This window comes from Pollachius pollachius (assembly GCF_949987615.1).
Source record: "Pollachius pollachius genome assembly, chromosome: 16".
NCBI lineage: Eukaryota > Metazoa > Chordata > Actinopteri > Gadiformes > Gadidae > Pollachius > Pollachius pollachius.
The window spans coordinates 8,895,270-8,961,138 of NC_136949.1; the positions used below are offsets into that span (position 1 = coordinate 8,895,270).

Below are 65,869 nucleotides of genomic sequence, written 5' to 3' on the forward strand. Positions count from 1 at the left end.
ACAGGATCTATGTTTTGTATTTTATTGCATTTGAGGAATATAACAAGACATTGACATAGTAATAGAATTCCTAATTATTTCAGAGATTAGCCAATAGTCACTCACATACTGTTACAGAAATAGTTTGTAACAATTATTCAGAACAATGCCTTATAGATATATCGTATGTATCTATATTTAAAATACAATATCTATTAAAAAATATATAGACTGGCTTCCCCAGAGATGATTAATGGGCATTTTTATGTTGCATTGACATACCAAAAATCTGGTACAGAACATGTCTTATCACACTGAAGGAACATTGTAATAGAGCTACCAGAAAATATGTGTGTGTGGTGTATGTGTGTGTTGATTGTAGGGGAACACAGCGGGTTAAGGTTAAGGGATTTTAGCATCTGCTGTCATTCATGAATAACTTATGGGCATGCATCGTGTGTCTTTCAAACTTGGCACGACACCGTATATCTGACGTCTCCATCTATTTTTAAGCCTGAATGGCTTCAAAACATCGTCTAAGCCAAATCCAGATTTTGTATTTCCTTCTCGTCCCTGGCAATCGTGAGAATGTGCTGCCGATCAAGGTGAAAGCGTTGTTACTGTGGAGATTTTTTCATCGCTGCTCAAACGTCGATGATGTTGATCGATGGCACGGATGGATGAAACTGCAAAAGATGGAATAGAAACCAGATCAGTCATTGTGTTATATTAAACTATTTTATATTTGGCCATCTTTAGAAAGCCATGCATTGTCACAGTAGTGATGTATGTGGTTCTAGCTGAGAAAGCGTACCTTAGAACAACAAACAAGTCCAATATCTGTAACGTTAAACCAATATAAGTACTTTATAGTCAGGGTATTGCCATAATTGCTTGGTAAGTTTGACGTGGTAAGCAAATTAGTTGAATATCTGAATCATATTTTATTAAGCCAAGAGCTAGAATAGAAGAAAATGACTTGAATACGAATACAATGCAGTATCTGCATATTGATATCCTGCTTAACAGTTCAAACTATTTATTGCCTCTCATGTTTGTGTTATTTAATATCACCGAAATTGTCCTCCCCATGGGATCTGAATGCAATGATAAGCCCATGGTAGAATTCAAAACCCAGTGGAAATTAAATAAATGACCAGCAGTTTGTACTTCTTGTTTTTCTCTTTCCTTTGCCATGCCTTGTCTCTCCTTGTCTGTTAAGCCTATTGTGCCGACAAGCCGCCATCAAACACACAGACATCGATCTGGCTTCACAAGGTTGTGTTTTTGTGAAAAGCAGCGGATCAATCGCGTGTAAAGGCTGCCGTGAAAAACCTTTTCCATTTCCGTAGTATTTTTCTCTATTTTTTACAGATGTTCAAAGTAAGAAAAAAATGCCGGCTAATGCATGGCATTGAAACTATTCAAAGTTAAACCCTTTTTTTTTCCTGACTGCCATTCAAACACACGTTGTCATGAGCTGTGCTTAAGCCAAACAGAAATTCTCTTCTGGCACCAACATTTGCATCACATTTGCCCTTAGTTTGTATTGCTCATATTGTGGAGTTTTCTGTCCAAATAAATCCTTTTCAACTTGATCCAATTACCAAATTAAATCAGCATTTTATTTTTATAAATTTTTACCACATTCTAATCCATTTCTGTAATAACAATAATGAATAACAACAGGTATCCACAGATACACTGTGAATACCTAATAAGCACAATAGATTGCGATGAAAGCCGACGTAGAAGTCTGACAACAGAGGGCTTTACTCTTAAAAGTAGAAAAAGTTATAAAAAGCAATTGAGCCTGATCTGCCTTTCTGTTTTGCTGGTTGAATAAGAATAAGGTTGAGTTGTTTTTTTGTTTAAATTGTTTGAGAAATAAAACTGTTTGAAACAAATGCTAAACAGATTTAATTTAGATTAAGTTGTTTGTTGAAGAGGCCTGAAAGTCAAGCATTTCATCACCATTCCTGACTGTTTCTGGTTTTTCTATATTGACATGACAACAGTGTTGAAGCGTATCTCTCTGTCTATTACCATTACAGCTCAGGTAGGCCGTTGTAATACGCTATGATCTGTTTCATATTGTGTGTATGACATAATTGATACACTATATAAGTATTGCATTACAGCTCAGAATGAAGGGAGTACATGGAAGAGCAACATGAAGGCCTAGCATTGTTATGGTGAGGGCTGTAGCACTAGCCTAGCCTAGCCTCGGTTACCTAGCATGAGTAGCTTAGCATAATCTGCCTCACTTCGGTAGCCTAGCATCAGTAGCCTTGCCTTGTTAGGCTAGCATCAGAAGGCTCCCACCTTGTTGCTCAGCATCATTAGCGACAGTGACAGTTTAATCCTGTCACTAGCCTTACGTCAGTAGCCTAGCATCATTAGCCTCGCCTCGGTAGCCTAGGATCAGTAGCTTAGCATCAATTAGCCACGCCTAAGAAACCTAGCGTCAGTAGGCTCCCACATTGCTGCTTCGCATAATTAGCAACGGTGACAGTTTAATACTGTAACTAGTCTTACATCAGTAGCCCAGCATCATAAGCCTACTGTCATTAGCTTACATCAGTAGCTTAGCATCATTAGCCTAGCCTCGGTACCCCAGCGTCAGTAGGCCCCCACCTTGCTCCTCAGCAGGCCGCCACTGTGGTGCTCTGGGGTGCTGTGCTCGGAGGACGGCTTGGCCTTCTCCTTGCTGTTGCTTGAGTCGTTGTCCTTGATGATGTCATACTGCCGGCAGAACAGCGCAATGACCGCTGTAGGGAGAGGAAACAGAAATGATTCTGTTCATAAGACACCCATGGATGAATGCACACATACAGTTACGCACACGTATTGTACATTCATACACAGTATACCCATACATACGTGCTGTATTTGTAGATGCCAAGCATGTGCACTTAGACATGAACACTTACCACACACACACACACACACACATACACACACACACACACGCGCACACACACACACACACACTCGCACACACACACACACACACGAACAAAAACACACACACCATGATGTTCCATTAGCTAAGTAGTTTGCTACTCTAGTCCACATTGTCTATCTACTCTTCATTCCACACCTTATCAATGTCATCCCTGAACTGCTTGGATCACTTCAAGTGCCTTCATGGAACACAAAACTCACACTTACTGGAGAGCATAAATGTGTATGATACACAAAATCATTTCCATGCAGACTGAACGCTGAATGTGGCTGTTTGTAGAAAAGGTTCCATTGAATGCTTCTTTGCTTTCAAAGACTGTAATGCTATTTATTATTGAAAAATGACTGAGAAATAAACCTGAGTTGTAATCCTGTACTCTTTTCTAATGTGTTAAGCGCACCATAATGTACTTCCTTTCACATTAAAAGGAATGACTCGGCTGTAATATTTGCACACGGCCAATGCCACACAGAGAACAGATTGACTGTCCAGTCTATTTACGCAGGTATTTATCACTGCCAGGTTCCCTGATGACGCTATGGGACACATTAACAAGACCATTCGTCAACAACGACCAATTCCCCAGAAAGTCAGGACGAACAAACAGTGTTAAAAACGATGAGGAATGATTCCCCAAGAGCCATTTTCTCTTGCTATATAACCAACCGCATGCAACATCAATAGATATTGTACTCGTAGTGCTCTTTTCCTGCTAATGTTGAGTTGATATTATTATTATCGATCGCTATATATCGGTCGATATTGAATTCAATGTTTAGGGGCTGGAGAACATAAACAGGAGCCTGGGAACCTGGCTGGGAATCTGAGAGCTCATGTTTTATTTGCTCAGGCAGATGGCCGGTCCCCCCTCCAGGTCAGACAGATTCTTATCTGAATGTCCTGGGTCAGACCAATCTCAACCGTTTATCTACCGGTATATTGGGCGGGTTTGATATGATGATTTGATGACTAAGATGGCTGCCGTTTTGGTCTACTTCAGACAGGATTTAATTGACTAATACAGAACTCAACGCTGCATCACGGGATCACTGTCGCCTTGCATGGCTGCCGCCGCCGTCAGTGTGTATGAATGGGTAAATGTTAGACAATATTGTAAAGCGCTTTGGGTGGCCTCTGGTTACAAAAAAATCGCTATATAAATAGTCCATTTACCATCACACTTTTCTTTGCTCTGGTTGGTTGAACATCTTTCCAATTTCTTCCAGAGGCAATTTGGCCTGCAACGGTTGATAACACTCCTCCGATATCGAAAAGGACACTGAGAGGTTTTCAACTCGTGCACTGGTCAGGTGATGTCCAGCTGCATAAACAGACCTACCTGCCCACATTAGTAGAACCACCACTATGATGATCATCTCTCCAGTCTGGAGATGTCTGGACCTGTCCAGTCCCTGCACTGTGGGGTCATCTAGCAGAGAGAACAGGAAGGTCAAGAAGGTCAAGGGTTAAGGTTAGGGTCAACACAACGGCAAATACACGTAACCTAGGCAAATGAAAACATTGTTTTGCCACATTTTGCATAACAATGTGAAACAGTGAAAAACGGTGGCAGTTCCAGACAGAACAATGACTTCCGATAACGACAGATCGTTTCACGATTCATTACTAAACAGTGACCAAAAAAAGGTTACTCCCAAAACATTTAAATGATTCCAAGATGGAGGCGGGCATTGGAATGTACAAGCCCTATTGTGCAGCATACTATACCATATAGGGTATATAAAGAGACAGAGACACTCTTCAAAACAAACAAATGCACATACTTATATATATAGACATGCATGCACCCACGCCCACGCACGCAGGGATTTACACAAATCAGTTGCACTTTATTCAGCTAAAGGCTCCCAGCAGTGGTCTGCATTGTGTTGATCCCCCACCGCCATCGACCACGGACATCTTGCCAAGCAATCGCAGGATCCTCTCATCAGGAGCCAGCAGGATGTGATGCTGGGGCGTACCAATCCATCACGGCATTAATCCCGCTGTAAGAGCTTTGACTGTCGGCCTCTTTCCCCCCTCAAACAATCTCTTTAAACCTGCGCGGCTGGATCTCTTCCAGCCGGACACTCTTCCAAATTAGGGCCTCCCCGCTGAGTGGATCTAAGGGTCCGGATGTTGCCCCGGATTCCGGGCGCGCCAGACAGCCGTTGTGATGTGGGAATTGATTGGTTTACTTTGGTGGTCATTGTGTGTGTTTGTGTGGTTGTGAGTGTGTCCGTGTGCATGTTTACCTTGGTGGTCATTGTGTGTGGGTGTGGGTGTGGGCCTGTCCACGTGCATGTTTACTTTGGTGGTCATTGTGTGTGTGTGTGTGTGTGTGGGTGTGTCCGTATGCATGTTTATTCAGATATAACTTGGCGGTGAGGGGAGACTAGGTTCTATCAAGAGCAATATGTCTAACCCATACCTGGTTCTAAAGGACTTGTTCCTGAATTTGTTTTGGGAGCTGCTTTGCTATAACCTATCTGGTACTTACATCTACTTAATTGCAATGTTTCATAGGAATAGGAAGAAGCTTTATCCATCCTGGTGTTTTTGCTCATTGCTGATGTCAGCAGCCTTATGGTTTCCTTAATTATCACAGCTGGATTCCACCGGCGTAAATAATACTGCACATGGTACAAATACCTTTTTTTTTATTTTGAAATGCTCTGCCGTTAGTGCTTTTCAAGCACATTCATTAACCGAGATGAGCATGCTATTCATTAGGAATTGATACGAGAGCAAGCAAGCTAAATTAGAGATTATTCATAAAGGGAAGGGGAGCTTTAATTTAGCTTTCTTCTGTGGAAGGAATTTCAAATTGACCCGACATAGACACGCACAGCTGAGAGTGATGCTGCATATTCAATACCAGAAACTGTACTTAGTGATTCTGCTTGATGTGTTGCTCCTGGTAGATGTGACATACGGTGTTGCACCGATGCAGTGGTTACCTTAATTAGTCTGACAGCTTCCCTGGGGCTTGAATCCCTGAGCGGGATGTATTACTGTGATCTGAGCAAAGGTGGGGAAGCCTGTTGCAACACACCAGGTGTTCCATGAAGGCATAACAAAGACACAATTACCGGCTAAACTGTGCCTGTGTTTTATCTCATTAAAACATCCAATTTTTTCTTTAAATATAAAAAATCTATAAATAATACTTATCTTATGTGGTTCATTTTTTTGTTTACTATTGTTTATATACTATAGATCAGAATAAAACAAAAACAAATGTACAACCAGAGTGTGTTTGGACTGAATGTGTTTTTGTCTGCAAAGAGGAGAGGCTGAGTTCCCACTATGGGGTTGACTAGTCAACCTGGCAGCCCTGAAGTTTCACACACTAATTGAGTCTTAGGGGATCCTCCTCCTTCATCTTATTGTGTTTGACAGCCAAGACCACCCACAATCTAAAAATATCAACATATTCTTACATGGAATGTGGGGCTGTCGGCCGCATTTATGACATTGAAGTCAGTTAGTTATCAGTCAGTCAGTTATCAGTTTGAAGAAAACTGAATATGTGCAACATCATTCACGTATTTTTGTGCGTTAGAGTCTGGCTGAAGTTTGTTGTGGCCACACTGCCCCTCACACAAAGATGGTTTCCTGCTCGTGAATCTTTCACGACTCGCTCATCACGTATTGATGGATTTTCTGTTTAATTTTGCAAAAACCTCTCACAGAAATCCCACACATTCTCATAACTTAGAGAAATGTACTGAATATTGTATGTCAAGCAAGCTGCTTATCTCCCACACAGAATGAAAAGCAATGGGGTGTTAATATGTTTTTGCCCACTTTTGTTTCTTTTAATCATTTCCCATAACTGTACATCCAAACACCATCACAGCCTTGTGTTTTGACAGGCGGGCAAAGCCAACAAATGCATTCTTAAAGTTGAAGGTTTACTTTTCAAACTAAAACTTAAACTAGGACTGACAGGGAAATCGATCCTGCCCTTCCATTAGCCAGCCCTTGTTAGCATTCACATGAGTCTGCTACGGCTTTTCATCAAGCTTCTTCTACTTTGTAATCGCATTAGATAAAGGAGCATTGTATTGTATGGAATACAGGCAGTATTTATTTTAACGTCTACCATAGAAGTCTCTAATGCACGCTGTAAACCAATGTACTTTGAGCTATGCTTGGCTGCAGCAAAGGCGATGGCTCCATTGTGCCCTGGCAGACTTGATTCAAAAGGTTTTTATATGTCTATAGTGGGTCGATGATCGAGAACGAGAAAGGTAGTAAAACTGAAAAGTGACATTAAATGAGAGTTGCGGGCTACTTTTAAGTGAGGCTCAGGTTGAATCGAGGTATAAAGTTGTTCCGGAGCAGAATGTGAAATCCTACCCCTGGCATATTCCCTCTCTCTCTCTCCCTCTCTCTGTCCAGAGATGTAAGCTCTCTGGGCACCCATCTCTCCAAGTAATAAAGTCATTTGCTTTGGATATTGTGGGTTTCCAGGGGTAATGTGGGGAGTAAGTGGGCAAACTGCTGTACACAAGGGTCTGCTGTGGAGGAAAAGCAGTGAAAAGGGTTGGGTTACTCTCACAATGTTGTTATTGATAAAACAGGGCTGCTACTTTTCAAATCACGTACTTTAAGGTAACAAGAGATTTTCATGCATCATACAAACAGGTTGTGTCTATGTGCACCAAAATCAGTTAACATTCTTCCCCGGGCCCATTCCAAACTAGCAATAGTTTCTAACGAGGGAAAAGGATAAGCTCTACCCATGATGACGTGCACTGTTTATAGAAGCTATATAACGTTATAGTTTCAGTTTTTTATTCTCATTTTCCAAAGCGTGTTTCAGGATGAACCCAATTCTAAATGTGCCTCAGAACTCTGGAGTGAATGCTGATCTTATTTAACTCTTTAAGTCTTTTTTATATCTAAGGTAATGATTGGGAGATTAAATGTATCATATTTGTATTAATATTAAGTTGTTTGTTGTATTAAAAACCTTTATCATTTTTGAGTTACAAAGTTAAGAGAATACAATGTATGCATGCCATGCAGAGAAAAGTGAAGACATATCATACCAATATGAACTCTGTTATAGCCTCCATGTGACGGGGACCTTCCCAGGCACAGACAAAGTCATTTCCATAAAAAAATAGCTGTGGGAAACAATGATAAGCGGGGGAATTACCAGAGAAAGAGGGAATCGTAATAGTCTCCAAATTGGGACACTGTTAAAGGTTCTTCACTGAACTCGGGGAAAGTTGTTGGAAATAGAAAGTAACCGAAGCAATATCTCACTAATGATGTGTCTTGTCTGGGCTGTATCCCTGACCTACTTGCACAGCTTCAGACAAGATACAAAACTCTGCGGAGCTAATGGAATATCTTAAACTTATCTTTCTTTCTCTTGGTAATGTTTGCCTCAACTACTTAAAACATTCAACATTTACGGAAATTACATTTAAATGAACTTTGAAAAAATGTAGCTTCATTGATGTCTAAAAAAAGGTTTTAATCCCAAACCAGGTGAGGAGGAGCATCAATCATTCACTAGCATCAGCACTTTCCACATTCAGAACATGAAGGTCTCTGTAGAAAGCCTTAAGAACAGAAATGTCGCGCCAGGATAAGGGGCCGGCGTCCCTTAAGCCAAACCTCCTATTCGCTGCCAACGCCGCCATTTTCACGCTTGTATATCAATTTTTTGGCTTTAGCCATGGCTCACATGTCGAGAAGATTAGCCTGGGGGTAGAGGGGTAGAGGGGATAGGGGGGTAGGGGGTGGGACAGAGAGGGCCGGCGAAGGAGGCGGCTGGAGTCTGAATCCTCAACACAGAGAAAATAAAGTCGTCTGGAGATGGCTCTTCAGCTCATACACAACAAATAGAGTCACTCAGCCTTCCTTTTTTCCATTGGTCACGGGCTTCACATCTCACCCAGCACTAGTCCAGACAAAGCTAAGAGAACCCTATTGGAAGAGAGAGAGTGTGTTTGCCCGGGTATCCCCCCCCCCTGCCCCCTGCACTATCCGGGGCCCACTGAGAAAGACTGCTGGAAGTGGAAGGGGTAGACACCTGTCTCTGTAGCCTGAGGAAAAAATAGATCTTTCTGCCAGGCTCTACAAGGATAAAGTGTTGCTTTATATAACATCACGAAAAGATTGTTTCTTTTAAGGAATCGTGGGCAAACATAACCAACATCGCCTTCATAGCTTGAACTTGAAATGTAGTTGAAGCTCAGTGTTTAATATTGAAACTGAGACTATGTTTTAGTGAGGTACCATCGCAACTATTTTTAATAGGATGTCATCATGTAGTTATGGTACTTTTGAATGAGTTGCATGCTATACCTGATCCTTTGATCTTTTAAGCAAGCAGTGCATGGCCTTGTTTTCACTTTTCGCTGTTCCTTAGCAAAGGGTAAAGCTGCAAAAGTGCCACACTGCATGATTCAATGAACTTGTATTAAAACTTGTTTGCTTTCCGGATTATGACATCCACTCATCTGCTCCGTCTCATTTTGGCAGTAAAAGTAACCAGTGAACATATCATGACAGTCAAAACTAGGTCTCACAACTTTCACAAACATCTTCATCTTCGGGAGGTCTTTGAAACCTTTGAAGTTAACTTTCAGATTTCTATAGCAGTTAGAGATCCACAATTGGGACATGACATGTGTGTGTTTTTGTGTGTGTGTGTGTGTGTGTGTGTGTGTGTGTGTGTGTGTGTGTGTGTGTGTGTGTGTGTGTGTGTGTGTGTGTGTGTGTGTGTGTGTGTGCGTGCGTGCGTGCGTGCGTGTGTGCGCGCGTATGTAAGTGCACGTCTGCATTAGCACGTGTGTGCGTAGCTCCATGTCTGTGCGTGAAAAATTCATAGACTAGTGTCATTGGAAAAGCCAAGGCGTACCAACTATAAATAACAGCTCTCAGGAGTACCACCACCTACCCTGGTTGGAGCTGTTGGACGGGAAGAGGTCCGACTTCTTGAGGGTGCGGAAGTGGACCTTCTTGCTGGCCTGGCTCTCCCCGTACAGGCCGATGGACTGGACCTGGATGATGTACTCCGTCTCCTCGTCCAGGTCCCAGAGAACGCAGGCCCGGCTGGTGGTGTTGACCTCGCGGATGAAGCGCTGCGTGTGGCCCTCCTGCCTCTGGAGAGGTGCAGGGTGTAGGAGACGGGAGTCAGAATCCATGGATAGACCAGTGGTTCCCCAAGACTAGGACTGGGACCCCACATCGCCTGATGCAGATGCGGGCCCAGGGGAAGAATCCTGGTTTATATGCTATAGTGGTTCTGACGGTGCCTTTTTGGAGAAAAATAGAATAGTATTTGAAATGGTTTGGAAAGGTATCTTTAAGGTCCTGCATTTATGAACAGACTAACAGCCCCCCTTGCCCATGGCTAGGAATGCCTAATGAGTCCTAGCCACGGGCAAACTACTACAAACCACTTCACTGTGGAGGGACCTTCACTGGGATGTGTGTGGAGGCGGATGCAAGAGCAATTTAAGCAGTTGTTGGTTTCACAAAAATGTCTAACCTAAAATGGGGACACTATCCAAAAAAGGTTGGGTACCACATAGATTCTCATTCGGATGCAAGGGTGGAAGAATAATATATCAATTATTTGACAGATAGATGGGTAGATGGATGTATGTCTAGATGTATGTAGGTATACATTAATGAAGGGCTGAACATATATATTAATTAATTATTCTACAGTGAGTGCAGAGGAGAGGGAGTGGAAGATTAAGCACAGATTAATTCAGGTCTCATGGACCACAACCAGGGAATCAACAGCTCTGTGCCACTTGGCTGGGTGTGTTTCCTCACAGACATATGCTCACAGTCCCCAGGCTGTATCTCAGCTGACCTTTAGATGGCATTGAGACCGTACAAGCCCAGATACTGTACAACCTCCACCCATAGACATGCGGAACGCTACCTCCCTTACTCGCAAGCTCTCTCTCTCTATGCCCATCCATTTTAGTGGCTTCAGGCCAGATCTCCGTGTGATCTTGTTTGACTGCGGGTCGCTAATCAGATAATAATGATGCTCCCTCGAACCATGAATCACGTATTATCGCAGCGATGGACTGTGCTTTCAACAAAGGTGCAGAGAATGATGATGTGTTTAAGTGGTTTATAGGTTAGTTTAGAGGTTCCATTTTCGCATGGTTACTCTTAATCGATAATTCATTGCATTTTTCATTTTTCATTATTTTTCATCAAGAGATACTCTTAAAGCTGCAGTAGGTATTATTATTATTATTATTATTTTAAAACCTTTTTCTCAAACATTTCTAAACCGGGACACACTGACTTGTGACTGAGATTCATAGTCCAGCGTAGTAGCACTGCAGAGATTTTCCAATTCTCAAGTTTCACAGCAAGGGAAACTTGCAGTGATCATAGGTAGGGAAACACCAAACTATCTGATAATACACCTCACTCAAGACTTCCCTCTTTCAGAATTGATTGAATGAGATCATGGCTTGCATTTGCTTTTACTTACTTGTTGGGAAATCGAGAAGCCGATGATGACATCTCCTTCCGGGACCTCCCAGCTTACGGTTGCTGAGTCGGCTCGCAGGTGGGTGACGGACACGTTGACGGGAGCAGGGGGGCGGTCTTTGGGAAGAGCAGAAAGCATGTGATTGGCCCATTTGGTTATTGTCACAGCGAGAAGCACTTGCCACACATTAAGTGGCAAGTGCTTCTGTATCGTTGCATCGTCGGACCTCCGCCTGCCAACAAAGTTGTGCCTTCAGCCATTATACAGCTTTATTAAACCAGTTAATCTACTCGCTCAATATTGTGTTTAATGTACTATGCCAATTGATGCATATTTAATATGATAGCACATAATTTGCATACATAAATCAGAGGGGAAGTAAAACGTTATTATTCAACATTCTGATTGAAGGACAGGAGGTTTTACTGCCCATTCACCTGTAGTACCTCACCTTTATGCCCAATAGTCTCCTGGCTTCCTTTAAGCGCGATGCTTAACCCTACCTGCTTATTAATGATATGTATCATAAAGTATCCGATAGCCGCTCTGGTCCATCATATATGCCCCATGAGATATTATCTGATGCCATTGCCTGAGATATAGGATAAAGTGGTTCCTTTCTATTCGCGTCACACTTCGCACCCAGGGGACCAGAAGCATCCTTTTAGCTCATCCCTGTTCTCGAGACGACCACCAGAAACCCCCTCCCCCCATGCACACTTCAAGAAGCAAAATGGAGCTATACGCCCACAAGTCACGCCCTTCAATGTGTTAAGACATTGCTGTCACCGTTTTCCATTACTGTCCAAGTGCCGTGGAGATGTGGCCGTTTCCCTATGATGGAGTGAGCCTGTGTCGAGCCTCCTTGGCTCTTATTATAAACCGTGGTTCTTAATTAAACACACAGCTCTCGGGCATTGGAAATTAAACTGCCTCTCTACATATCTTCTTTTAAGATATCTGTACACGTTAAATAAAATTTTCATCCTTTATCTCTACACTTTAAATGAATTTGTCTATATCTAATCTTTATATGTCAATGCAATCGTATAATCTTATAATACTTTGCCCTGGGATTATTGATCATCCCCTACTGTGATGCAACTAAACACAGTTCCACCGCAACACCACCAACAATTGAGAAACAATTACCATTTTTCTGGCTCCCTGTGTCTCCCCCCATACTTCTTCCAAAACCTGCGTTGGGGGGTGCTATTTTAGAATCTAATCAAGGTGTCAGATCCATGTCCGCAACCCGCCACCCGCTTCCTCCTCCACCACTTTCTCCTCTGTCCTAGCCATCGATCATGATTTGGTCTCCATTGGACAAGCTTATTACAGAATGCACGTGTGGGGGTGGGAGGTGTGATTGGACTGAGTGAGGGGGGGAGAATATGGGAGGGCAGGGAGTTTAACCTGAGGGAGGCGGCGCTCGTGGTAGTGGTGGGGGGCGGAGTGGGGATGGGCACAGACAGAGATTTTGTCTTTGCCGGTGCTGTAATGGACTTGGCCCGATGTTACAGAAAAGTAACAGATGCAGCGTGGAGATAGAGAGGGAGGGAGTGTGAGGGAGGGGCGGATACTTTTCAAGCCTCGCTCTGAGAGGAGAGGACAGCGATGTTTCGGTCCAAGTGGAGGAACTGTAAAAAGCAAGTGGTTGTATGTATGTATCTGTCTATCTATGTTTAGAATTCCATATACAGTATATCCTCAAATCTATCCAAGGTTGCTGAATCCATGAAATTGCTATCCAATCTGAAATTGCTATCGAACCAAATTCTGTCTGCAAGTGTCACACCATTAGTTCCTGTTCTATCTCTGCTGGGGTTATAAACCTCGTAGACTCCCTGGTCTCAATATCAGGGGGTTATAAACCTCAGTGACTTCCTGTTCTATCTCTCAGGGGGTTACAATCCGCACTGACTTCCTGTTCTACCTCTCAGGGGGTTATAAACCGCACTGACTTCCTGTTTGACATCTTTGAGGTAGGTTGTTAACTGATGACAGACTCACATTTTCTGCAGATAATGGTATAGAAGGAAAAGGGTGTAGATAATGGCGATACTACTGTTTGACACTAGACTGTAAAAAATGTGGATGCATTGTACAGCCACTGAGATCTCAAATAAAGTCTGTACATTTGTTTTGACCAGAACCACAGCTCAGCTAGCTCTGCTAGATAACGAGCAGACGACAGCACTGTCTGGAAGTCCTGGGCATTACCCTGAGCAGTACAAACTGTCCTCCTCAGATAATTAAACTCTTTTTAATTACATTTTTCTACAGAGAATGACCCCAATCATTTGGTCTTTCAATTTATTCTGCTTGTTCATCGAAACATTTAAATATTCTATTACAATATGACTGTTTCTCATTCAGTGTAATGAAATTATATTTTTATCCAAAACGACTGACTGTGAATCCAGATGCATGTAATTAAGGAGCAGGTAAGGGATAGGTAATCTTGCTCAAGGACGCCTACAGGTAGACATTGGGAATCAAACCCAGTCCCTTGTGGCTGGGAGTCGAACAGCCTACCCAAACCATTACACTGTACTGTCCCCAGTGTAGGATACAAATCTAGACTATAGGTCTGTCTAGAGTACTAAATGTTTGTACCATGTTGGTACAAACAATTTATACCAACATGTGCATCAAGAGTAGATTGGAGAGGCAGTGCATTTTCTACTAGGAATTCAACATTTGCTGCCGGGCCAACGTGTTTGAAATGGCTTCACTTAGGAGGCACATCTTAACCCGACTAGGTCAGGTCGTTGGAACGTTCAAGCACTATCTCTTTTTGCGCTTCGATGTCTTTCTCTCTCTCCATCTCTCTCTCTCTCTCTCTGTACCTCTCTCTCTCTCTCTCTCTCTCTCTCTCTCTACCAGCCCAACAGACCAGCACATTAGCTCCCTTCCTCCATCCATCTGTAGCATGACGGCCCACCGGGGCCAACCCCAGCTAGAAGTAACATGAGAGTGCTGTGGTTGTAAAGTCACGCGAACGGATAACGCAACGTTTAGCTGCAGATGAACCCCCACGGGGCTCAGAAATCTGAGGGCGGTTCTCATCTGTAACGCCGACAGTGTGAGATAATAGCTTCTTCAGCCACGAAGCAGCTTCTGGAAAGGCGATTTGTATGAAGTGAATGATGTCAGGTATACTTTGGCTGTAAAAAAAAAGCAAAAAAGAAATGAAATGTCTCCGAAGAGCTTGAGAGACTTAACCTGTTGGAAAAGGTCCTTGGATAGATGGAGCTGAGACCTCACTAAGCTACTTTGTGGCATAAAAGTGCACCAGAAAAAGCCATTATTACTAAGAGGATGAATTTGATTTCAAAACGTCAAAACGGCTACTCTTTACATCATGCTGCATCAAGCTATTTTGGGTGTTATTTACCTGCCATTTTATTCCTCTTTGGGACCGGAGTAAATTTCACCCCATTCTCAGTTAATTGCATTTGGAGAAGCTTTCCTTTTCTGGCTTAATGAAGAAGCTATATCTACACAATGGCTCACCTGACGTGGCAGAATTGTAGGTTTTAATGTATTAACTTGGACCGGGCGTTATACACTTAATGCAATATGGCATCAGTTGATTTATTGTGAGTGTTATCATTTACCTTCTGCCAAGGAAATTAGCAATACTTCAATGCTGAGTCGATCAAGAGAATGTAGCTGTCTAGCATTTATCTATGCTATAAAGGCTGCTGGGTAATCAGTTGCTATCAATAACCTGTCTATGCCTTAATACACATGATAACATAAGCAAAAAAGAAACTGCCGAAAATTTTGCCTTGAACCGACACCAACTTCTTTTTATAATGTTTACTATGTGATTGGTAGGTTGCATGACAAACTAATCCGATATATCATGCATAATAATCCAAGCTTCTGGGGCATTTGTATCTATTGCTCCACACTGCAGGGGGCTTTGATATATCACCCCTTCGAGGCCTTTGGGTGCAGCAAAAAAAGGCTGGCGTTGGCTTCTAAGTAGCGTGCTTCGTTTTTTATCTCTGCCTTAACACAGTGAACCCCCCCCCCCCCCCCCCCCCCCCCCCCCCAGCACCGGTGGGTTTTCTCATTTCTGTAGCGGTGCCTCCATTGGGCCCCCATGTCAGGATTAAACAAACCAGACCCCCTTGCCTCCCTCTTTTATTTAGCATACAGAGCTACATAAAGCTCATGGTGGAAGCTCCATGGGCGCTGAGCTAGTTTGGTGGCTCTGCTCTGCTAACTGGTTATAATGCAGATGAATGAGCCGCAGCCAGGCCTGAGACGTAGGAGAGATACATCAGACAGACCTTGATATGCGCATGTGTTATCATCATAGGGAGTTGCAGTGTCTTTGTGCATGCATGTTATTTTCTATTTTCTATCAGTCTTTATTTTCGGTTTGACTGGTTGTTTGAGGTGCAAAGCAAACACTGTCTGGCGGTCATGCATCAGGAGATGACTGAGGTAACCAAATGGACCAGATGGGAACAGGTGAGACCAAGTATGACCAGGTATAACCAGGTTAGAACAGGTGTAACCAGGTGAAACCAAGTATAACCGTGTGAGACCATGTTTGACCAGTTGAGACCAGGTTAAACCGGGTGTAACTCGTTGAAAGTAAGATAGACCAGGTTTGACCAAAAAACGGGTGAGGCCACAAAGGAACAGGTTAGACAAGGTGAGCTGCCAGACAGAGGTCATTGTCATCTCATAGTGCTATGACAGCTGAGCATAGACGACAAAACTGCATCCAACATAGACAATATACGGAACGGGATATCTTAATCGACTGACACTCATCAACAGTGTGAAATAGAGGCGTTCTGGCATGCAACTCATTAGCATTCATGATACTCATTCATTCAGCAGTGTATGTATGATACGTACATGCATTTCATATTGTGCAACCCATATAAATAGCAATTTGATGAATACGTCACATTGCTAGTTATTAATGAATGCTTTTATAGCTTGCATTGTTATCTAGTGTATTGACCTCAAAGCATCATTTCTCTACAGCCAATCTTGTTTTCCTGCAACCAATTTCCTCTCGTGTGTGAGTTTTCGATTGTAATTCGCAAGCAGGGCGTCATTCCCCCCGAGCCTTTCACTGGCATCATCACTGCAGCGTACCTATCAACTCAGATTCCTTCTTAGAATATATATTACCACAATGCTAATGGGGGGGGGGGGGGGGGGAGAGAGAGAGAGAGAGAGAGAGAGAGAGAGAGAGAGAGAGAGAGAGAGAGAGAGAGAGAGGGGGGGGGGGGGAGAGAGAGGGGGAAATGGATTAGCAGAATCAGTTAAATAAACGAATGGGAGCACTAAGGGGCGGTTTACAAAAGGGAAGATATTGATCTGCAGGTTGTTTCCGATGTAGAAACATAATCCCAGGGTGCAACTGACTGATTTGAAATGACCGTGTTTCCTTAAAACATGAACAGGAGTAAAAAAAAATAATAGCACATCTTTGTAATTGAATTTGACAGAAGAGCATCAAGTTCAAATTGACACATTACAATACTACAAATACAAAATAAGCTATTGCCTAGACAGACAGTAATGTAACTGGGTAGAATTTAAAAAATACATGTATAACGGACTTTTCTGCAACAACTTTAGGCTCTGAGTGTAAAAGATAAAAACAATTCCCAGGCTACTCACTTGCTCCGACCAAAAACACGTCGCTGCCAAAGAGCAACAGGACCAGGGAGTTAACTAAAACAAGCCAGCGAGCCATGGCTGGCTTTTCTTTTATTGCTTTCTCTTAGAAAGGTAAACGCGGATTTCTTGTTTGCAGGTCTTCAATGTGTAGACACCTTTGACTAGTTAATTTGTTGGCATGGTTATATTTCTTGATTTTCTTTTTTTATCTCCTCGATCAGCGATCTCTTCTTTAAACCATTAATCTTCTGAAGGGAAATTAGTTGATCAATCCCGAGGTGAAAGAGACACGATGCATCGACCAAGCCGAGCTGCTTCCCCCATCTCAACGTTCATTCAATAGCTCTCCCATTCATGCGATCGATGAGCTGTCGTTCAAGCAGCGATCAGAATAATCCAGGTGCCTAATAATTGAACGCGATTTCCTCCCCACAATTTCCAAATCACCTTCAAGCATCGTTATTACAATGATAAGGTTGTTTTTTGGGAGTTTGTCATTGATCGAGTCCTTGGTCCCCTCAAAATAGAGGGGACATGCAGGCACCACGGACAGTTCCCTGTCAGAGTCGTGCAGCGCTTTAACTTTCAGTGTGTCCTTCCTTCCCCAACACCAGGACCTATAGCGTGCCTAGTTATTTATTCATTCATGCACAATTGTGTTTCCGCAGTATCCAATCGTCCCTTCTACTCCGCCCCTCCAAAAAATGTCTGGAAAACTCAAGCAATTGGTTTATGTACTGCTTTTTTGATATGTGTTGTTTTTGGTAATCATTTTGTGATAGATAAACTGGGATACAGTAAAGCATCGGAACAGAGGAATCCAAATAAAGCAACAGGAAATAACCTCCACGTTTACATTTGAAAATCATAACAACTCAACAAAGAAATATAAGCATAAAATATGCTTTCATATTTGCTCCATTCATAAGGTTTTGTTTAACAGCATGCTCTATACTGGCTCCACATCTAGCCTACATTATACATCCATCCATCCCGTTTTTCATCAAGCTTGTACATTAGCCTCTATCACAGCGTGTGAACATTGCATTATATCTGTTTCATGCAGAGGCATCGTGATAATAAACGGAATGGGCTCAAACAAGATGGCAGTGTTTCTGGCCCAATGATGCATAGAAAAGACATATTATGTTGATAAAGAGTGCATTGTTATGCATATTTTTGACATTTTATCAAAACATATAATTTAGGCTTATCATTGATTTGCTCTTGGATTTGGAGATTATTTTGGACACCACACTGATAGCTAGCTAGACAGAAAGGACAGACAGACAGACAGACGGACATGTGCAAAGTTCTGACCTCTATTCTATTGTTCTTATATTATTTTCCCAAATATATTCAGATACATCTGGGATGCCATGACAGCTGTCTATTTAGGTGACATTTCATGACATTTAGCTCAATGAGAGAGGTAAGCTTATCTGGGGGGTAGTGAATCCTGGCTCACTGCTCCTGGGATTGATGCTGGAATCAAACCTGTTGGCTGTCTTGGCCGACACGGTTCTCAGACTGGTTGACTTGGCGCATCTGTTGCTTATTTCTACCATTTGTAAATGTACAAAAGCTAATTAAATGGATGTTCCTATGAGGTTTCCTGGGGTTTACGTGGTTGAAGTGTTTTTTCAATAATATATTTATGTATATATCTCGGTATGAGCGTTTTTTAAGATGCAGGTGGCCCCTTTATCTGTCCTTGTCTATGATGTCTCAGCCTCAGGGCTTACAAAGGCTTTCATGTGTTTTCAAAGTGTTATCTTGATTCATTCAAAATGTTTTAATACATACAGAGTGTAACGTGAGCGTTTGGCTGAACCCAAGTGCACAGACTGGCGAAGAGCGTGGAAAAGTGTCAATCGTTTATTCGGATTCAGGATCGGCAGGCAGAATAGTCAGACAGGCGGGGATCAGGAGCAGGCAGGATAGTCGGACAGGCGGGGATCAGGAACCGGCAGAATAGTCAGACAGGCGGGGGTCAGGAGCAGGCAGGATAGTCAGACAGGCGGGGATCAGGAACCGGCAGAATAGTCAGACAGGCGAGGATCAGAGAGCAGGCAGGATAGGTGGTAGGTCAGGATTCGAATAGCGGGAAAGAACTGTGAAACACAAGAGACAATCTGGCAGGGAATGTTTGGGAGGAAAGGACTGATATAGGGGAAACACAGGTGAAGGTGGTTGGGTTAATTGGGAGTGATCAGGGTGGCAGGCAGGTGAATGGGAAAACCAGGGGCGGATCATGACACAGAGTCAAATATATCTTCCCTTGCATATTTATGTTTGTCAACCAAAAAGTCCAGTTAACCTCTTGCTTGCTCTCTGAGGCAACAATCAAATAGCTTGGAACAGGTAAACACACATCATCATGCCTCCTACATGGTATATACTATATTTGACAACACATTCTTTAAACCATATTATTTCAATGTCTCATACATTGCAAAGGATTCCCAGGTTTTCCAATGTGATGGGTGACATTTAGCGGCAGGGTGGATCGGCCTGTGGACCGATAAAGAATCACAAAATGTGAGCCGACCTATTTGTCAAAATAAAGTACAGAAGAATAGGCCCTTTCATGGCAAAGGTTATGTTTGTTGCTGTTGTTATTGTCTTATTTGTAGTTCTGCTTCTAGTCCAAGGTGAATAGGACAGTGTAATGGATATGCTATATAGGACACTGGGTACTTGGTCCAATCCCCAAAATCCACATCCTACATGTAGGCAGCCTTCAAGCAAGGCCCACTATCCCTCAGCCTGCCTCTTAATGCCATGCATCTGCATTCACTGCAAGTCGCTTTGGATAAGGTCCTGCTAAATTACAGAAGAGTCATGTCGTTTTTGAGTCACCTTGAAACTTATCCATGCCATTTCACTTTTTAATTAATAACTCCAGTTTGGGAAGGACTTCACCTGCACTTCACCTCAGGAGGGAGTGAGGGAGGGAGGGAGGGAGAGAGGAAGGGAGGAAGTCAGTCAATGAGCGGGGCAGGTGGTCAGGGGGGCATGATTCTAAAATTGGACTGACCTGTTGGTCTCAACTAACCTTGTAAGACCATCATGATATTCACGGTTGTGTTTCACTTTTAATATCAATCTTGCTTTGGCTGGGTAGCAAATACAGCTTTGGTAATCAATTGCTACACAGCCAAAGCCGGGCTATTGCCGAACCCTGTTGGAAGTGAGGCAAAGACCTATTTCATTCTGAAGAATGCTTCAATGCAGACTGTTCATCTTTTACATCTTTATTCAGTTCATCTTTGGATAAATACCCAAAACCGATACAAAAAACGTTGTCAAATGATACTACTTCTGAGGACTATAAAGCATTAGCCCTTTTAATGGAATTGCTAGACTTGTATCAAGCAACGTGATACAGGGAGTTCCTATTTTGGCTTTGTCATCTTTTAAAGAGGTTATTTGAATGTATGAATTGGGAAAGTCTGTGCAGTGCCAGGGGACTAACTCACACATCCACAATACTCAAATACCCATATATATATATATATATATATATATATATATATATATATATATATACATGGTTATTCCTAGCTCTTGGATGACATAGATATACTTAATATTTTTCAAATTGCTCTCTTGTTTTGTTTCTTGGCCAGCGTTTGCATCACAATCAGCCAGCCGTAAAGCAACATAACCTGTCCAGTTAGTCTGGAAGCAACTATATCCTGTCTTTAAATTACGTAACTCCCACTGGCTCGAGGAAAGAATACTAAATAGGAAATAGGTCTGTTTTAAGGGCCAAGTAAAGTTACTTTATGAAGTGTGGAAAGTAAGTCAGGGGACAAATGTACTTTACTTTTCCCATACTTACTTTGTTCTATCTATCTTTCTATCTCTATCTCTATTGGCATCCATCTGCTGTGTCTACGTGTCGGTCTTATACAACAAGTGGGTTGTAGAAAAGCAGTAATCATCATGTTGACATTTTCTTATGAAAGGCACTGAAAGGAAGGGTTGTTCGAGACCATATAGGAAGGGTTGTTTGAGACCACAACCATCGGTTGTGTATTGACCATATACACAAAATGTCTGGAAAGTGTATTTTGGTTGTTTTATGTACTTTGGATATAAATAAATATATTGGCACTTTGGTGCAAAGCCTGATCAAGGTGCATCACTGGTGACGCAGAAGGGTCTGGCTGTAGGTGTGCAGTTGTTCAGTTATGCATACAGATGAGTTGGCATAACCTAGCAGCAGAATGTGATTCTGTCTTCAAGTGATATATACACATCAAGACATCACATTGCTGTGATGCTTAGAGCAAGTTTCCTACGAATGAGCCTCAGTTTGACTTGAATTTGGTCATTGATTAAAGAAGGTGTCGGTAAGATTTAAAGGGCCCCTATTTTTCCGCCTGGTGTGAGTGTGATTATCCATTACAAGCCATTTAAAAACATGCCCATCATACATCTAGGTTAACACTCCCATTCGTCATGTCATTTTGTCACAGTGATGGGCATATTTTTTAAGGGTTTGTTATAGCTAATCCCACTCGCACCTGGTGGTTCAATAGGTGTCCTTTAAGGATATAAGAGCTTTATTTCAGTTTGAGTTGATATAAATTCAATAGCCATTAGTGAGTGAGATACACTTGGAATATCTGTTTCCATTTGCCTGCACCTGCTTCTGTATGAGCCCATTTAGATTTAAGAACACTAGAATCCATCTTGCCTGTCATTCAGGTGTATGAATGCAGGAGAAACATAGCAAGGGAGGAAGGAGTAGTTCTAGTTTTTTGGGTTGTTGATTGTCAAAACCTATCAATAGCTTTTGGCGATCATTATTAACAACTCTCAAATTACATTACATTACATTACATGTATTTAGCTGACACTTTCGTCCAAAGCGACTTACAATAAGTGCCATCAACAATGAAGATATAACCCAAAAAGTGCCAGAATCATTTGAGTAGGCCTACACAAATTGGACAAATGGCACATGCAGACAGACCAGCCAGAAGGTAGATACAGTTATTTCGACATGAGATGACCAGAGCCTGGACCAACACCTGGCTGGCCTTCTGGCTGAGGAATGAAGACATCCTTCTGATGTTGAACAGTATGCATCTGCTGGAGCGGGTGGTTGCAGTGATGTTGACAGCGAAGCTTTTTTTTTGAGTCGATGGCACTACAGAGTTGCGAATATTGATAAGGAGGTTGTCGATGGGAAGGAAGGAAGAGAAGCCTGCAAGTAAGAGCAGCTCAGACTTGTCCAGATTGAGTTTGTAGGTGGCATCTCCATTCATTGAGAGATGTTGGCCAGGATCTCAGAGATTTGTGCTGCAACCTGGGTTTCAGGCGGTGAAAAAAAGGACTCGAAAGGCCATGTGAGTGAATGACAGAACCCAGTGAATGTGTACATTGAGATAAGGATGGGACCCAACAGCAAACCCTGAGGGCCCCCTCAGGTTACAGGCTACCCTGTGAGTGTGATCTGTCAGGTGTGAACAGGGCATTTGCTGAGCCTGAGATTCCCAAGGGAGGGTTGAGAAGAGGATCTCAACCCTCTCTGAGGGCAGTTAATGCCCTCAGGACTGGGACTTTGTCACTGCTTCACTGACCATAGAGTTATATTACTTCTGAGGTCCAGAGTGTAAGACTCTAAACTGGTTGGCTCAATTAAAACATACATCAGGGGAGACATTACACTAACCTTGTGCCCTTTAAGATGCACATCAGTCGATGAGTGGTGTTTATTGCTGGAGTATATCAGGTGGAAATGTCAATAAGGAAAGTCCCAGATTCTATATTATTACACAATAGGAATAGAAAGTTTTTGTCCGATGGTACATCTCTGCTGTCACAATGTCATTCAGTCAGAATGTAGCATTCTGATAGAAATGATAAAAATACACGAACAAATACGAAAACCGACAACAAAGACAACAACAATGTTATCATAAGGTTGATTAATTATACACATTAGGTTATCTTTTACTTCATCACCATCAAAGTTTGACTGTTTGAGTAATATGTATCATCCATATCAGATCCACAGATGTTTGGTTTTGGAAGTGTGCAGGCGAAAGGTAAATTACATAAACAAACAACAAATACATCTACAAAGTGAATAATAATATCAATAAACAACCTGATAAACAACCTGTAGCCCAGCCAATAAAAACTCAGTGTCCAAAAGTCCATCCAGTGTGACCGGGCTAATGAATCACATCGATACCGTTATTAGAATTTAATATCTCAATTACAGCGCTAATAATCCTTCTCTAACACTACCTGAAGCACAAAGGGCCATTATCTTGGCTGCCCTACACTTTCCACAGATCCCATTTGTGACTGATGGAGTCCATTAGGGTAACGATATCAGAGTTCAAGAGAGATAAAGAAGGTGCGTTCAGGAGCAGCGGCGGTGGCCGCACATCTTCATTATCGCCTCTTTCTGCAGTGTTGTGTTGTTGAAGGACAACACAGCATTTCTGTGGGGCCTATCTGCTATGAAAATCAGGGGGTGTGGAGGACTCCGAGGGTGTAGTTGGTGTTAGGATGGTGGCCCTTTCTAGTGGAGGTGGTTGATGGGGGGGGGGGGGGCTCAACCGACCTCCACTATCACCACCGCTATCTACAGCAGTGCCGTCATACCACCCACACCCCCACCATCACTGACTTCACTACCATTACCACCACAACCTCCTCCGCCACCCCTCATCCCCACCAACACAGCCACCACCTCCATCAATAACTCCACCACCCTTCATCCCCACCAACACAGCCACCACCTCCATCAATAACTCCACCACCCTTCATCCCCACCAACACAGCCACCACCTCCATCAATAACTCCACCACCCTTCATCCCCACCAACACAGCCACCACCTTCATCATAACTCCACCACCCTTCATCCCCACCAACACAGCCACCACCTCCATCAATAACTCCACCACCCTTCATCCCCACCAACACAGCCACCACCTTCATCATAACTCCACCACCCTTCATCCCCACCAACACAGCCACCACCTCCATCATATACCACCACCCCTCTGTGTTTTGTCGTTATCTCGGATGTGGCACGCCTCTGCCCAAGGTGAGCCCACTTATCAATCAATGAATCAAACATTCACACACACACAAGCATGCATGCATGTACGCACACGCACACGCACACATACACACCAGCCCTGTTATAGGAATTAAATAACAGTATGCAGCCAACTTTTCTTTTTTTGATTTGAAGCTTATAGTCATTGACAGATTCTACTCATTGTACCCTTCACAATATTAATGTGTTGTTCAGAATGAAAATTAATTAATTATGTCTGTATTAATGAAGAGTACACACGTGTTTCGGAAACATTTTTGTGTTACAATAGCAGTCTCCTTGGAATATGATATTAACTCTGATTAAGTTTCATTATATCAATCGTATCTTTACTACCAAATCGGAGGACGTTTTGTATTTATTTTTCAGTCTTTTATAAGGATTGGAGCCATATCTATAACCCAGGTTAAAAACGACAACATATTTTTTTGGTATTGTGTGGCACTGACCTCTGCTGGATGATATGAATAATGTAATGAAAGATTACCGCACTGTTACTCTCCTGTTATGGATGTGGCATTCGTTTAATTTTAATTTATATAATTTTATTTATGATTAAATATTTTAATTATAACAAATTAAATCCTTGAATTTGTCTATAATTCTGTGGATTTATAATGATTGAACTGTGCAAACCAGAGGCGTCGTCAGCCCCTTGTCTCCAGTGCCCCAGTAAAATTCCAGTGATCATTATTAAATTAATCTGCAGCACTGCAAACCCTATCGATAAGAAGTAAAAGCTTGCATCACGTTGAATTGCTTCAATTTATTTTCAATGTATCAGAACATATTTGGAATAAATACTACTCAATTTGGTGCGCGACGCTTACAGTAAATGTTTACGTGCTATTTCGGTCACATATGAGAAAAGTCCTAGAAAACTGTGTGGCATGAAAGAACTGCTGAATCACACTTCCTGTTTCCTGTCCCCTCAGGAAGTGGCAGGAAATGCCCGTTATTGGCGGGGCCATTTCACTCTTATCTGAAAGATGTTGGTTATTTTCTCCAAGAATGTTTTTAGTCAGGACGTTATTATTCCTATGTTAATGTACTCACAAGTGTAGATTTATATTGATTGCTTACCTGTGCTGTAAAAATATGTAATGAGAAAGGCAATTGCTGCTTATCTTTTTAATATAGGCTATTTATTAGAATATTTATATCCATTTTAAAGCAACAGTGAAATTGTATTTTGAAAATGAAATTTAATTGTGCCCAGTGCTAATCACCAAAATAAAGTAAAAACTATAATTTATTTCCATTTCCACATCAAATAAATACAATTAAAACATTGCACCTACTAAACTTTATCTTTTGAATGAGAACTCTTTGCAATCAAAATGATTATATTTCTGAAGAAGATACCAGTGCTGTTATACAAAAACAAAAAATAATGATGTATTTGTACCCATTTGGAGCTCAGGTACAATGTACCTATACTTTTAGTACCAAAAATAATGTATATTTATAAATCAAACACAGTGCCAACAGCACCTGCGTTGCTCCTGATAGCAGTTACTTAACTGACTTTTATGTTTCCCGTTGAAAAAGACAGTTTCTCACAAGCTGTGGCAAGTAGGCCTATGTCTTTGTATCAGTGATCAGCAATAACTCCTTGGGGTTTCCCAGCTGTGCCAAGCATGAGTATTTTTCTGTTAATTCTCATTCATGTGATAAAGTCATCCATGTGTTTATCCGTCCGTCCGTCTCTCACACAGTAACCAACTGTGTTGGTGATTACCAAAATTAGTTCCCGATTGTTCATCACTTCTTTTTTCACTTCTTAGTCATTAATTCCAACAAAAAAAATGTCAGCATGTTTTTAAATAGGCCTCTTAAGTGAGCATGTGTTCTCCTTCACAGGGCAGTGGAAATAGCAGGCATGGCAATGTTTCACAGACGTCATGAATATCTGTCCTAAATCCTTTTTTGTTTCATATAGGTTGAGCACAAAAACCTCATCCACAAAAAAAAAAGGCTGATTATCTCAGCCGCAATGCCGCGGTACCGGTTACGCTTTAATTACTGCACACAAAGTAGCGCACTCTTTCTGAGAAAAACAAAAGCGGAAGATGTTTTTTTCATCAGGGCTGCATCTCGTATGCTCCCTCCGTGGCGATGAAGAAGTCGTTGAGGGTGTGCTGGAGGTGCTCGAAGGTGGGCCTCTCCTCGGGCTTCTCCTTCCAGCAGCTCATCATGAGGTCGTACAGCTGCTCGGGGCAGCCCTCGGGACACGGCATGCGGTACAACTGATCCAGTTGGCGGATCACCTCCGGGTTGGTCATCCCTGGAGGTGAGGGGGATAGGGTCGTGGCACGATAGTGGCGTTACCTTTTTTTTTTTTTTAAATGTGGTTCAGGTTTATTGATTCATGACGCACCCTAACGGCAAACAATGTGCAGAAAAGTCCCCTATACTGTAGGGAGCATCTCGAAAAAGATGATGGCTTTTTTAAGATCTTAGAATCTTATAGTTGTGATAACGTCTCGTCAAATGATGACTTCATGATAAACATTCTAAACTTTATTGAGATCTGAAGCCTAAAATACCCATTGCTGAAAAAAGTTATATTCAGTTGCTTTTACCCACAGTCACTTACGATGTAGTGATTAAGGAGCAGGTAACAGACCTTCTTGCTCAAAGATCCCTACCGGGCGACGTTGGGGCTTGAACCCACAACCTTTCGGCAGGGGCCTAAGCACCAGAACGTACCTGGGTAGGGTATCCTCCCGTAGGTGACGAATTCCGTCAGGAGGATTCCAAAGGACCAGACGTCAGACTTGATGGTGAAGGTGCCATAATTGATGGCCTCTGGTGCTGTCCACTTGATGGGGAACTTGGCTCCTGTCGGGCCCAGAAATAAACACATGACGTCAGTGCCTTGCAAGGCTTCTTAGAAAGCGCAGCACAAACCATGTGCTAATGAATTAAGTTCTAATAGAGGCAAGGCCAGTGTATTTATAGCAGCTTCCAACAACAGAAGTAACTTAGAGTTCTTCATGAGGGCAGGAATACCCTTTTAAAACATTTAAAAAGACATTCCATTCAATCTTTTCTTTTTAAATAGAAACGTTGGTTAAACGTTAAATGTTGATAAGCCACCTGTATATTTATGAGCATAAAAAACGAACAAATAAGCCATATACGTAGGCAGCAATGGATACTATTACATTCCAATGGTACGGTACCTTCCTGTGCCTTGTATTCGTTCTCTATGATCCGAGCCAGGCCGAAGTCTGCGATCTTGCAGTGCAGCATCTCGTTGACCAGGATGTTGGCCGCCCGCAGGTCCCTGTGGATGTAGTTCTTACCCTCGATGTAGGCCATACCTTCAGCCACCTGAGAGAGAGAGAACGAAAGAGTGAGAGAGAGAGAGAGAGAGAGAGAGAGAGAGAGGGAGAGAGAGAGAGAGAGGGAGAGAGAGAGAGAGAGAGAGAGTGCAGGGATGCTGCATTCAAATAATCATCTATATGATAATCAAAGGGGAAATTGTAGCTGTGTATGTTTGTGTGAAGGGGGAATGAAGGTGTTAGGTGTGTGTCCTTGTGTGTGTTTGGCGAGGAGGGGAACAGACATGTACTGGGGCCAGTCTGCGCCACTCATTTGAATTTATTAGCAAGAGGGCGGGGTTAAACAGGAAGTTCCCCTCACATCAGGAAGTGAGAAACTTCTCTCTCCGATGGGGGATGTTTCTTGTTCACTTAATCCCACACATTTCCTGTCCGGATGTTGATAATTGTGTTTGAAGGGTGTGTTCTTGACTTCTGTATTTTCTTTATTTTTTGAGGTACCAAAAAAATGAATAAAAACATAGCACCCTTCGTCCCTCAGATGTATCTTTGCAATGTATGGCATGTTAACACTGTCAACTTCTGCGAGCTGTGCCTTGCTGACCTCCAGGCTAAAAATACCCTGTGTTGTAGACTAGGACACAAAGAACGGTTTGTGGTCGAACGCTGATCAAATCAACCGATGGGTGTACCCACCAGACCCAAGAAAGCAGCCATTCATGGTCGCTTCCTGGAAATTGTTGTTTTGACCCCTTTTATTAGTTTTACAAATAAATCCGGTGTTAGTAAAAGTTAAAAAGATGAAAGAGTTGCTTTGTTTTGTGTTCAGCGAGTGCTCAACACATTGTTCAACAGGAACAGCGTGTCCTGGAGCGTGTGCGTTGTGACGGGGAAAGCGGGTTGCTGTTGGTATGTGAGGATAGACGCTACAGAGTACAACAGGGTTCCCCACCTGTGCTGACATGTCTATCAGTTTGGGTATTTTCAGCTTCCTCCCCTCCTCAGTCTTTAAGAAGTCCAGGAGACACCCTGGAGCAGTACAGGATAGGGTGCACACGGTGAGCGTTGATAGGGTGCAAGAAGGGTCTAGAAGTTGAGTATCTTTTCTATCTCTTTCTTTCTTCTCCCTCCCCCATCTGTCTCTCTCTCTCTCTTTCTCCTGTCTTCTCTCCCTCGATAATCCCCCTCTCCTACTCCCTCCTCCTCTCTCCCCTCTCTTCAGCCACTCCTCCTCTCTCCCCTCTCTTCAGCCACTCCTCCTCTCTCCCCTCTCTTCAGCCACTCCTCCTCTCTCCCCTCTCTTCAGCCACTCCTCCTCTCTCCCCTCTCTTCAGCCACTCCTCCTCTCTCCCCTCTCTTCAGCCACTCCTCCTCTCTCCCCTCTCTTCAGCCACTCCTCCTCTCTCCCCTCTCTTCAGCCACTCCTCCTCTCTCCCCTCTCTTCAGCCACTCCTCCTCTCTCCCCTCTCTTCCAACCACTCCTCCTCTCTCCCCTCTCTTCCAACCACTCCCCTCCATCTCTCTCCCCCCTCTTACCACATCTCCCCCAGCCTCTCTCTCTCCCTCTTCCCACCACTTCCCCCTCTCTCCCCCTCAACCCTCCCCTCTCCCCTTACCCCCACTCACCATTGCACATGAACTCGGTGACGATGAGGATGGGCTCCATGGTAACCACAGCGTGCAGGTGCACCAGGCGGTCGTGCTTCAGCTTCTTCATGAGGTTAGCCTCCTGTAGGAAGGCCGCTGGCTCCATGGTCCCCTCCTTCAGCGTCTTGATGGCCACCTTCTGCCGGCCCTTGTAGTAACCTGGGAACACGTGTTTGGTGGGATTACATTTATAATTCATTGTTTTTTTGTGTTGTGTGTTTATTTGCATTCACAAGGTGGTCTGTAAAAGTACAATAGGTCGATTGTACGTTTTGTTTCCAGTAAACGCACAGCTAAAAACAGCTTACGGCTATCAAACTCACAACATACAATACAATCACAACAATATAGAGAAACAAATCTGATTTCAGATAACTATCTAAAGTCGGATGGCAGAGGAGCTGAATCAGGTTGAACAGGGCGTTAAACATTTTTTTTCACTTTATATTTTCTTTGACCAATCACGTTGCATCATACGTGGATCTGTAAATAGTTAATTGCAAAAAACGGTCTGGTTTCCGGCCCAGGCTCCGTGCCTTCTCCCCCCAGGAGTTCTGTTAAAGTAGTAGGACTGCTGGGCCCCTGATAAACTAGAACCTAGATCCCTGATGAACTAGAACACAACCAGCACTCACCCATCCACACCTCTCCAAACTGCCCCGCCCCCAGTCTCTCCATCATCTTGAGGGTGCTGCGAGGGATCTCCCACTCGTCCTGGGCCCAGGGCTGTTGGGGGGTCATGGCCTTGCAGGGCGCGTTGAGCCTCTGGCACAGACCGTCAGCTGTGCCTGCAGACCACCCAGACACCCAATGGTTATTTCATGTACTGAGTAATGACTTGTTTAGGGGCTAGTAGGGAGGGGCATGCATTATCATTATTATTGCTATTAATAGATATTCACAGAGGAGCTGTGGATACCTATTGTTATTGTTATTTTTATCATTTTTTTGATAATTTTTGTTATTATCTTTTGTATAAACTATATCTCTCGGTCCACTCGTGATTATGTCTCGTTATAAAGAAAAATACCTTAACAATTGGTAAAAATTGCTAAAAACAAAACATTATACCCGGCAAAATATTCAGCTATAAATTATGTAAATCCACTGCGTATCGGGCGAGTAAGACTAAGACTAAATAGACCTTACATATAAACATCTAAGGGGAAACAGGGCGTTACCATTAATTTCGCATCAGATTTTATCGCATCATAACCCTGGCGAGCCCTTGTAAATAACCTTCCGTCAGGACACCAAAGGCCTTAGAAATAGGGTCTACAGTGTTTTGAATTTCATTAATTTCGGGAGAATATCCCAGTGACATAGCAGGAAGCACTGCCTCACTCCACCCCTCACACTTTCAGGTTTCCGGCCCAGTTGCTGTGCTGTCTCCCTCCCCCCTGAAGTTCGGCCTAAGCATCCTAGAACTTCTGGATGCAAGATAACGTGCTTGTCATCTCGGAAGATTGAGTTCGAGATCGAGATAAGAAGTCCTTCTTATCTCGTGATCTCTAAACTCAGATTACTGCTCTTCTGGTACAGGAAATGCTGTGGTAAATCTCTCACACCACGATTCCGTTAAAATGTTGCACTAAGCAATGCTTGAAAAACCACAGGAAAACTGTAAAATACAAACGTGCTGCAATTTTACTTAAAAAGTGCAAAGTTTACGTACGGGTGTAATATTTGACCAGTTCCTGCAGCGTGGAGAAGGTGATGGAGGGGGAGATGTAGTAGCCGCCGTTGTCCAAACAGCGGATCTTATAATGTTTCACAACGTCTCCTTCCTCTGCTACCAGATCTCGGATCGACAAGGAGAGGGCCCCTGCGATGAGAGAGAAACCTCATTTCACTCAATCTCAAAGGGCTTCACAGGCCACAAGTTAGGGCACCCCGACTAACCCTAGTCCCCCAGAGAGCAATGAAAAACTTTGAAGTGAAAGTGGTGAGGAGTTCAACGCGATAAATTAATGACACTATTACTGCGTTTTATCAAAGAACTTTTTAAGATACCGTGCAAATAAGGTGCAAAAAAAGTTACCATTCAAGATAGGCCTCTTTTGATGGCTAGTTACATTATGGTAGTGTTGTTCGAACACTGCTTGGGAGTTACAGGTCATCTATAAATAGATATTCATAAATAATATATAGAACAAGAGGAATAAGCACCTTTCGTGGTTTCGCTCTCTCGAATTAGAAAGGAACCCGCTTTGTTTGTTGGAGCGACAAGCAGACGCTCCGTCTCCCTCCTGCTCACATCTTTGAAAAACCATCTGCCATTTAAATAACACAAACATTTTATTAGCATTTTTAAGGGTTTCTCGCTGATGTCTTTGTTGTTAAAGCCAAACTACATGACTAACTACCACATTTCTTTGAAGTAAGTGTATTCTGCCCACCTTTCAACCTCGAGCGAATGAGCTTTGGCTACAAAGGTGCATGGTATGAAGCCCTCATCTCCGGTCAACAGGGATTTGGCCAGCCACCAATCTCCATCCCTACAGTGGAAACAACAAGCATGGTCGATGTAATCGTTTAAGGAAGAGTAAGGGTGAAATGTGACCCGTCTCTCACTTCTCTTTAAGATGAAGCTGGGTGAACTTACTCCTGCAACACTTTGAGTCTCTCTCCCTTTTTGAAGGCCAGGTCGTTGTCGTTTGTTGATTTGAAGTCATGTTGAGCGATGACAACATCTTCATCTAAAGCCACGTGAAATATCAAGTTCATGAAACTTATCCTTTTTTAAATTGTGTTATTAGTATTCTGTTTAGCAAACATATTTGGTTGGTTCTGTCGGGTTCAGCAATTACCATTTTCTGTTTGGGATTCCCCACTTTGTACCTCAGGAAACAAAAAGAACGTAGGCATATGTTACTTTAATTTATGCTTTTGTATCTAAACTCAATCTTTTCAATAATGATAAAGATACATGACACCTGTAATTTATATAAAATAAATTATATAAAAACAACAAAAAATAGTTTTTTCTTACTGTATGATTGGTAAAGTTGGAATTGGCCTTTTCTTCCTTTTTTTTGACTGGTTTCTGCCCACTGCACGTACAACCCATTCTACATGCATGCAGAGGACATCTTAGTTGTGTGTGTGTGTGTGTGTGTGTGTGTGTGTGTGTGTGTGTGTGTGTGTGTGTGTGTGTGTGTGTGTGTGTGTGTGCGGGTGTGTGTGTGTGCGTGTGTGCGTGTGTGTGTGTGTGTGTGTGTGTGTGTGTGTGTGTGTGTGTGTGTGCTATGCATGTGGGTGCTGTGCATGAGTGTGCTGTGCATGCGTGTGCTGTGAATGTGCGTGAGTCTTTTCGGTCGTCGTATGGACTTAAACAATATATAGCAAATCCTGCTGCACAACACTCTTAGCACCAACAAATGTCCTGCGAAATCAAACGTCACTCAAATGTCATTGAGTCCAACTGTATGTTAACACGTACCTGATCAAGTGAAGAAACTGTCCTCTGTGGGTCAGGCTTCACTTGTCCAACTACAGGCCCCCAGACCGGACCCTAGAGAACTCAGCAGGCTCATCCTGTTTCTGGACAGAACACAGGAACACACACAGGCACTCACACGAGGTAGTGAAATGTCATCTATCCATCCACTATATTCTGTGAAATTTGTATTTAGAATTGATGGGACGCAGCCGCAACGGGGGTCAAAACATGATTGCAATTATAAAATATAATAAGAAAAAATAAAGGCACATCAAATTGGTCTCCTGATAGTCATTTTTAAATAAAATAAATAAAATATTCTAGTTTCTCATTCAAATATGGAAAAGAGCTTAAGATATTCTTGAGATACAGGATAGGGTTAATGCTAGGCGTCTGCAGGGCTACAGGCTGATGGGCATTAATAGAATTGTAAATGGACTTGAACTATTTCAAATATGTGTTATTCAGCCAGCACTCAGAGCGCAATTGTTTCTAGGTGCTGAGGAGGATTTAAATATTAGAATTTTCTTTGGATACTTTGATGGATACTTGGATATTTTTTAGTATGGTATTTCTGTTACAATGGCATCATATTTCGGATGATATTGTGCAAGTTTTAATTTAAGGAAACAAGTTTCAATGATGATTGATGATGATTTTTCCACATTTAAACATGTATTACCTATTTATATCATTATGACTGAGTAATAAAGTATTATATAGAATTTGAAGTCATAGAAACATTATAACCTGACCTGCAGTGTTTTTAAAAAGGAAATGGTTAAATAAATACCTTGAAATAGTAGAACTTAGCCTGCAGTTGTTTCATCAGCAGTATCCAGATACAAATGTACTTCCTTATTAAGACTGGCTGTTACTCTTGGTAAAAAAAAAAGAAAATCGGTCTCTCGCTTCTGTCTCAATTACTCTCTCTGTCGTTGTGCCTCTCTCTCTTTCGCCCTCTTTCCCTCTCTCACTCTTTCTGTTGTTGCGCCTCTATCTCTCTCGGTCTCTCACTCTTTCTCTCACTCTGTCTCTGACTCTCACTCACTCACAGTCAAACACACACACACATGCACACACAAACACACACACACACACACACACACACACACATACAGACCCACAAACACACAGCCACTAATACAGACACACATGACCACACATACACAAACCTCTCACGCACACACAGACACAGCAACACACACAATCACTCACACATGCAGACACAATCACACACCCACATGCAATCACACACACACAAACACACGCACACACACACACACACACACACACATACACACACACAAATACACACACACAGACACACATACACACATACCAGTGAATTCACTGACTCACATTCACATGTTAAGGTCCAATGACTGCCCCTGGGGTATTGCGGTCTGTAAGATAGTAGTTTGTCTGTTTATGTAATGCAGAATCCACCTCCCTTCCTCTGTAGGGATGCTACACTACAGCAGTAATTTCCTCTCCCTTACTGTAGATCCTACTGTAAATGCCATGGCCATTCTTGACTTTAACACTCTTATTTATTTTGCGATATACCAGGGTCTTGAAAAGGACCTGAAAAAAAACCACTTAATTTGACGCAAACAGCTTTTTTAGTAATCTTTAGCTTGATGTGGTATTGAAATTATGCTGACCAAAAGTATTTATTATTGCAGGAGAATACATGCATGTAGATCAAGTCAAAACTTAAAAGTTAAATAGTTAGAAATTGGAATAGGTCAATTGTGGATGGTGTGAAATGAAAAGAAAACAGAAAAGCATTCCTGGTTTGACTGTTTGTCTGGCCATTTCTTTGTTTGTGTGTGTGTGTGTGTGTGTGTGTGTTTGTGTATGTGTGTGTGTGTGTGTGTGTGTGTGTGTGTGTGTGTGTGTGTGTGTGTGTGTGTGTGCGTGTGTGTGTGTGTCTGCGCACACACTTTGGCATGTAAGTCAAGCCTTAGGTTTTAGCAAGGGCGTAGGAACCAGGGGGGACGGAGGGGACGTGTCCCCTCCAATATCAGAAACAGGCGCATTTGTCCCACCTAAAAATTATACCAGATCTGTCAGGTTTCCGATATGTGTCCCCCCCAATGTTAAACTCATTCCTACGCCCCTGGGTTTTAGTGTGTGTGTGCGTGTGTGAGCGTGCGTCTGTGACTGACTGCGTCTGTGTGCGGGAGTACCTGTCGGTCTGGCCTTGTGTTCGGGTGTGTGAGTGTGTGTGTGCGTGTTTGAGTGTGTGCGTGTCTGTCTGTCTGACCTTGTTTGGGTGTGTGGGTGTGTGGGTTGGGTGGGAGCCTTTTCTATCTGTGCAAGTGGTTTCCATGACATATTCATGTATCAGTCTTCCCCTGGCTGTTCAACCTCTAAGTTAATTGGTATTTTGTCATATCCTGTTTGAGCTCATACACCTTTCAACCAAAGCAAAGCCTTACGTGTCTACTTTCTAATCGCTCATGCTAATTTATTGAATGATGTATTTATAATGTAATAACAACCCTGTTGTACAACGAAGGGGGCGAAACAAGCCACATAACGTAAAATATCTACTTTTATTGCAATTCAGTTTTATTAGTCTAATAATTTAGTTACAAATTTTTGATTGATTGTCCTTTATTTATTCATGTTCATTATTTCACACAAACACACACACACACACACACACACACACACACACACACACACACACACATACACACACACACACACACGCACACACGCAAAATGTCATTAATATAATGTCTTTGTACTTCTCTGCACTTTTATGTACGGTAGATTACTTTTCAGACTGTTGATTTATACAGTGCTAGGATTATTTAGTTAGAACATTTAATGAGTCTATATACGAATCCAGAACGATATATACCACTAAGGAAAAACCCATATTTGTGAGCTAATTTGATTTATATTCACTATTAAGAACACTAGAGGGCGACAGAGTTTGCATTTGAATTCATGACATGGGAATTACCCGATTGGAAGGACAATGCCATGTTAACCGGCGATTTGCCTAACTTTCGCTGTCCCCATTATAATAGGTCACTTTGCACCTCCTTAAGTGAGGTGTGAAACTTTGCTGACTCATGTCCTGTAATACAGGTCCGGTATCAGTTTCAGCACGCACCGGGCCCATGTGAACGTGAATGGAGAGAGCTCACACATTGATTCATAAAATCCTCTCTAATGCTCAATCCATCATCAGGGAGAAACAATACCTTTCCCACTTCATATCCCTGACACGCTATTCTCAACACAGGGGGCAGAGGGGATACCCCCTCCGGCTGGTCCACAGGAACAATTCAACCAGGACATAACATTTAGAATAAAGTAAATGTCCTTGATAAACAATACTGTATTCAGATCACAATGTCACGTTCTTCATTCTGTTTAAATCAAATTAGAAAAAAAAACACTTGTAAGGGAAGACATCACTCAGAGTGGGCACGTTGCAATCTATGAAAGCGCGTGGAACCATAAATCTTCTCGCTCCGGAAGTGTTTGTTTCCTATGGGGTGGTTTAACACGGCGCGCAACGTGGGGATATAACTGTCTTGGCAAAACTTCACGCGTTTTTTGTTTATGACCACCTGTGTTGCGTGTGGGGACGCTGCTGTTCTGTAGTTCTCAGAAGGAGATGACCACAGTGTGGTTCTCACACACCGCACGGGTGGTGCTTGCACACACACCGTACGGATGGTGCTTGCACACACACCGACATCCACCAACCTCCAACCACACCGGCTTACTCTCACTCATAGACAGTAGCAAACAGCATGCAGACACTGACTTTTATTCTACACACAGGCACAAGTGCGTGCCCATAAACAGACGCAAACAATGGCATACTCATTAATTCATGGACACAAATAAACGTACACACTCCAACACACATGGCCATTCATGCACAAAGATACACTCACAAACAAGTGCACACATACATTCACATACACAAAAAAGTGCTCACAAACTAACGTACACCCACAATCTGAGGCAGAAACACTCTCCCACATGTCTATACACTTGCGCACAAACATTCACAAACACACACACACACACACACACACACACACACACTGGGGGAGGCTGCAGGTGCATGCCGAGTGCGGCCTGCTTGGCTAACTGCTGTTGTTCTTTATGTTCCCCTCTCCTGGACTTCCATCAGCTCTTGTTTTCTTCCCAGGCCCTTGCGGAAGCTCCCGGGCTCCCCAGACGCCGCATCCTGCCTGCAGAAGGCCCATAAGTGGCCCCACAGGATAACCTGAACAACAGTGGGAAATAAGAGCGAGCGTGGAGGCCTCCTGTGGTAGAACACAGGCATGGTCACCTGTGTTTTCACACACACACACACACACACGCACGCACGCACGCACGCACGCACGCACGCACACACACACACACACACACACACACACACACACACACACACACACACAATCACAATAAATATATATATAATTATAAATGCACACACACATGCAGACTGCACACACAGACGCACAGGTGCAGAGCAACACACACATGCACAAACACACATGCAAACACACACATGCGACTCACAGACAACCACACACAGACACACACATACATGTGCTCAGACACACACAATCAAACATACACACACACACACACCTGAAAGCCCCTCATATGCCACTTCCATCACTTAGGGATTTATGTGTATCTATAAATACAGGCCCCGTGTGAACGTGTGTTATGCGTGTGTTCTTATGAATCCCTGTGTGTGTGAGAGGGATGATAAAAGTGTGATTCATAGGTGAGAGGTTAATGCGTAAGGACACACACAGAGCTATCAAAGTGTGTTAAAAAATCTCCATTCACAATGAACCTGGATGTAACCGCAGTAGAATGTGAGTAGGCTGAGCTTGTACCCCCTTTTTTTTAACACACGTACACATTTACATGTGTATTGTAAACACATCACCCTTCTTTGATTCCAGCCCCCCCCCCCCCCCCCCCCCGCCTTTGCCTTTTATAATGTAGCAATACAAAAAGTTAAGCTAGTCATCGAATACCGGATACCGTAATGGATAACCTTTTGCCAAAAGCTAACCTTATCGTTAATGGCTAATACCATGTCTTCCACCATTAGAGCAGGAGGTTAACATATTAAGCAATAGGTAGACATAGCATCGAGTGAAAGATTTTAATGGATTTCAAATATCGGTTGAAAATAATGCACTAAGGAAATGTGAGAAGAAATTATTATAACATTTGCTTAGAAATTTGTATTTCTTTGGGTTGGATGTTAATTAAAATGTAATATATTCATAATTTGAAATAGGCCTAATTAAGATAGAAAATTAAGCAAAATTAAACAAATTAATATGACACAATACATGTTGAGGTACAACACATCCTCATAAATATGATGCCTCTTCTCCAGTGAAAGGCTCTTTCCCTTTTTAAGGAGAAACATCTGGGTGTGTTGAGTTCTGCTGCCGTGCTGTGCAGCTGTTCCTACGGCCGACATGTGCGATAAACAGTGTGAGTGGGAAACCCCCGCACTGGTTCTCTCCCCCTCTCTTCCACTGTGACCCATGGAAATAGCTTTGTGCCAGCTAGCAGGTGCTTCCTTGAAAAAAAGTCACTTTGCTTTTCCCAAACATTTTAGGGAATTGTGCGATGGAAATGGTTGTGACTTGGATTGATGGCTTATTTATGATTCCAGTTGAATTGAATGACTTTAAATCATAGACTTTGACCTAAAGTCTGGATAAGTTATTTAGGCTATAGACAATAACCTTATCACATACATTAATCATGATCATTAATAGACATTAACCGTATAACTTATGAACTTATATATCACTATCAAATGTGATTAGTTAACAGTCAATCTCACATCTTACTATTGAAACGTATTCTGATGACAGGTGCTCGTAGTCATAGGCCTATGTCGAAATACTATAACAACTCAAACTCTGGATTATTAATTATTTTTCATGGTTATCTTAACATTACATCAAATTACATCATTATATCTTTACAAAGAGAGAAAGTAATAATGTGAGTTTTTAAATGTGATTTAAATTCTATCTCAGGAAACCTTTACTACACCCTTAAAAAGCACAAGCTAAAGTGAAACTGATATTTTTAAGACCGTCAAAAGAAAAGTATTTTCTTTGACGGTCTTAAAAATATCAGTTTCTATCAAGCATGTTTGATAGAATTTGATAGAATAGTCTCAGCACAGTATGACCTTAATTTATTCCAACCACAGGAGGCAGCAAGTAAGAAGTCAGTGGGAGGAAGTCTTAACCTCAACCTTTAAAGTCAGTTCTTAATCAACACCTAATACAAATTAGAGACGTATGACAGGGTCTAAAAATAAAATAGTCAAACATCACTTTTGCACATTTTTATTCAACAAATGAGTTACAAGTGCGATCAAAAGGTGTATTGGACACATACATATCAGATACACATACTTAATATCTTTCGCAAATAACAGAATGGCTTGAACTGCATTTTCAAGTTCAAGCCATATACTGTTGGTAAGCCCCTGGTGGTAGGATATCCGTATCTCCTTGGATTGGTGTGTGGCATCATATTTTTAGCGGGTAGCTTTACTCTACACAATGTTTACATTAACTTGCAAAGTTTCAGGTGGATAAGTGTGCAAAGGTCCATTCCACTGATCTGCATTGACAAGCTTCAAAAGCATTTTGGCTTTCCATAAGAGGACCATATATACAACAGATAACTTTTGTTGTTGAGGTTTGGGTTGATGAATAAAGTGCAGATAAACTGGTAATTGAAAAATATATATATATATATATGGAGGGCTTTTTTGTGCAGATTTGTCCAAAATTGCAATTATGATACATTATATTGTTTTCTTTTATGTATTTACGCAATAAAACCAACCATGTAAATATGCCAATAAGTATCTTCACATATATATTAGGGATTTCATGAATATGTTAAATAGCTAACAGTTTTTTAATCAAACTGACTCAAGTTACAGTAAAGTAGATACAGTAGAATCTATTGCAAAACGCCTGTGTTTTAAATACATTAAATATACCCTTGTTTTTGTCTAAGGTTGACAATTGTTACAGAATACAGTACCTAAGAAGTAGTTAAATATATCAAGTATTAATGGATTTCCTTCTTTGTGGCTAACATTCACAAAAGCTGCAATGATGTAATAAAGTGCTTTATATATAAATCATGTGACTGACATGACCATCTTGAACGACCCTAAAAGTATAGCAGCATGGTCTTGACAAATAAGCTCTATTTTTAAATAACTGCTCTGAATTTAATTAGGAATACACATTTGACACCTCCCTGAATCCACCAATAACAAATGTACATGCCCTCATTCGAAGCCATTCTTTAGTTAACTTTAGACACACGGGTAGATATTGCCTGGGGATCACAGCATCTCTGATGTATCCATGCTGATATTTTCTTGTTGACGGGTCTAATCTTCTCAGAAGTTTCTCTGACATCACCGATGTCTGTTACATATCAGCTATAACTGTATCCTCTCAAGGTTTCTCTTTAAATATATTTACCAATATTCCCTCACCGTTGCTTTTCTTGCTCTCACTGTCAATGTCTCATGGGATTTTTACGACACTGTCTGAGTCTCCTGCATTCACCTCGCTGACATCGGATTCTTCGATGTCAGCGTAAGCGCCGCTCTCTGACTCTGCGCTTACTTTGACTAAGGCGTCCAGCGTCCACGATGCTTTCGCCTCTGCGACTTTGCTGCCTTCTTTGACTTCATTCGTCTTTGTGGAAACAAGTTCTGCTATCTCCCCCTCGTCAGTTTCTTGCTCTTCTTGATTATCTGAGTTTTCATCTTCTGCCTCATCGTCGGCAGAATTTCCTTGGTTCTCAATCGCCGCGCCCTTCTCGTCTTTTGCTGACGACTCCAAGGGTGCTTCGGTTACATCCTGGCATCCGTCTCCAATAACCGTTTCACCGGAAGAAGCTACGATTTCCTCAGTTTCATTATCGTTGTCATCTTCTAGTTCTTCCACTTGCATATCCATTTCATTTGTTCTATGTATGTTGTTTACTGATATGTCTTCAACACGGTCCTCTGTATCTGATGCTGGAATTGATTTCAGCTCTTCAACGTCTTCTTGACCATCTGTCCCATCGTAAGATTTGACCAGGTCATCTTCTTCACCCTCCTTAGTAATACAACTTTGGTCATCTGTTGGTTCCTCTCCTTCATGTTCTTCAGTTTGACATTGTTCTTCATCTTCAGTAGGCTCATTAACATCATCGGTAGCTTCCTCTTCCTCCCCTGCAGTTTCATCCTCTTCAATCTCCTCAGGGGCAGATACCGCCTCTGAGGACTTCGCTTCCATGTCATCCTCATCCTCAGAGCCTTCTCCAGTGGTTTCAGATGCTGCTGGTCTTTGGCTTTCGTCAGTCTCATTCCCGGTATGGACTGGCTTCTCGCTCATTTCACCCTCGTCTATATTTTCTGTCGATGCGCATTCCGTAGACTCTTCGGCACTGTCGTTTTCATCAGTTTCTGGTGCCTCTGTTTCGGCTGGCCCCAATTCTTCATCTGCAGTTTCATTCACTGACTGTTGCTCGACTTTAGAAGACTCCAGGTCATTTTCTTCATTGTCTATTGATTCAGATCCTGCAGATGTATCTCGTTCTTTTGGATCATCGTGTATTACCTCAATATCCGGTTCAGGGCTTTCAGCGGTCTGGTTTAGCTCATGTTCCTCTTCTCCACATGTCTCAGCTTCACAGCTACCTGATTCAGTCTCCTCTTGTCCAGCAGATTCCCCTCCGGTTGTGTTGATGACATCACCTTCTTCTCCTTGTTCAGTACTGTCTTGATGTCTGTCTGCTTCAATGTCCTCCTCCTCTCCGTCAGACAGATCTTCACAGGTGTTTCCTTCACCACTACCTAAGTCAGATTCAGTGTCGACCTTGGAGGTTTCTTCTTCCACTGTTTCATTCTCAGTCATGATCTCTTGGGTGTTAACCTGTTCAGGAGTTTCTTCTTCTACATCTTCATTCTCATCCGTGGTTTCTTCAGCATATTCCTTCTCAGATGAATCTTCCTCTGCGGATTCAGCCTCAGTCATGATCTCTTCTGTGTTTTCCTTCTCCGGCATTTCTGCTTCTGCAGTGTCATCTTCAGTCAGTATTTCCTGCACAGGGTCCCCAGATGTTGGTTCTTCTCCAGTTTCATCTTCAGCATTGTCCTGCTCAGATTTTACTTCATCTTCAGTTTCCTCCTCAGCCAGACTCTCTTTGTCATTATCCTGCTCAGAAGTTTGTTCTCCTGCAGTTTCATCTTCATCAATATCTTCCTCAGCATGGTCATTTTCAGATATTTCTTCATCTGCAGGTTTTTCCCCAGCCACATTGTTTGTGGAGTTGTCCTCCTCAGTAGTTTGCTTTTCTGCTGTTTCGTCTTCAGTCATGGATTCACCCTTCTCAGATGTTTCTTCCTCTGCAGATTCAGCCCCAGCTATGATCTCTTCTAAGGGGTCCTTCTCTGATGTTTCTTCTTCTGCAATTTCATCTTCAGTCATTGTTCCGTTGGTGTTACCCTGATTGGGAGTTTCCTCCTCTGCAGTTTCATCTTCAGCCATGGTGTCCTCTGAAGCGTCCTTCTCAGAAGTTTCTTCCGCTGCACTTTCATCCTTCTCACTTTCAGACATTTCTTCATCTGCATCCCCAACCATGTTGTATTTGGAGTTATCCTGCTCAGTAGCTTCCTCTTCTCCACCTTCATCATTGTTTTCTACATCACTGTTCGCTTCATCAATATTTTCTTCATCATTGTTTTCTTCATCATTGTTTTCGTCATCATAGTCCTTCTCAGATGTTCCTCCTTCTGCAGTTTCAACTTCAGCCATGTTATCTTCTTCCCGGTCCTGATCAGATGTTTCTTCTAGTGCAGAGTCATCTCCAGCTGTGGTTTCATCAGCATCCTCTTGCTCAGACGTTTCGTCTCCTGCAGTTCCATTTTCCCCATTGTTTTGGTCACTATGGTCCTTTTCAGATACCTCTGCATCAGTTTCCGCCTCAGAAAGAATTTCCTCTGGAGGAACGTTCTCAGATGATTTATCTTCTGCAGATTCCTCCTTGGCAATGAGCTTTTCAGCACTGTCCATCTCAGACTCTTCTAGAGCAGTGTCATCCTCAGCCATTGATCCTTCAGAATGTTCAGTTTCTGCATCCTCAGCACTGCCCTTCTCAGATATTGCCTCTAGGGCATATTCATCCTCAGCCATTGATGCTTCCGAATGTTCCTGCTCACACACTTCTGCAGATTCTGCCATTATCTCTTCACCATCTTCCTTCTCAGGAATTTGTGTTTCGGCATCCTCAGCCATGATTTCTTCAGTAGGATCCTGCTCAGATTTTTCTTCTTCCTCTGTTCCATTTTCGACAATATCGTTATCGTTATTATCCTTCACTGAAGTTTCTGCTTCGGAAGTTTCTGCTTCGGAAGTTCCAACTTCAAGCACTGTTTCTTTTGCATCGTCCATCTCAGAGGTTTCTTCTTCTGCAGATTCTTCAGCATTGTTCTTCTCAGAAGTGTTTTCTAGGTCAGATTCATCTTCGGCAGTGATTCCTTCCCCATCGTCTATTTTAGTTTCATCCTCTGCCATGATTTCTTCAGTGATGTCCTGGTCAAACATTTCTTTGTCCGCAGTTCCATCCTCAGCCATGATCTCATCTTCATTGTCCTTTTCAGATGTTTCTTCTGTTTCTTCTTCATCTTGAGTGATGTGCTTCTCAGATGTTTGCTCTTCTGCTGGCTCCTCTTCAACCATGAGCTCTTCAGAATTTTCCTTTTCAGATGTTTCTTCTTCTGCAGTTCCATCCTCAGCCTTGATTTCTTCAAATTTCTCAAATGTTTCTTCTGCCGGTTCTTCCTGCCCAATACACTTCACTTCTTTCACAGCATCAAGAATAATATTTCCTACAACAATTTCTGCTGCTATATTTTCATTTACGGCTTTGGCAGCATGTTCAAGGTTTGCTGTAGGTATAATCGTTTGCACATTTGCAATATTGCTTTTCTTGGAATGTAGAATTCTCGCTAAGTCAAAAGCAATCAATAGAGGGGCTATATGCATAGCCTTGGCAATGATTTGAGGCTGTGATACATTTGTGTTCTTTTTACATGATTCACATTCACAGAATTCGTCATCCTTTTCACTGCGCTGGTCACTGTAAGATGTGCCCGTGTTCTTCCTAGATATTAAACTCCTTCGTCCCTCACTTCTCTCAGTTGAATTACATGATATGGCCTCTTTATGAGTTGTTGCTTGTCCAGCCCGGGCTTCGGCCTTCCTCAGTTCACTGTCTATACTAGCTTGTATCCTTTTTCGGACTTGGCCTTTTAATTCACTTATCATGTCGTCTACCTCTTCATTATCACCCAAGTTCCAGCGCACTTTGAACTCTGTCATTGCATTGACATAATGCTTCATGAACTGCTTTTGTAGTTTGTTTAGTAAATTCAACAGCCACAAGGGATCAGGATCTTGAGAAATCTTGAGGATCTTGTCCGTTTGACAGGCTCTCCCAACTACTGGATATTTCTCAACACTGCCACTTTCATTTCCTGAACTATTTGTGCTTCCTGAACTCTGTGGTGTTTCTGGCAATTCCCTTGGACTGTCCATATTTCTAATTGTTTCATCTGAGCCGGGCTCATCTTCCTTTGGATCAGTGTCTGTTTGTCCCATTTGTCTATCTGGTGAAAATTGAGCGTCCCTGTGTCTGTTTTGTGATAGGTCTTTTGATGCCCCAGCTATTGATTCAACACTTGCTTCATCCAAGGCCTCATTGACTTCTTGCACCTTCATCAATGTGTCTACCCCCACATTGCCATTGGTTTGGCCACCACTGTTTACACTGCTGTTCCCAGAGCCAGGGGAGCCACTGTTGACATCTACACCCGATGATGATGTACGATTTAAGTCCTCGTCTGGGGAATGATGACCTTTATGCTTTACTCTTTGTCCACTTTGTGAAGGCTCACAAAGCCACAGGGATTGTAGGATATTCATTAACTCTTTGTATTTTTCATCTTTGGCATCTTCATTAGCCGGATCAAACTCTATTAATTGCAAGTTAACAAGGCAATCCAAGAGACCTTGAGCAGAAGTGCTTAGTTTACGTCCATACACTGGGGAAATTTCAGGTAAACTGTTACATCGATCAGCCTTTGGACTTAAAAGCACCTTCATCACCTGAACCGAGGAGTGAAAGACCTTTGATGGGTCATTTGAAAGATCACAGTTGCAGGTATTTTCTGCCTTTGAGGTGTTTGTTTGATCACTTGATTCAGGGATGTTGTTCGTCAACCCTCCATTGGCTTTTTGAGGTTTCATTACTTCTTCTGCAGCAGACTCCTGAGTGTTGTCCACCTCTACTATTGTGACGATACCCTCCGTGAGCTCACCATTTTCATGTCCTTCAGAGTTTCTGTCAAATTCGTCTACATTTTCATACATTACATTGTCAGCTGGGATGTTTTTCAACCACTCACTGACAACCTCTGTGGGAGATGCATTTGGTAGCCTGGATGGGACAAGTTCTTCTGTCTTCGGTTGCGATGAACCTGTTCTGGTCCTATTGAAGACATTTGAATTCGATTGGATATCTGCCTGATGAGTGTCCGACTTTTCATCATCAATATCTGAAAACGGAAGTGACTGTGACAAATCACTGTCATCCTTGGAGCCATCGTGTGATATAAGCAAAGGTTCGGTTTTGGTTTTTGGTTTCTCTGATATTTTCGATTTTTTTGACCTGACTGACAGACTTTGTTGGTCTTTCGCAGTATGTGTTAGTTCATCTTTGGAAGGTGTTGATACTTTTTTACATGCTGAAATATTTGACTTTGCAGACGTGGCACTGGGTGGCCTTTCTTTATTATCCTTTATGTTCACAAATGAGATCATTGAAGACTTTGGAGAGATGAACGATTTGTCTGTTTTATTCGTCATTTTTTCATCAACATCATCAATGTCACAGTGAGAAACCTTAGTTTTTCTTGATACAGCAGTAGAAGTTGACTTCGCTGACTTTACTGACAGCACAGTTGTCTGTCTTTCTTGAGCTTCGACATCAAGTAAGATACCTCCAGATACATTTGAGGGGCTATGTTTTCTAGAGATGTTGGATTTTACAGATGGGTTTGACTGGACACTTGCTACTCTGATTGCATTATCCTCTTCAGTAGATCCTTCATCAGCAATACATCTTTCAGAACTTTCAGGGGTGACTTGAGATGCCATTGTGGTTCCCAATTTTACAGACCGATTTGACTTGGCGGATTTTGCTGACATGGAGCTTTTTGATCTCTTTGTAGTTTCTTCTGCAGCATGTCCTTGATCTTGAATAACATCACTAACCTCTGAAGGACATTCAGATGTTGTAGACACAGCAGTATTAGCGGACTTTGAAGCTGAGATGTTTGATTTAGCTGATTTCACTGACTTGGCACTTTCTCTGTCCATAGTTTCATCTTCTGCAGGTCCTTTAATGTTCATATCATCACCATTTTCAACAGGGCGTTTGGAAACTTTTGGTTTGTTAGATGTGGTTGAAGAAGTTGACTTCACTGATTTGGCTGATTTAACTGATAGGGAGCTCATAGCTCTTATCAGAGGTTCCTTGTGATCAACCAAGGTAGATTCCGTTGGAACATCAGAGACCTTGGACTTTGTAGATCTTAAAGAAAGGTCTGATTTTGCAGATTTTGCTGATTTTGCTGATTTTGCTGACAATGAGCTTAGCGCCCTCCCATCAGTATCAGTTTCAGAAGTTTCCTGAATAATTACAATAGGTGCAACTGGGCCTTCAGAAACATCTGCTCGTTCATTTGTCATTGTAACATTTGACTTTTCGGATCTAACACTTGATGGTCTTTCAAACTGAACTTCTGATGCCTTTGAACACATTGATTTTGCCGAAATGCCGGATTTTGCAGAAATGCCAGACTTTGCCGACCTTTCGGACATGTTGCTTGGTGCTCTGACCTCTGCTTCCTGTTCGGCAAGTCCTGCATACAGAATATCATCTCCATGTCCAGCTGTTAATTCAGAAACCTTTGAATGGGCAGATACAGTTGAAATGTTCGATTTTTGGGATTTGACTGAAACAATGCTTGGAGGTCTATCCTCAGGGTCCTCATTGTCAGTGGCGTGTAATTCTGACTGATCGTTTGAGTTTGACTTGATCGAAATGACAGAAACATGAGACTTGATGGATTTAGTGGATGCTCTGTCTTCTTTGTCATTGTTATTGGAAATATCTCCTTGCTTGGATTTGTTTGATTTAACAGATTTACAGCTTTCTGCTTTCTCTGTCGTTAGCTGATGGTTATTTTCTCCATCAGGTCTTTCAACATCTGATAAATCAACAGATACTGAGTTTTGGTTTCTTAAGGAAATATGAGAATTTGCTGTTTTATTTGAGAAGCAACTTGCTGCTCTCTCTTCAATTTCATCTTCTGTATCTGCGATAAGCTCAACTCTTTTTTCCGCAGGCACTTCATTAGCTTTGGATTTCTTCAATATTACTGATGATGCATTGGATTTTACCGATTTTTTTGATTTTGTACTTACATAGGACCTTGCAGACTTTGCTGACAAGGCACTTGGTGCTCTGTCCTCAGGAACATTTTGTTCATCAGAAACATCAGCTGTGCTTTCAGAATGTGCACTCGCTGGTCTCTGTTGAGCTTCCTCGTCATTTACACCATGGAATTTGTGTGGGTTTCCAGAGGCCTTTGAGATCCTAGATTTTCTGGAGGTTCTGGAGATATTTGACTTTGTTGATTTAGCCGACAGGACGCTTAGTGATCTTTCCTCACTTACAAAAGCCTTTGATTTATTTGAGATTCCTGATGCATGTGATTCTATGGACTTTATTGATGTGGAACTTGCTGGTCTTTCTACATTGCACTCGTCTTCTGCAGTATCTTCCTGCAATGACGCCACAGAGGTCTTTGAGATCCCAGATGTTGTAGAGATGTTTGACTTTACTGACATGGCGCTTCCTCGCCCTGCAGTTTCCTGTTCATTCGCCATTTCATCAGGAAGATGACTTGCATCTCCAGCAGGACCGGCTGTATTCCTTTCAGAAGGATCTCCAGTTTCTATTGATGTCTTTGATTTTGCAGAACGATTTGACCTTGTAGATTTAGCCGACATGCCACTCGCTGCTCTTTCTCCAGGTTCCAGCACAGCCTTTCTGCCTTCAATTCCGTTATTTCCATCTTCTCCATCAGGCTTGTCAACATTAACAGATGGAACTTCGGCTTTACTAGATCTAGCAGAGACATTGGACCTTGCAGATTTTGTTGACATGGCGCTCGTTGCACGCTTTGTCGTTTCTTGTGCAGTGGTTCCATTGTCTGGAACATCACCACTATTTACAGTCAAACTTTCCGAATCCTTGAATTTGTTGGATACACCAGGAGCATTGGACTTTGATGATTTGGTTGATTTTGAGGACATATTACTTGGAGCTCTCACCTCAGACTCAACCTCTACCAAATAACCCTTTCCATCAGTAGCATCAGAGCATTTAGACTTCTTCTGCCTTGACGAAACATTAGATTTGGTAGATTTCAGTGACATGGCGCTTGATGCTCTCTCTTCTATGTTGTTTTCATTCTCTGTGTTTTCTTCAGATTCAACTGCAGAAGACTTTCTAGAGGTTCTGGAGATATTTGACTTTGTTGATTTGACCGACAGGACACTTAGTGGTCTTTCCTCACTTACAAAAGCCTTTGATTTATTTGAGATTCCTGATGCATGTGATTCTATGGACTTTATTGATGTGGAACTTGCTGGTCTTTCTACATTGCACTCGTCTTCTGCAGTATCTTCCTGCGACGACGCCACAGGGGTCTTTGAGATCCCAGATTTTGCAGAGATGTTTGACTTTACTGACATGGCGCTTCCTCGCCCTGCAGTTTCCTGTTCAGCCGCCTTTTCATCAGGAATAGGACTTGCTTCTTCAGCAGGATCTCCAGGTTCTTTTGATGTCTTTGATTTTGCAGAGCGATTTGACCTTGATGATTTAGCCGACATGCCACTCGCTGCTCTTTCACCAGGTTCCGGCTCAGCCTTTCTGCCTTCATTTCCGTCTCCTCCATCTTCTCCATGAGGCTTGTCAACATTAAAAGATGGAACTTCAGCTTTTCTAGACCTAGCAGAGACATTGGACCTAGCAGATTTTGTTGACATGGCGCTCGTTGCGCGCTTTGTCGTTTCTTGTGCAGTGGTTCCATTGTCTGGAACATCATCACTATTTACAGTCGAACTTTCCGAATCCTTGGATTTGTTGGATACGGCAGGAGCATTGGACTTTGCTGATTTGGTTGATTTTGAGGAGATATTACTTGGAGCTCTCACCTCAGATTCAACCTCTACCAAATCACCCTTTCCATCAGTAGCATCAGAGCATTTAGACTTCTTCTGCCTTGAAGAAACATTAGATTTGGTAGATTTCAGTGACATGCCGCTTGATGCTCTCTCTTCTATGTTGTTTTCATTCTCTGTGTTTTCTTCAGATTCAACTGCAGAAGACTTTCTAGAGGTTCTGGAGATATTTGACTTTGTTGATTTGACCGACAGGACACTTAGTGGTCTTTCCTCACTTACAAAAGCCTTTGATTTATTTGAGATTCCTGATGCATGTGATTCTATGGACTTTATTGATGTGGAACTTGCTGGTCTTTCTACATTGCACTCGTCTTCTGCAGTTTCTTCCTGCGTCGACGCCACAGGGGTCTTTGAGATCCCAGATTTTGCAGAGATGTTTGACTTTACTGACATGGTGCTTCCTCGCCCTGCAGCTTCCTGTTCAGCCACCTTTTCATCAGGAATAGGACTTGCTTCTTCAGCAGGATCTCCAGGTTCTTTTGATGTCTTTGACTTTGCAGAGCGATTTGACCTTGATGATTTAGCCGACATGCCACTCGCTGCTCTTTCACCAGGTTCCGGCTCAGCCTTTCTGCCTTCATTTCCGTCTTCTCCATTTTCTCCATCAGGCTTGTCAACATTAAAAGATGAAACTTCAGCTTTTCTAGACCTAGCAGAGACATTGGACCTAGCAGATTTTGTTGACATGGCGCTCGTTGCACGCTTTGTCGTTTCTTGTGCAGTGGTTCCATTGTCTGGAACATCACCACTATTTACAGTCGAACTTTCCGAATCATTGGATTTGTTGGATACGGCAGGAGCATTGGACTTTGCTGATTTGGTTGATTTTGAGGACATATTACTTGGAGCTCTCACCTCAGACTCAACCTCTACCAACTCACCCTTTCCATCAGTAGCATCAGAGCATTTAGACTTCTTCTGCCTTGAAGAAACATTAGATTTGGTAGATTTCAGTGACATGGCGCTTGATGCTCTCGCTTCTATGTTGTTTTCATTCTCTGTGTTTTCTTCAGATTCAACTGCAGAAGACTTTCTAGAGGTTCTGGAGATATTTGACTTTGTTGATTTGACCGACAGGACACTTAGTGGTCTTTCCTCACTTACAAAAGCCTTTGATTTATTTGAGATTCCTGATGCATGTGATTCTATTGACTTTATTGATGTGGAACTTGCTGGTCTTTCTACATTGCACTCGTCTTCTGCAGTATCTTCCTGCGACGACGCCACAGGGGTCTTTGAGATCCCAGATTTTGCAGAGATGTTTGACTTTACTGACATGGCGCTTCCTCCCCCTGCAGTTTCCTGTTCAGCCGCCTTTTTATCAGGAATAGGACTTGCACCTCCAGCAGAACCAGCTGTATTCCATTCAGAAGGATCTCCAGGTTCTCTTGATGTTTTTGATTTTGCAGAACGATTTGACCTTGTCGATTTAGCCGACATGCAACTCGCTGGTCTTTCACCAGGTTCAAGCACAGCCTTTCTGCCTTCAATTGCATCTTCTTCATCAGGTTTGTCAACATTAACAGATGGAACTTCAGCTTTTCTAGACCTAGCAGAGACATTGGACCTAGCTGATTTTGTTGACATAACGCTCATTGCACGAGCTGTTGTTTCCTGTGCAGTGGTTCCATTGTCTGGAACGTCATCATCATCATTAGATTTGGTAGATTTCATTGACATGGTGCTTGATGCTCTCTCTTCCATGTTGGTTTCATTTTCTGTGTTTTCTTCAGATTTAACTGCAGAAGACTTTCTGGAGGTTTTAGAGATATTTGACTTTGTTGATTTGGCCGACATGACACTGGGTGATCTTTCCTCACTTGCAAAAGCCTTTGAGTTATTTGAGATTCCTGATGCATGTGATTTTATAGACTTTTTTGATGTGGAACTTGCTGGTCTTTCTACATTGCATTTTTCTTCTGCAGTATCTTCTTGCGACGACACAACAGGGGACCTTGAAGCCCAAGATCTTCTGGAGACGTGAGAATTAGCTGACCTCCCACTAGATCTATCTTCTTCGTCTGTGTTAATTTCATCAGACGTCTCTACACTTTTGTCGGACGGAACTTCAGAGCATTTCGATTTTTTTGATTTTGCTGAAACATTAGAAATTGAGCTTGCTCTGTCATTTTCAGGTTTGTCGAATTCCTCTACTGCAGTGTCTTCAGCAGAGATGTCATCACTTTCTACAGCAGTAATTTCAGAAAATTCTGATTTTTCTGATAAAGCTGAGACATTTGACTTTGTGGATTCAGTGGATTTGAATGAAATGCAACTGGATGTTGTCTCTTCCATTACATCCTCTGCATTTTCACCATCCAAATTATCATCATCAGCAGAAAGTGCTGAAGCATTTGATTCTACTGACTTTGTTGGTGTTGTGCTTGCTGGGCTCTCTACAAGTTCAGGAGGAACTGTAGATGTCTTTGGTATAGGCCTAGATATTGCAGTGTCCTCATCTGAAACCAAATAACGGTGAGATCTTTTTGATCTATTCGATCTGTTAGAGGTATTAGACCTGGCACTTTTTGGCCTGTCCGGAAATTCCTCTTCAGTGTCAGGATCATCACTAATGTCACCAGCTTCACTCTTTGCTGATTTGGTTGATTTGACTGACTGCATACTTGGAGCTCTTTCCATTGGTTCCTCGTGATCATCAGAGGATATTTCTGCTTGAACTTCAGACGACTTTGACTTTATTGATCTGGCGGAAACATGGGATTTGGTTGATTTTGCTGATTTGTATGACGTGGCACTAGACACCCTCTCATCCTTTGGTTGGTTCTCATAAGATCCTTCAGCTGTTTCATCACCTGTATTGTTAGCACCGTCATCTTTCATTGTGTCTTGCTCTTCTGGACTTTTATTGTTTTTTGCTCTATTTGATCTTACAGAAGCTCCTGATCTTTGTGATAAGTGGCTAGGGGCTCTGTTTGCATGATCCCTTGGTTCTGGTGGAAGCTCCGATGCCTGTGAGGTTCTAGTGGAAGTGTTTGACCTAGACCTGGATGACATGGAACTTGGCACTCTGTTTTCAACTACCTCTTGAGCACTTTCTGCTTCATCCAAAACTTCATCCATTTGCGCCTCCTCCTCTGTAGAGTTTTGAACTAATATAGCGCTTTTAGGACATTCGGGATCTTCATCCTCATTGATTAGTATTTCCCCCGAAGAGGTGTGAGATTTAACAGATATGGCACTTGATGACTGTCGTTTCTCCATTGTTGGGCTATTGCTAGCAGATGTATTTATGATAGGGTCACCCAAAGGTACACATGTGCACTTTGTCTTTGATGACCTTGAAGTTGTTGACAGTGGTGAGGACATTTCTCTCCCTGGAGTCGAGGCTTTCAATATTATTTTCGACATTCTAGAATGAGCAGAAGTAACGGATGCTCTACTTCGGGGGCTTGGACTTCCGTTTTGAGCACATAAATCTGGTCTTGAAACCCCTTTAGGAAGATCGTCCTCCTCCTCATCATCGAGGCTCTCTGTGAGATGCGTTAAGATCATGGAGGAGGTACTGATGGCAGAGCAGGCCCTTTCTTCTCTTTGGGTCGGAACCAAAGTTCCTCTCCCTGGTATTTCCTCAGCGCTGTCGACCCCGTCGACCACGGCAGATCCTCTCTCAAACCTCTGAGGGGACACGGCGCTCGTGATCGTGCAATACTCGATGGTGTCCACTGTATTGATGGTGCTCTCCACCCATGTCTCCGTCTCCACCACCTGCCCGCCGCATTCCTCACTCGACATTGAGGTAGTTTGTGTGTTTTTAACCTCCGTCCTCTTGCAGACCGTTGTGTGCGAGGACGCGTTGGAGCTTGATGACTTGACATTGCCGCCACCTCCCTGTGCTTCTGGAATCGGTCGGTTGGTCCAGGTGTGGTACTCCTGACATTGATCACAGCAGTGGGTGCAGTGGGCCTCCTCCATGTGTTTCTGGTAGCGCTGGGTGAGACTCAACTCCTGCGTCTTGCAGGTGGAGACGACGCACTCCGATTCGGAGCAGCTTTCCACGCTGCTCTGCTCGAGGTAGTAGCCGCACCCCTGGCGCTGCTCGTCGGGCTTCGGACCTCCGTTCCTCGTGACCTGCGTGGACCACTGCAGCGTCTCGTCGTTTTGGAGCCGGAAGCGCACCTTCATTTCCATCGAGAGGCTGCCGTCCTCGTTGACGACAACGCGTTTCTCGATGTCGTCGTCCATTACGGCCTCTTCTAGGTTGGGGTGGGAGTCCACAGGCTCCAGGGAATTCCTGCCGTCTGGTAGTGGCATGTCAGAGGCTCTGTTGGTGCTTCCGTTGGATTCGGGCTGGGTCGCAGTTTTCTTTTTCTCGACACCTTGGACTGGAGGGAGAGTTGGAGAGAGAGAGAGAGAGAGAATTTAGACTGAAGTAACCGTATCTTTTCTATTTTTATAATCTCCGACAGATGTGATATGATAAATTCATCATTTAACCAATTCAAATTTTTTTGTCCTTGATTATGTTACTTACTCTCCTGTTCCTCACCACAGCCAGTGGAGCTCAACCTCACATGTAATCTGGGAACATTTTCATCCCCTGTTTTCGGCAAATTCTCGAGGATGGCGGGGTGAGGAGGCTCACGTCCTACGCAGATAAGGACACTCGGGCCATGCAAGAGACCATGCACACTGTCTATCTGGAAGGAAAGACAAGAGAAACATCAACCAATAGCAACTATTTGAACACTAGGGGCCCTATTTTAACGATCTGAAACGCAAGTGAGAAGCGCCAAGCGCAATTAGCTTTGTGGGCGGTTCTATGGCGATGTTGCTATTTTACCGGCGAAAAAATGACTCTTGCGCCCGGCGCAAATCTAAAAAGGGTTCGTCTGAAGTAGCCTATTTACCCGTAGGTGTGGTTTGCAATAAACCAATGAGAGTGCCAGCTCCCATCCCCTTTAAGAGCCATGAGCGCATTTGAATCTGACGAGTTGATATTTTGACAGCGCGTCTGCAGTCTCCGATGAGACAGATGCACATGAATTTCAAACTTCAAAAGGCTCAGTTTATGGCCAAATAATATGGCCTAATTCACACATGGAATAAGGTTTTCTTCCACAACTTCAGAAATACTTCAACTTCAGAGAGTCCTCAAATAAATTTCAGCAAAGAAAACTTAACACACATATGATATGCGGTAACTATGGTTCTATTTAATGATATACGCAATACATTATAAACATAGTTTCTTATCAGTATTGTATGCATTATCGTTATCGACTTGTGTTCCTAATATGCATGTGTCCCCCCGTTAATATACATTGCCATGGACTGTATTATGCGTTACGTGTTTAGTTTGCCTGTGTTTAAACAGATGGAAGCACACACGCACGCCCGCATTCATTTATTATTTTACACATACACACACGCGCACGCATTCATTCATTCTTTTTAACACTCACTCGCGGTTAAACAGTATCAGCAGATCTTTCCCAAATAATTTACCAAGAATGTGTGGTTAGGTAGATGAGAGAAGCAAATTGTATGCGCGAGGTGCACAAGCAACATTATGCATGCGCCCTTAAAATAGCATCTGAACAACGCGCCACTGACTTTAAACCAGGTATTTCCTGGTTTATGGCGCAAGTGATTTCTGAAAAATAGCACCAAAATAGCACCAGGGAACGTTTGCGCCAGAACACGCCTCCTCCTTTCGCCGAACCGCCCCTTGCGGCACAAGATCATTCCCTAATTTACTGACGCGTGGCGCAGGAGGGAAAAGAACGCTCTGCGCCAGTTGCAAACTAGCAACGACAAATGCGCCAGTGAGAAAGTCAATTGCGCCGGATGCAAGATAGGGCCCCAGGAGTATGTGGATTTGCCATTGCAAGCCATTTCTTAATCAACCCTATATTCACATCCCATGTGAGACCCAGATGTATGATGGATAGATCAGCCTACCATTGGGTACATTCCACTGGGTAGACTTGTAGGTTAATCTATCCATACCGCAGCTATAATAGACACAAGTCCTTGAATGAGAAGTACCAGCAGACATTATTTTTAGCATTTACAATATGACGGGTACAATCAACGTTCTAATTGCATGTTAATATAGTTTATCTTAACTCCGTAATAAGAATGAATGGATGATGAATATCAATATGAAAGACAACAAATCTTCCCCAAAATAGTATCTTGAAATAATTGTTAATTTACTCAAGATTGGAAGATTGTCTCCTGAGTGCATGAGTGCCAGGGCCAGGATTTATGATGAGACTCAGCCAAGGTATCCTGGCGAGATTATTGAACTAATCGGGCATAATCCCCTGTGATAATTAGATAATGGCAAGCATCCATTGTAACGCATGAGTATCAGTATCACTCAGGGGGATTATCTACTTATTTAAGGGAGAGAACAAAACTAAACACATTAACTGAAAATGCAGGAGCCTAGTGGTTGTAATCCATAACAAACAGCATAATTTCTTTATGATTGATATTCTGTGGGGTCTACAGTTGGTACTGAGTTTTGCCCTGTGCTGAAATATGTAAAATGTATTTATAATAATGTTGTTGTGATAAAGTCAATGTGTAACAAGGCAGTATTTAATCCTTAGACACCTGGTATGATTAAACGACAATTAACAAATTTTAAATAGCACTTAGGATCAAAGTGCCCTTGATCATATTTCCTTATAAAGGAATTTCAGAAAAAAATGGTTGAATAATCACACCTTGCCCGCATTACATTCTTTTAATTATCAATGTTCGAATTATAGGATATCCTCAGTAAAACTGAAAAGGGTTGAGGGAGATACCGACAAATCCAGTTTAAATGTTTAACCTCACTTATGACCAACATATGGGGATGGACAGTAATTTAATTACATTAAACTATTTAAACATTTAAAAAAATACTCCCTATGCTGAATGTACTTCTCATAAAGGGTTCTAAAACTTTGACACAGAGCCTGAACGTGTGAAATATTGAAAGCCATTCCGATGTGATTTGGCTGCTAAGCAGAAGCATTTTGATGACGATGCAAATTTTAAAACACACATTGCTGTATCTACTGTCACTTAAAACAGATGAATGCCTTCAGTCCAGTCACACACACCAGCCCCAGGTATGGATAATTAATTGCCTGTGTGCAGGATGTGTTTCTGAGACTCCTCCAGATTCAAAGTAAAGGCAGAGGGACGATCCTCCACATTGACCTGTTTCTCTCAAAAATAGCTCCGACGTGACCAAGATGAATGGGGCGTTGTGGAGATACACACATTCTAAATTTATATTCAGGAAATCTAACTGTATTATAGGCCTATAAGGTTTCTGTGGGTTTAGTATGAGCATGCAAGCCATATCCAAACATGTGTGTGTGTGTGTGTGTGTGTGTGTGTGTGTTTCAATGCACTGTGTGCGCACGTGTGTGTGTGTGTGTGTTTGTGTGTGTTTATGTGTGTCTGTTTGTGTGCCTGTGTGTGTGTTGTGTTTGTGTGTTTTTGCATGGCTCAATGCTATCTATTTATCCTACAAATCTCATCCAAACGTTGAAATGAATCAGTTAATGCCATATTAAACATATTAGGTGTTATTATGTTTAGTCTCTGGGTTACAGTTATATTTTACTATAAAAGTAGACGTGACTATCTTATATACACTGATCTGCTTAGCATGTACATGAGATGATCTATGCTGATAAGGCTGCTCTCACAGAGGCTGGAGAGTCTGTATTCAAGTCTAGTTATCCCTGCATAATATCCCTTAGAGCCCTCATAAATCCATATGACAGCAATGCAACAGTATTGAAAAACAGGCCACACGTGTGAAATATTAGTGCTCTGTTGTAAAAGCTCCTAAATGTTGTTCTAATATCAACATGTTCAAAAAAACCTATGTGTGAAAAAAACAAACTCTATGTGAATTCTCTTTAAATAACGAAAACGACTCATCCCACTTTTTGGTGGCTTTAGTTAGTCTATATAAGGCACATCCAATAGAGTGGTCACGTTAAAGGAGCTCACTCGAAACATGAGAGTGAAGTGGAGCTGGCGTTAATTCTAATTTCTGTCACTAGAGGCCTCCCTTTCACTCTGCTTCTCAATCCCTAGCGTCACAACCTATGGTCACAACACGCCATCCAGACCTTCCCATTACAGTCGTACACTGGAATGGAACCATGTACAATACTAAATAAGATTAAACTATATTATGATTATTGAACATATGACGATCACTATTATATTAAGCATTGATTAATATTATGAAAGATTAAAGAAGCTGAAAATCTTTTGCTACTATCAAATATATGCATTTATATATATATATATAAAAGAAAAAAGTTATGGAAATAGTAAAAAACTTTTGCTAGCACTGCCAAAATAGTATCCCTGACGTTTCCCTCTTGATATTCACCCTTCAGCTGGTGATGTGGACGGTGTCGGTCTCACCTTGTGGCCCTCGGAGGTGTACAGCTTGCGGACGCGGTACTGCATGAGCTCAGACACCTCCTCCAGGAAGAGCCCCAGGCTCCTGGGGGCCCCCTGGTGCAGCACGATGCTCCTGCGGTACGATGGGTCGCTGTTCTTCACCAGCACCATCGTCCGGCTCTGAGATCTGCGCCGATGCTGGTGGTGGTGGTGACAGAGGTCCTGGTCGTCTCTGGGGCGACCCGGTGGGGGGTCCCGTGGTCTGGTCGGCCTGGGGTGGGCGTAACCTTGTGGTGGAGGATGAGGATGACCGTGCCCATGGTGAAGGTGGTGCTGTTCGGAGGGATGCTGATAGAGTGTCGGGCGCTGGTACCAGGAGATCGGGGGGAGGTAGTGTGTCTCCGCGGCGACCGGGGGGTCGTCATGGTGGCGGAGGTGGTGCTTGGCCGGCGGCCAGTGGTCGGTGCACAGGCAGCACGCCTCCACCTCCTCCTGGTGGGCCTGGTGGTGCCGGGGAATCCTGGGGAACATGGAGGCGGAGGAGTTGGGGTAGAGATACGTGGAGGGAGGATAGGGTCCATGGGGGGTGGCCCTGACTCCGCCCCCTAGCGCCTGGAAGCTCTGGTAGGGTCGCCTGTGGGCGGACATTTGAGAGGGGAGCTCACCGGGGGGCAGGACTTGAGGGGGTGCTTGGGTGGGGGGTATGGATGGGATTGGGGAAAGTGTTCTCCTCCTCAGACCAAAGAGAGCCAGAGGGCAGGAGTCAAAGTAGGCAGGGCGGGATCGTCATGACAACATGCTTCTCCCCAAGGTGGTGTCGATGCTGACATCTGCATTCCTGTGCATCCCTCAATCCTGAGAGGAGTGCAAAGAGAATGTGATTAGATTAGGAAATTGTTGTTTGGATTATTATTGTTTTTACTTGATCATACGTCGAAGTTGAAGCATTTCCGAAATATAAACTATATTTTAAGTGTTAATGATGATTCAATTGTACTTCATTGCACTTAGAGTGCTCAATTATATATTGTATCATTGACTGACATGACATTATTTTGCAGTCACCTTTTTGAGCCCTTGCGATATCAGTCATTCATTTGTGTATTTCGGAAAATGATATAACACTTTTTGATTAACAACACACCACATGAATTCATCCAGAATGCAGATGCATCAGTTTTGAGACTGAGAATCCAATCTTAAAGTCTTTATTTTCTAAACTGGATGGGATTAAAGCAGAGAATGAACCAACAGACCAAACAGTTGCGAACCCCCGCAGCCAACACAATCCTGGGAAGATCACAGCGCAAATACAGACAAGGACAAGGAGCGAGCCGCAAATAAAACTGTCAAGTCATTTAAGATAATGAGCTTAAGTCCCCATTTGCTGAGAAAGTGGATACTACCTCGTTGATGGAAACTGTCAAGGTTAAATCAAATATTTTTCACACACAACACCCGGGTCCTGTATGGTTGGATTAACCACTTATAGAGCCAGAAGAATAGATCAGCTGTGTTGTCGCTGAGAGACAATAGGGGAACAGACAATTGTATGATTATATTGAGTGGAAGCCGGCAAGCTCAGAGATATGCAATCAAAACATTACTAATTCTGTGATTTGGTGAAATAGAGTGAGCCTGACGGGAAAAAACAACAGCTATGATTTTTGTTCAGTTGCACTGACAAAAGGTAGACATTTAGATTATGTTTAAATAAAAGAATTCTCCCCTATTCAACATTAAAGTTTTCAAAATAGTTGGAAGTTGGCCTAAATTATCTTAAAAATGCACATTGTGAACTGACTTGGTGGGTCAACTCGCCATTGCTCGCTCCTTGTAGGCAATATGCCTTGCAGTGACCCAAGTTCGATTCACGCCTGTGGTCCTATGCTACATGTCATTCCCTCTCTTCAAACCACTCAAGTCTATAAAGGCACGGCAATTGTATCCCAAATAAGACTCACATAATTTGATTGGCCTGTGGAAATGCATATATATGCATAACCCTATTTGGAAAGTCAAATTCATGTTGTTTCTTTCTACATATTTGTCCTGCCTTGTGTAATTGCGTCAGAGTTTGGTTTTTCTCTGATTATTTCCACCTCCTGGACCAGGTGTCAGTGAGGCAACACAGGACTCCTACCCTTTGAGTCCAACATCACACTCACAGGTTTTTTATGCAAAGTAGTCGAAACAAGGAAGCAAAAATTTTCCCTAAGAGGAGGTTGACTAATAAGAGAGGTTTGTCCAGTTGCGCAAAACTACAGCTTCTTTCATTGGATCGTTAGTTGCAGAAATGTTCTTACAAAGAGTTGGAACAACTAAGATATGTTCCTATACTAGCCCACATGTGACCATATATAAGGTATGTATATAAATGCGTTATATTTGCCTCGTCGTCATTGCCATACAAGCATACAAGTATGTAGCAATTACTGCCACAACATCTACAACTTGAACAGTTACTTGATATCCCTTGCAAAATAATTTCCGCCTGCTTAGACCTTTGGAATAATTTCCACCCATATCCTTTTAAGCACCAACAGATAGGCCCCATTTCCAGTCATTCAGCCAAGTATCCCTTCCTATTTCCTGTTGTGTCAATGACTCCCAACATACACATAGGCAACACACCAGAAATGACTTCATACTCACACAGTCCATTTTGACCGTCCAGACGGCACAGAAAAATATCACCAACGACAACAACAGCTACCATAGCAGTTGTTCCCCGGTTCGGAAGAGCGAGGGGTGTAGAAGACCGACTCCTAACGCTCGGAACATGTGTGCTCTCTGTGTGGTGCAGCGAAGGCAGGCAGAACCAGTTCAAAAGTCCTCACTTCTGAAGCAGGCCTACCTTCCACTAATCAGGGCCCTGTGTGGCTAAGGATAGAACGGAAAGCTTCTCTAATCACCCTCAGGTTGTGTCATGGGGCGTTTTAAGCCACCTGACTTGGACATGAACAAGCGTTGCATAAAAGCAGAAAGAGCATCTGGACTAAGGGACCACATGGATCCGTGAGGTGGCCCTGTTCCCTGAGTTTCATGTTCCAATGATTTCAGATGTGAATGTGTGCATTAATTGATGACGTTGGTGTGTCAATGAAACACTGTTTCCTTTGCGTGTCTTCAATGGCTACCTGAGTGTTATGGCTTGGTTTGTCTGTGGGGGTTGAGGTATTGATTGGGTTATTGATACTTACAGAGAAACTAAAGATAAGGTGAGATGTCATTACTGCACTGGAATGGTACATTTGAAAAGTAATTATGAATTGAGAACAAAAGGAAAATGGTGTTTTCCAAGTTAAGAGCTGAAACATCTTGTTTTATGAGTAACTTTCAAAAAACCCTCCAGTGTCGTAGATCAAATGACCTTTTCTCGATAATGATTTATCAAAAGAAATCATCACACAGTAAAATTCCCGTTAATCTTCTACTCCTTTTACTCATTTTAAATATCTGTCTGTGTGTATGAGTGGGTGCTTGCACATGTGTGTGTGCGTGCAGGACTAGCAGCGCCATAGGGAGAGGCTGTTTGGTGTTATCAGAAGCTGGCAGCGAGCAGGCTCGCCCCCCGACCACTCCCTGCAGTGTGCAGCCGACCTTCTACAACAAGCAGACGTGCTCCATCACAGCAGGGCACCACTCCCACGCAGACACACACACACACATAGAGCTCACACACACACACACATAAGAGCTCACACACACACACCTCACACACACACACACACAGCTCACAAACACACACAGCTCTCACAGACACACACACAGACACACAGCTAACACACACAGCTCACACACATCAAACACACACAGCTCACACACACACAGACAGCTAAAAGAGCTCTCATACACACACACAGTCCCAGACAGCTCTCACACACACAGAGCTCACTCACACTCACACCCACACACACAGCTAACATACACATCTTGCACACACACACACACACACACAGCTAACGCACACAGCGCACATACACACACACACACACAGCTAAAACAGCTTGAACACACACACACACATACACAAAGAGAGAGAGTGAGGTGTGTGTGTGTGTGTGTGTGTGTGTGGGGGGGGGGAGTCAGGGGTAGGCCCCGGTCCTGAGTCAGTTGGTAAGGAGCGTGACCGGTCACTCAGGACGAGGTGGAGTCTACGTGTAGCCGGGTGGCGGGCCAAGATTTATGCTGCCCTGACTCAGGCAAATGACAGGCGAACAGGACCACCCCGCAACCCCCAACACACACACACACACAAACACAACCACACACACACACACACACACACACCCCTCGCCCCCCACCGACCAAGGCTCCTGCTGAGAAGCAGTGATGAGTCAGTCCCAAGGAACTGCGTAGGGGCACACACTCCGGCCCCGCTAACAAGGGGCTTTTCCTGCAGAGGAAGGCATCTACGCCGCCGCCCCCCAGCCCCCTGTTAGTCCACTCTACCCTCAGTGTATCACACTCAGAGCAGTCACACTGGCTGGCTGCTAGTGTGTGTGTGTGTGTGTGTGTGTGTGTGTGTGTGTTTGTGTGTGTGTGTGTGTGTGTGTGTGTGTGTGTGTGTGTGTGTGTGTGTGCGTGTTTGAGTGTGTATGTGTGTGTGTGTGTGTGTGTGTGAGTGAGTAAGTGTGTGTAAGGGAGAGAGTTTGGGTGGTTTACAAATTATATCTGATCTCTTCCAATATTTTAGGTTGCATTAAATGTGCATTAGGTAAGATTTGAGTGCTATTATTTGAGTGTTATTTGTTAGAACAGGCATAGCCACCCGTCAGTTTTTACTGAGGAAATACGCTCTGAGAATATCTGCTTCTGGTCGATGGCGCCGGCCTCTGTATGTGGCTACGACCCGATTTAGATTTGAAACCGTCCATGCTGATTTCTAACATATCTGGGTATCATTTCCATGACCATCTTGTCCCTCAATCTTAGGTGTGTGAAATGCAACACTTCAGGAAAGATATGTAGGAAGGGAGTAGAACTGGTTTTTATTTTGTTTTATCTTGTTCTCTTCCTCTCTTTCTGCTCCCTCGCTCACTCTTTATATCTATCAAATCTTACCTACGGTACCTTAAATTAGGAGTTGTTTGTGACTATTTGTAATCTATTATCTATAGTATAGTGGCTAGCTGATTTTTGACTCCTATATACCCATAAGAAACCCTGATCCTAACCCTAAAGCCTAACCAAAACACAAAGCCCATAGGAAACCACAAAGGTATCAAGTTCAATGAGTTCACTGGTCAAGCACACTTAAAGTGTCCTGCTAATTTAGCTTACAAGTAGAGCCACTTTATATTTAGGAATTCTAACAACTAAGTAGATTCAAATATGAGATCCTTCAAATGAAGTATTGCAAATTCAAATTTAGCACCTTAAAACTATTCAGCTTTTATGTAAGCATCCTAAAATTAGCATAAGTTTAAAATGCTTCATTTTCAAATTATAACGTTTCAAGTTGAATTGCGCTTAAAAGACAAGGTATTAATGACAACCTTTTATGAAAATGTGTTACTTTAATAAAGAGAATGCAAATTAGATTAGGGATCAAACTTAATACCTTTTTGGTGGCAGCAGATACACTAGCTGCTAGAAAGTTCAGACTAGTATTCCAGGTTGTATAATTTTACTTGAAAACAACTGATTACTTTCCTGGTTAAGAATAACTGGCGAAACTGAATATTCCAAGAAGCCTTTGGGAATTGAGCTTAGGAAAGCAGTGTACTCAGAAAGGACACTCAGAGGTCTAAACCCAGAACCCTATGCTTATGAGCTTAGCTGAGTCTTAGCTTATATCATCACCTCTTTCAGTTCAGAGGTTGAAACGTGTTTATTTGTAAGGGTAGTACAGTGTCTTCAATAAAGAAAATTAACATTTATATTTATTTTTTTATGTGCAGTCCATCCATCTGAATGTGAGCATATTTTCAATTATTTTCATCAAAATGTACATTTTGAAATCACTCATGATCAGATGAGTCAGGACTATGAGACCTCCATGGAATTCAAAATAAGTTTTGCAATATTTTAGAAAAAACATATTTATTATTAATATATATATTTTTTTTTATTTAGAATTGTATACTTCTCCAAGATTTCTCTCAAGAGCTGAAAGGGCCTTCATCACCTTCATCCGAAACCAAGCAAGTAGCAACCAGCAGATTTCAGGGGTTCTCTGTCCCTCCCTCAGAACTGTAGGAACGATAGAGTAATAATCACCCACCTGCTGACAAACGCCTAAGATATCACGGTACATATAATCCAGTCAAATCAAGCCTACATCATGTTAAATGTCATGAGGCTACCTGACCTCGTTCAGAGCATCAGGAGGGCCAGAGGCACTAAGTCCCCTGGCCCTCAACCGCTTTTCTCCCCTCCCCTCCCCTCCCAGTGCCCTTCAGTGCGCGTCTTAAAACGTTGTGGCTAATTGGCCAACAGGCGGCTGTGTAGGGTGCAGCGGCAGCTCCTCTTGCTATATTAGTCACAGTGCTCATTCCACAGCTTGGCACCTATATATAAGCACAGAATAAGTTGTTTGTCTGGAAGAGTTTCACCACCGGGCGGGATGTGAATAGCTGCTCCCAGCCAATTCTAAATGTACCCTATGGTGAGTTCACAGGGGGGGGGCGTGTACACCCAGATGTAGGACGGATGGACACTGTACATTTTTAAATGGCTTGAAACGGACCACCAACATCACACCTGTGGGCATGTTTATAGTACAAAACATATTTACGTCATGTTTTCTATGTGTATACATCTGTTTTCACTCTATTTTAGAGTGAGGTTGCTTATGTGTACAATGAGTGAGGGTTCAATATGTCATTGAATTGCATTTTTACCTTTTAAACCTACTTATGTATTTTCCACTGACAATTTTCTCCATTACTGAAATGGAATAGTAATATACTAAACTGTAGTATATTTATTGTGTAAAACAATTGACTAGCTTTGATAACAGCAATAGTGCTAGTAGTAGTAGTTAATACTCTCAATATTAAAGGTGTAGTATGCACAATTTAATATTTTATTGTGCAACGCAGTGGATATCAACATTTCTCCAATAAAAAAGTAGAAGCAGCCTATCAAACTTGTCGTAATGTACTGTCATCACCTGTTTTACTGAATTAAAACCATTTGAGTACATCCTCTTCTGACAAGTACAAATGCTGCATATAGTCATACTGCTGATCTGTGTGACCATGGTCTCTATAGCCGCTGTGTCGTAAGATATCTCATTCTTTAATTTAATCCTAACATTTAGAAATACACCTGTTTACTTCTGACTCAAGTAGGCCAATTGACTGCTTGTACTGCTATTTTCATTGATATAGCTCTAAATAAAGCATATCAACAATGCCTTACTTTAAATTAAAAGATGGTATTTGGTGTGATTTAAGTTGACAAGCAAATCCTTTCTAATTCCCTTGTCCTCAATGTGTCCATTTTATAAGCATGGGCATCAACCTGCATAAAGACGGTAAAAAATAGCAGCAAACCTATAGGCCTACCGTAAGTATACAAGATGATTTTGATTGTTTGCGTGTGTATGCGTCTGCAATCATCTCTACCCAAAATGGAGAATCAAGAATTAAATATTACAATAAAATATAAATAGATACATATAAAATACATAAATACAACAATCATAATCATTATTCTTATAATAGTAGACAAATGTTATCATTGTACATTTATTTTTTTACGTTCTCTTTTCTCTATATGGATGATCCATTGTTATTTATTTGTCCATATAGTTAGTATCGTTCCACAGATTACTACTACATAAATACGTTTTTAAGACGCGTCCACCATACAAAACATTAAGCAAAAGGTTATTGTCAGAAGTGGGATTCGAACCCACGCCTCCAGAGGAGACTGCGACCTGAACGCAGCGCCTTAGACCGCTCGGCCATCCTGACATGTGAAGCACAGTCTCAGTTTTATGTACAAGTATCTACTAGTCTCTCTATATCGTTGCAATGTATAACTTAAATCAAATGGTTTAAAGTTCAAACACTTGTTGGTAACAATCCCTGGATTGTTCTCAATTAGCGATTTGTAGCATGCTCTAGAATCTGGTGAGCTAACGTATCCTTTCTCGTTCTGAACGTAATCTCTTTCCGGTTGATCTCCGTTATTTGCTAGTAGGCTCACTGGTGGGCTATTTTCTTTTTTGCAGAGCTGCATAAGAACACAATTAATGCGATGTACACTCTCTACAATATTAGCAGTAGTAGTAGCTGCATGAATTAACTATGCTTGGAAGAGTAGCCTAGAATTAATGAGACAAAGTCGTAACATGCTTATGCTATGCATGTTATCTGCTTTGCATCCAACGTTACACTGTTGCTTGATCTATTAAGGAAGGAACGTACCCATTTTAGGCCAAATATGTATATTTCATCTATAATAATTATCACAACATAGTATTTGTATTTAACGTGG

The 65,869-nt window shown here is 42.4% G+C and overlaps 2 protein-coding genes across 2 annotated transcripts; both read right to left on the bottom strand.

Annotated features, from left to right (window-relative positions):
- Nucleotides 1–623: 623 nt before the first annotated feature.
- On the bottom strand, nucleotides 624–17,181 carry fndc4a (fibronectin type III domain containing 4a; the record flags this gene model as incomplete). Its single annotated transcript, XM_079753231.1, has 6 exons — nucleotides 624–665; nucleotides 2,617–2,750; nucleotides 4,287–4,376; nucleotides 9,873–10,077; nucleotides 11,442–11,557; nucleotides 17,106–17,181. The coding sequence occupies 6 exons, from the start codon at nucleotides 17,179–17,181 to the stop codon at nucleotides 624–626; spliced, it is 663 nt and encodes a 220-aa protein (XP_079609357.1).
- An 8,165-nt stretch (nucleotides 17,182–25,346) lies between these two features.
- blk (BLK proto-oncogene, Src family tyrosine kinase) lies at nucleotides 25,347–33,612 on the bottom strand. Its single transcript, XM_079753414.1, has 14 exons — nucleotides 33,373–33,612; nucleotides 32,580–32,680; nucleotides 32,130–32,208; nucleotides 31,948–31,978; nucleotides 31,743–31,836; nucleotides 31,537–31,635; nucleotides 31,307–31,410; nucleotides 30,813–30,962; nucleotides 29,773–29,925; nucleotides 29,117–29,296; nucleotides 28,443–28,519; nucleotides 27,389–27,539; nucleotides 26,913–27,044; nucleotides 25,347–26,487 (listed from the first exon to the last, which is right to left on the bottom strand). Exons 3-14 carry the CDS (start codon nucleotides 32,205–32,207, stop codon nucleotides 26,285–26,287), a joined length of 1,452 nt encoding a protein of 483 aa, XP_079609540.1. The 5' UTR covers nucleotide 32,208; nucleotides 32,580–32,680; nucleotides 33,373–33,612; the 3' UTR covers nucleotides 25,347–26,284.
- Between the last annotated feature and the right edge of the window lie 32,257 nt (nucleotides 33,613–65,869).

Coding starts and splice junctions, on each gene's coding strand:
- blk (XM_079753414.1), bottom strand. CDS start 32,207: ATGGGTTGTACGTGCAGTGGGCAGAAACCAGTCAAAAAAAAGGAAGAA. Junction 31,411..31,536: donor CATTCGCTCGAGGTTGAAAG/GTGGGCAGAATA, acceptor TTTAAATGGCAG/ATGGTTTTTCAAAGATGTGA. Junction 26,488..26,912: donor CGGGAGGATACCCTACCCAG/GTACGTTCTGGT, acceptor CCTCACCTCCAG/GGATGACCAACCCGGAGGTG.